The sequence below is a fragment of the Nicotiana tabacum genome, chromosome 3 (assembly GCF_000715075.1).
Source record: "Nicotiana tabacum cultivar K326 chromosome 3, ASM71507v2, whole genome shotgun sequence".
NCBI lineage: Eukaryota > Viridiplantae > Streptophyta > Magnoliopsida > Solanales > Solanaceae > Nicotiana > Nicotiana tabacum.
Window position 1 is genome coordinate 136,959,094 of NC_134082.1, and position 72,089 is coordinate 137,031,182.

Below are 72,089 nucleotides of genomic sequence, written 5' to 3' on the forward strand. Positions count from 1 at the left end.
CAAACAACCTTTCTTCTCCAAAACATTGGTAAGTGATTTCTAACTCACTTTCTTCACTCCTTAACATCTTTTAACATGATTTCAACTCAAAATCAATGATTTTCATGGGGGAAATTGGGTGTTTTAGGTAGAACCTATGTTTTTCAAAAATTGGGGATTTGGACCTCGATTTGAGGTCCGATTTCAAAACAAATTATATATTTGAGTTCGTGGGAGAATGAGTAATCAGGTTTTGGTTCGAACCTCGGGTTTGATCATGTGGGCCCCGGGGCGATTTTTGACTTTTTGGGTAAAACTTTAGAAAACTCATTTTCATGCATTCAAATTGGTTCATTTAGCGTTTATTGATGTAATTAAGTAACTTGTGACTAGATACGAGCGAATTGTTGGTGGAATCAAGGGGAAAAGCTATAATTGAATCGTGAATTGTGTTCGTGGCATCGAGGTAAGTGTTTGGTCTAACCTTAGCTTAAAGGATTAGGAGTCGAGTCCTATTTGCTATGTGGTAATTATTGAGTACGACGTATAGGCATGATGACGAGTATCTATACGTTGGTGTCTAGCATGCCCGTGAGTCTTGTATTGTGATTATCATGACTTCGTTGTATCTATCATGCCTTGGTAATGGTTTCTACTTGTTGTGTAAAGTTTGTGGAAGGAATTGTGACCTATGAACATTGAGGAGCGTTGGCTCAAGTTGTATAACGAATTGTGAAAGTATAAGTGATAATTGAACCTCTAGAGCATTGGCTCGAGTCGTGAAGTGAATTGTGAAGTAAAAGTGAGAAAGAGAAGAGATCATTATGTTGTCGCCCTTGCCAAGCTATTGTTGATTTATTCATTATCTCCCTTGCAGGGATGTTGAGGTTATTGATGATGTTCCCTTGCTGGGATTTATTTATTGAATTGTTGTTCCCTTACCGGGATCTTTACTGCAATTTCATTTATTCTCTTGCCCCATTGTTGTGATTGTTGTTTGGGTGATGAAGAGTGTTAAAGCACGAAGGGTGATGTCGTGCATTGTTTGTTATTGTGAGGAAAGAGTTTAAAGCACAAAGGGATGTACCATTCCGTGCCGATTTTATTGACTACATGGTGAGGAAAGAGAGTAAAAGCACGAAGGGTGATGCCGTACACATTTTTATTATATAACTGCTTTGGTGAGGACGAGAGTAAAAGCACGAAGGGTGATGCCGTGCACACTTTTATTATATAATTGCTTTGGTGGGGACGAGAGTAAAAGCACGAAGGGTATTTCCTGTTTCATCACGTGGAGATCTAAGGTAGACCTGTAGGCGTGTGCAGGCCCTAGCGTCTCCCTCTATCCTTATTTCCTGTTTCATTTTCCTTTTATTCAGAAACAATATATTATTATTTCTTCAGACTATGTATGTAGTAAATCTTAGACCGTCTGTGACACTGTGACACCGGGTTTTGGGTGGTTGAGACTTAAGTAATCGTAATAGACGTATATTTCAGATATTTAATTGTTATCTTCTGCTTAATTATTTAAAGTTACGTTGTTTTCCTGTTATCGCCTTACATTTGTTAAAAAGAAGTAGTTGATTAATGAAGTAAGAAGTTAAGGGTTTGGCTTGCCTAGCTCATACTAGTAAGCGCCATCACGACTTCCGAGGGTGAAAAATCCGGGTCGTAACATGTGTACTAATAGTAAGAATAGTTCATTTGGCAAATTCAAATTATTTATTTCAAAATTTATTTTGTAACTTATCTGTTATATTCACAAACTATATGGATATGATATTTTTGTATTGTACAAAAGCTAATAACTGACAATTTGATTTATTTTCATAATTTTTTTTCTTTAATACATTCCGTAAAAAAAATAATAGTTGAAATTTTGTTGACACGATTAGATTTAATGTGCCCAAATAAGCAAAATAATACTTTTATGATCATTTAACTTTAATATTAACTGCTAATTGGCGTGGGCCCTACAACAAGTTTATAAAAAGAGAAACTTTTAGAAACCACTATGTTTTAGTGGTTATTAGCTAGTTGTAGCTATCATTTACTAGAGTCCGAAACCTTTTTAATCATTTTTTGGACAAAAAATACTTTTATACTACTTTAAAATAAAATTACATAAATGAGTAAAACGCAGTATTATACTGCGAATTACGTTAACGGAAATTTTGCCGTTAAAGTAATTCGCAGTATAGTACTGCGTTTTACTTAATTTTTTTTTTTGTAAATCGCAGTACTATACTGCATTTTACTAAGATATATTTGTAAAACGCAGTATAATAATGCGTTTTACATTAAATAATTGTGTTGTACTCTGGTTTTTGCCCCCATCAATAATGAACTGGCATAACAATAATTCAATACATAAAACGTAGTATTGTACTGCATTTTACATAGAAAAATTCTACACCCCAACGTCGGACTTGCCTTATTTAAAGGCGTTTCAATTTTATAAAAATTCATTCAATACTTATTTCAAACTTATGTTCATACTTCTCTCTTCTTCTTATCAATTATTTTTTTACAATGTCTGAAGTGGAAAAAATAAGGGTTTCACTATATTGGGGGGGGGGGGGTGAGGTTGTGTTGGAGAATAACTCTGTGAGGTATAGCTCACCTCCACAATGTCATGTTAAATTGCCGCTTACTATGGAGTACGATAAATTGGTATCGTTGTTACGTAAAAAAATGAATGAGAGGAGGCGTTCGGTTAACCTTAAAATAACCGGTAGATTTCCGTATTCAGTGACTCCGCAAGGGTTTGCTTATTATTCTGAGTTTAACATCGAGGATGATGAAACTCTTAGAGGTTTTTTGCTGATTTCGGATGAATATAGGGAATTTATTGTAATAAAATTATTGGAAATGTACGTCAAGGTGGAAGACGTTCCCAATAATGAGGGCGTGCATAGTAGGGATAACCCCTAGTCATCGGGTGGTTATTCTGGAGCAGTTTTTGCCGGACAGATTGGTGATGAAAGAGCTTGCCTTGATTTAAACTTGTCACCACCGGCGAATGAGCAGCCACAAAATAATTTTTGACTTTAGATAATCAACAAGACGACTGGTAAACTTCAATTTTACTACGTTTTAGCGATGTTTAATTTATGTTTTAATTGGATTTATATTAACACTCATATTTTTCATAGGGGGTACCGTCCGGATATGAATTTTACAAGTTATGACCCTGCCCCTAGTTGGAATATGCGTAGTTCTGGAGTATTGGACCATGGTGGTCCATCTGGGAGTCATCACCAACAAGAAAATATCCATCATGAAACGTCAAGACAGTACGACTTGTAAGTAAAGTGATATAGCTATATCTAAAGTATTTATCTAGTTGGGTAACTTATCATTTTGTTCTTTATGTGCAGTGAAAATGAGCTTCTTGAAGCTCCTGACCTCACACAATTGCTCATAGACGACGTATTTACTCGTGATTTGGCAGATGCGCAGAGTCAGGAAGATGATAGTGATTATGACAACAATGCGGATGAGTCTGGGGATGACACACCCTTCCATGATGAGGGTGATGAAGAGGAGGAAGTGAATGTTGAACCTGAGTTGACGAGGGAGCATGCTCCTCCACCTCCATCTAGACCAAGAGTGTACGAGTCCCACGTGCCATTTCATGAGCGGAATATTCCCTACCTTGATAATTTGCCAAGCATGCCGAACGTGGATGCCCTCACAAGGGATGATGATGAATTTCGGTCAGCGATGTGGGATGAGTCTAGACCAGCTGTTCTGACAAAGGGCATGTATTTCCCCGATAAAGCTCGCCTAATTAGGGCTGTAAAAATCTACAGTATAAGAGAGTACCATGAGATGATGGTAAGTGAATCAACTAGGGAGAAATACAAGGCTGTATGCCGTAGAGACTTTATGGGTTGTCACTGGATGTTGTGTGCCACCAAGAAGAAATCAGGTTTTGTGGAAAGTGGGTAAATTTATTAGCGAGCACAGATGTGAAATGGACACATACAATGAGAATCACTTCAACTTGGATGTGGACTTGATTTCTCTTGTCTTGATTCCATATTTGGAAGTGTCCATTAGGTTCAAGATTAAAGAGTGTATTACAGCCGTCCACCAGGAGTATGGTTGTACTATAACCAAAAGAAAGGCATATCTCAGTCGCAAACGTGCCTTTGAACTTATTTATGGCGACTGGGATAAGTCTTTTTCAAATCTGCCCAGGTACATGGCCGCACTGCAACACTTTAACCCCGGGACTGTTGTTGAATAGAGGCGTGAGCGGAGTCCGGACAGACCCGAATATATTTTCAACTATGTGTTCTGGTCATTTAAACCAGCAATTGATGGTTTTGTGCATTGTCGTCCTGTTATTTCCATAGAAGGTACTCATGTCTATGGAAAGTATGATATTAAGCTTTTGATTGCAGTTGCAGTAGATGCCAACGGGCAAATATTTCCACAAGCTTTTGCCATATGTGCCAACGAAAGTAAAGAGACATGAACGCTTTTTTTGAACCATTTGAAGCAGCACGTTGTCAAACAGCGTTCAGGTATTTGTCTAATATCTGATCGGCATGGTCGTATTTTAAGTTCTGTACGTCACTTGCCTGAATGGCAGAAACCATATGCATACCACTGTTACTGTGTGCGTCACCTGAAGGCCAATTTCCAGAAGAAATATTCTGACAAGGCATTGCATGACTTAATGTGGCTGGTTGCAACTGAGCACCAGCAGTGCAAATTCACGAGGCGCATGGAAGCGATCCGACAGTTAGAACCATGAGACTATACTTGGTTGATAGGGCATGAGCTTCACATGTGGACATTGCATGCTGATGGAGGCAGACGATGGGGAGCCCTCACTATAAACGTGTCGGAGTCATTCAACGGTTTGTTAAAGTCTGCTCGTGGACTTCCTGTCACTGCCATGGTCCACATGACATTCAAACAGAGTGCAGAGAGGTTTGTTGAAAGGCATGCAACTGCATCAACATTGATGGACAGGGGTGTTCAATTTATGCCAATACCCATGAGAAGATTTGAAAGGTCCAGGAGGCAAGCACAGTGGCATTCATTTCTTCAGTACGATCATGAACGGGGTGTTTTTGAAGTTAAGACCGCTATCCGCGGACACCGTGGGAATAATCTACAGACGGTGAATGAAAATAGAAGGTTATGTTCATGTGGGAAATGGACCATCTACCATATGTCGTGCGCACATGCGTTGAAGTGCTTTCAACAAGTTGGATATGGGGCAACAAACTATATTGATAGGCAATACAGTGTTGCTGCATACATAGACACGTATAGTGGGAAGTTGCATCCATTAGGTGCTGAGCATTATTGGCCGCCAGAACCTTTTAAGATGGTATGTAACAAGGACTATTTGCCCAAGCTGCAAATGCAAAAGAGAACGCGTATACGGAACCAAATGGATGTTGGTGACACCATTTATGCGCGTAAATGTGGCATATGCTCGCAAACAGGACACGACCGTCGTAAATGTCCTTCAGGTGGTGTGCGTGGCGGTGGTAATCCGGCTCCTGGTGCAATTTCGTCGAATGTACCCAACTATCAAGGATACCCCTAGTCTTTTATTTTGGTATTATTTTTTGTAATACATGTTTTTACTTGTGTATGTTGCAATATATATCAAATAAAATTATGTTCCACAATTTGAAATGAGTGAAGAAAAAGCTGTTTAATTGTAAGAAATGTAATATGTAAAGCGTGGTTTGATAGTTTCATATGCGCAACACAAGCACTTAAAGTTAACTTGCACTTCAATTAAAATAAAGCATTACTACAACACAAACAGAAACATAACAGGCCAACATAATAAAAATACATGAAATATGAAAAATACACTAAACACATACAAGCAAATGTTTAGTCCCGGTTGCCATTTATTCTCCGCTCCAACCACTTAAATCGTTCTTCGATTCGTTCTTTTTCTTCTTATACCTCTTTCAGTTTTGCCTTCACCTCGGCAAGTTCCCATTAATATTTTTCTTTTTGTTCCTTTTGTGCTTCACAATTCCATTGTGCTTTCCAGTTTTCTTCTTCCACCTCCTTCAGTTTCGCCCTCATTTCTACAATAATTCTATCGCTTTCTCTTTGTGTTACCCATTGGCATAAACACATATTATGAAGAAACTGCAGTTGTTCTCTGTAGCATTCCTGATAACATGGTTCATCAACCCATTCCTGAAAATCACAAATAGGTTCGCCGGAAACCTTGTATAACTGGTTCATACAGCACCAGTAGCGGCGTTCAACTTCACCATCGTTCCAACAATTTTGCATCGAGCATTCTTTTCCACAGTTGCACTTTGGTGCACGAAAAGGTTGAGCCATTTGATGAAATATTTGCGTTTAGTAAAAAAAACCTTACTTTTAATGAAATATTTGCTTTTACTAATTTTTGAGCATACAAAATAACTATAATGATGCCGTTATTTATAGGCGAGACAAAATACATAAAGCGTAGTATAGTACTACGTTTTATGGAGTTGTCTTGTCGTTCTGAAAAAGATGAAAACCATGTGAAAAAGCAGGTTTATCGCAGAAAAATTTAACACATAAAGCGTAGTATAGTACTACGTTTTATGGAGTTGTCTTGTCGTTCTGTAAAAATGAAAACCATGTGAAAAAAGCTGGTTTATTGCAGAAAAATTTAACCACATAAAGCGTAGTATAGTACTACGTTTTATGGAGTTGTCTTGTCGTTCTGCAAAAAGACGAAAACCATGTGAAAAGCTGGTTTTACTTATCCTTTGTGCAGTGATGATTTTAGTTCTATTGTTTGTTTTTCTGTGTACAGCTATTCTTTGTGCACTGATGGTTTTAGTTCTAGTATAGTACTACGTTTTGCAATGTTTGTGTTTCTTGTGTACTGTTTAAGTAAAACTGCTGTTCAAATGCAATTAAAATATAAATGTTGTTAAACGATAATTGTTATCATTATATACATACTATTTACACAAACTAAAAACCTAAGTAAATCAGTGAATCCCGCAGCCTGTGTGCTTTAGTGTTGCTGCTGGCCTGAGTCGCATCCTCTGTCGCTCGGGTACACTATATGGATCATCATCATCAAGCCGCCTCTTTATGTGAGGATTGTCACACCTCCTTTTTGCACGCCCGCCCCGAAAGGTTAAATGCGCGAGGGAATTTTTCCAATTTAAGTGACAATATTCGAAATGGGATTATTTATTTAATTCAGAGTCGCCACTTGGGAAAGGTTTGGCTTTTGGTGTCCCAAGTCACCGGTTTATCTTGAATCCCAAATCGAGGAAATTTTCGACTTTTCCAAATGAAGTCTGCGAACCAGAAATTCTAAGTAAGGAATTCTGTTGACCCGAGGGAAGGTGTTAGGCACCCTCGAATCCCGTGGTTCTAGCACGGTCGCTTAAATTGTTATAATGGCTAAATATCTGATTAAATACATGTTGTGACTTATGTGCTTTTATTAAGTTTAAAATCGCTTTTATTATTATCATTTATTTTATAGAATTGCAACGTCGCGAAAATGCATCTCGAACCACGTCACAATCAATGTACCCGTAGTTGTTAACACATTTCGACTCCGTTGAGATTTGGATTCGGGCCACATCAATGTGCACTCGAGTTTAAGAATGTAATTTAATTAAGCCGTACCTAAAGAGTCTAACGCGTTATTATTTGTAGGAGGCCATGAAATTCGCTAAACGACCTATCCTGGATTCTAAATAATTGTTATGGTTATTTATTGAGGTCCCCGCAATTTTGCATTTTTATTTGGCGAGGCTCGCCTCTATTTTAGAAAAGGATATCCTGAAGCGTCTACATTTCTATTACATTTGTCTCTAATAAAATGAAAGAAAGAGGATTATGTGCTAATTACATGCTTGACAAGCTTCGGATTCTTACCTGATTATCTGATTTTATGAGGCGTGAGTTATTTTATGCCTTATTTCATGGATGAGCATGTTGTTAAATTTTCAGGGGAAATTAATATGCAAGATTAATAGAACCGTAAAAAAAAAGCTTATGATAAATGTTCTTCAGATCCGAGTTTGAACTTGCTTATTTAAGCCAAATCAGTGGAATTAAACTATCGGAAAATTCATAATTCAAAAAAAAAATATTGTTTCTTTCGTAGTATCCCTTTTATGAATTCAGACTAATAGTCCAAATTTTTCCTAAAAAAAATAATAAATATTTTCTTTAGTCTTTATCTCTTTTCAAAAATAATAAAAATACGTATTCTTGATTTCTAGGTTTATTCGATTTTCCCTATTTACGGTATGCCCGAACTACGCCGGTTTGATTCTCTCCGGATGTGAGATACGTAGGCAACCCTCGTCGGGTCCAACCCCACCTTTTGCTAAAATAGCTAAAATCAATGAATAAATAAATAAAAAAAAAGAGATGTGTCAAATTTTTAAAAAAGTCGTAAATAAATCGGGTGATGCTGTTTTGTCATAAATAGCCGAATGTTCCCGAAAGGGACGCCGGAATGCTGACTTTGCATAAATAGCCACCTTTGGGTCTTGTTTAGCATTTTTATCCAGTAGACCCACACGGCCTTAAATTCTTCGTCCCCGAAGTGTTTAAAGGCCGTGTTCAAAACTTGGTCCCCTCTGTAAAATATTTTGAGTCAAGTCGTTTTGTTAAAATCACCTTAATAAATGTGCAGGATGAGCACGATGCAAAATGAACATTTTTCAATAATGACCAAAATTCCTGTCAAGTTACGGCTATGGTGGAATGATCTAGGTGTTGAAGGACAAAATGAGGTTAAGAAATATCTGAAAGGTCTTGTGGGTTTATTGGAAATCCAGCCTCGGGGAGATATCATAAGAGCTTTGGTTACCTATTAGGACCCGGCGCACAATGTTTTCCATTTCTTTGATTTTGAACTCACCCCGACTTTGGAAGAAATGGCCGGATACATCGGGAATACTGAACTTCCCTTGAGGGAAAAATACTTGGTCGCCCCAAGAGTCGTCACGGTACATCGGTTCCTAGATTCATTGAAGATACCTAGAACAGTCCACAACCCGGATCTGGCAGCCGGATTTTGCACTCCATGCTTCATATACGATAGGTACGGTCATGAGGGGTGATTCAATAATCCAATCAACAAACTTTGCAGCAAAGGAGTTCGTCAGAAGTGGGACAAGCATAGACGGGTAGCGTTCATGATGATGTTCCTGGACCTTCTGGTATTTCCAAGGAAAGACGGAAACATTGATTTGAAGATATCCGGGGTCGTCAGCACTTTACTCACGCAAAGTGACAGTACTCTCGCGCCTATGGTGGTATCTGACATCTTTCGAGCTCTTACAGCTTGTAAAGCTGGGGGAAATTTCTTCGAAGGTTGTAACTTGCTCCTACAGATATGGATGACCGAGCACCTCTGCCATCATTCCGAGATTTTGAGCCATGGTTCCCCGGAAAAAACCTGCATAGAAGAATCTTACACGAGAACCAAAGAGATCATTTTGCCCAAAGGAGTCCTGGCATGGACCTCGTTCTTTCAAGCTCTTACTGCCAGCCGAATACAATGGACGTTGGGATGGTTGCCTGTTGATGAGATCCTATATATGTCTGCAGCTAAAACTCATTTCTTACTGATGGGGCTTAAGAGCATTCAACCTTATGCACCCTGCCGAGTTTTGAGACAATTCGGAAGATGCCAGACAGTACCTCATGAGGAAGATCTTAGCACTCAAGCAGTTGAAATAAGTCCTAACGGACAATTCCCAGAAGCAAAAATTCGCCAAATCTGGAGTGAGTGTCAATATTTGAAATCAGATATTTTGGGGAGAGGGCACAGAGAGAGAACACAGAAGAGGGGGAAGAGACATCTGATATATACATAGATACACAGAAGAGAGGAGGGAAGAAAGAGGACACCACCTGATACTAGGGAAGGAGAACACAGAGGGAGAGGGGATTAGGAATAGACATAGACTTCCATTAGTTGGAAAGGGAGATACACATTGAGAGATATACACACACACACAGACAAACATTGACAAGAACAGAGGGAATTGAGAGGGAATACTTTTTTCTTGATGTCCCCAGCAGAGTCGCCAGAGCTGTCACACCTCCTTTTTGCGCGCCCGCCCCGAAAGGTTAAATGCGCGAGGGAGTTTTTCCAATTTAAGTGACAATATTCGAAATGAGATTATTTATTTAATTCAGAGTCGCCACTTGGGAAAGGTTTGGCTTTTGGTGTCCCAAGTCACCGGTTTATCTTGAATCCCAAATCGAGGAAATTTTTGACTTTTCCAAATGAAGTCTGCGAACCAGAAATTCTAAGTAAGGAATTCTGTTGACCCGAGGGAAGGTGTTAGGCACCCTCGAATCCCGTGGTTCTAGCACGGTCGCTTAAATTGTTATAATGGCTAAATATCTGATTAAATACATGTTGTGACTTATGTGCTTTTATTAAGTTTAAAATCGCTTTTATTATTATCATTTATTTTATAGAATTGCAACGTCGCGAAAATGCATCTCGAACCACGTCACAATCAATGTACCCGTAGTTGTTAACACATTTCGACTCCGTTGAGATTTGGATTTGGGCCACATCAATGTGCACTCGAGTTTAAGAATGTAATTTAATTAAGCCGTACCTAAAGAGTCTAACGCGTTATTATTTGTAGGAGGCCATGAAATTCGCTAAACGACCTATCCTGGATTCTAAATAATTGTTATGGTTATTTATTGAGGTCCCCGCAATTTTGCATTTTTATTTGGCGAGGCTCGCCTCTATTTTAGAAAAGGATATCCTGAAGCGTCTACATTTCTATTACATTTGTCTCTAATAAAATGAAAGAAAGAGGATTATGTGCTAATTACATGCTTGACAAGCTTCGGATTCTTACCTGATTATCTGATTTTATGAGGCGTGAGTTATTTTATGCCTTATTTCATGGATGAGCATGTTGTTAAATTGTCAGGGGAAATTAATATGCAAGATTAATAGAACCGTAAAAAAAAAAGCTTATGATAAATGTTCTTCAGATCCGAGTTTGAACTTGCTTATTTAAGCCAAATCAGTGGAATTAAACTATCGGAAACTATTACTAATAGAGTTTGAACAGGATCCTGTAAACTATCTATAAATATTCAGTAAAACTAAATATCATATCTAGCAAGCTTAAGGCATTCTCTTTATACATGCAGAATACTAGTTGAAAAGTTATCTAATTACCTGTGTGTTAAAACACTCATACATTCCCCTTTAGACAACCCATTAAGCAGACGAAATCACAATTTAGGATGGACTAAGTTGCGATTAAGTACAAGGCTACCTGACGTGTTTCTTTATTGAATTACAAACTAAACCAAATTACACAGATCTTAATAACATTCGTAAAAAAAACCTGTAACTGCAGCAAACGAATGATTAAACTCCTGCATATCTTTTGATTTCATGCTTTCATTGTTACATCAGATGCAACGTCTTAGTATGTACCTGGATGTTGGATACAACAGAAGAAGCAAGGGGTCAGTAGAACAATAGAAGCAACACCAAACAGCAGTAGTAACAGCAGGTGCAAATAGGACAGCTCCCAGTGCAAGATACAGTTAGAACCAAAAATGGCAGAAAGGCAACAGCAGACAATGCAGTAGGAAACAGAAATCCAGAAAATCCAATTCCAAGGGGATCAACCAAGGCAAACCAAACTAACACACTTTAGCTGATACTTGAAAGAAAAGAAAACTGGCTGAGTGGGTTGAGCAGGCTAAAAGTTGAACAAAAGTAGGTAGAAAACCAGTTTCTCATTTCTGTATCTTTATCCCTCTTACTATCTATTTCTTTTCAAAGTCCGAAATGTCTAATTTCAGTCTTGAAATCTATTTTGGATATCCAGAGGAATTCTTTTCCAGTTTTCTGTTTTTCAGAACTCAATTCTCCTCCAAAATGTTCCCTCTCAGTTCCCTCTGTTGTTATTAATGTCTATCTCCTCTCTCTATGCTCTGTCTATGTTCTCCTTCCCTAGTATCAGGTGGTGTCCTCTTTCTTCCCTCCTCTCTTCTGTGTATCTATGTATATATCAGATGTCTCTTCCCCCTCTTCTGTGTTCTCTCTCTGTGCCCTTTCCCCTCTAATCTCAGCTGGTCTTTTATCTCTGTATGTCCCCTTTTATAAGCCTAAAGTCATCCCTTTAACAGCCTGTTTAGGCCATCAAAATACCCTTCCATGTGCTGCCCCTTTTCAGTTCCACTTAGCTATTTAATATTAGACAAAACCCCATGATATTCCCTTGGCAGGCTTACCTTTAGTAATATTTATTATTTCTGAAACTAAAGTAGGGTGTGGGCAGCAGGATGTAGTCTGACAGCACATGCTGTCAAACTATTTAATTCAAAAAGCCTTTAGGCAAGGCTCAGGCTGTTCACAAAGAATGCACATGTTGTGCATAAGTGCACATGCCCCCCAATTTCAGAACTGTGACTAAACAGAACATTGATTTTTACATTTCTGATTACTAATTATAAACACTAAACTCAGTTCCTAAGTGATTCAAACCATGCTTATCAAAAGTAAATCGATTTGTTATTGCGCAGGTAGCTGAAACTAATTGACGACACATGTCGACTCGATTATATTAGTTATAACATATACAATCGACACCAAAATCAGACATTCAAAAGTATAGGACACATGATTCGAATTGTACTGACTAAACAGAACTGTACTCGAGGAATCAGTTAATCAGTACAAATTTGGGATTCAACTAATTGCACAACAAATACATACATACACACTATCAGAACAAGTAGAAGAAAACACTCAATCAAACAACAAAGGTTCAGGCAAAATGGACAGGGCATAGTTGATAAAATTCGGGGACACAAACAAAAACATGAACAGACCTTTACCACAATCAGATGAACCAAAACAAATAAAGAAAAGAAAGAACTCACCTTAAACCTTGAAAAAAATCAAAATCTTACTTGGATTCGAACAGACCCTTTTTTAAGGCTGAACGGACTTTAATCGAAGTGTTTCTCAGATGAGAAACACTTCGATTAAGGTCCATTAGACCTTAATCTCTTTGTCTTGAACGAATATGGACTAGTGACGAAGAACCACAAAGTTCCAAAAATCAGATTTGGGATTCATGCTTCCCTGATCAGATTCGGACCAAACCAAGCATGGTTTGGTCACGAGGGGGGTCTGGGGACTGTCTGGTGTGAAGTTGAGGTCGGTTGGTGTAAATCGGGTTCCGACTCGAATCTTCAAATGAAGATTCGAGAAGGTGGGAAGGGATTCGAACTACGTGGTTAACAGATCCATGTTCCGGATGGCAAGGGGATTCTAGGGTGTTAAGGTGAAGGTCACCGACGTTCATGCCGCCGGTTTTCATAGTGAAGGATACAAGGGCGACTCTAGGGTTTGATGGGGAAGAAGGTGAAGACGGGAGCTGGGGTATTGGATAGGGGGCAGGGTAAGGTTACAGACTTATATAGTTAGTGGGTGGGTGGATCCTGGCCGTTGGATGAGATGCGATGAAGGGCCAGGATCCTTCAGCTCGAAGGAAACGGCGTCGTTTTAAGGGTAAAGGGTTTGGGTTGGTCCGGGTGGAAACGGGTCGGGTTCCTCAGTGGATTATGGGGGATCTATCTTGACCGTCGATCAATTTAAGATCAACGGCCCAGATCAACCTGGATTAATACGACGTCGTTTGGACGCTCTGGGTGTTTAGTTGATGTGGAACGGGCAGGCCCGGTTTTGGGCTGAGTTTGTTTGGGCCAATTTATTTAAAATTGGCCCAAGTCCGGAAGAAGAAGATTTTTTTTATTTCTTTTTTCTTCTTTATTTTAAAAACAACCTAAGCAAAAAATCAAATTAAAATTAAATACACACTTAAATACGATTGTTTGCACACACATTAAAATATTTCAAAACAGGTAAAATCAAACAAAACAAAATCACGGACGAGGATGCCTATTTATGATTTTCTATTTAACAACTGGATTACGGTTCGAATTATGCATGACACACACATTTTTTGTATTTTGTTTTAAATAAAAATAAAAATGGGCAAAAGTCACAAATAATTAACAAAGTGCCGTACAGAAATCCAAAAATTGTACAGCAGGACCAATTGTTATTATTTTATTATTTTTTTTATTCTTTTGGAGCGATTATCGCGCAAAACAAAAATCACGTGCTCACAAGGATGTGCAGCTGCATCGACACCACAACTGGCAGGATCGAAAGAATAGGTCGTCGGGCCATCAGCAACCTACAAAACAAGTACTAAACTTAGCATGTGACAAAGTATATTTGTATTGTACTTGTTAAGTCAAAAAATATTTTCCCACCGTGGTCTCGTCGGCCTCCTGAATATACGCATCAGTGGTGTCCTCATCAAAGCATGTAGTGGCCTCAAAGATGGGCTGGGACGATGCCTTCATAAGAAAGTTAAAAATTAATTAATGGCAGCTCATTAAGGAAAAAAAACAAAGTGAAATTTTAAAGTAATACAAACATACCTGCGCCTGTGATAGATCCGCATCAACCGCCGGAGATGAGGCATAACTCAACCTGCGCCCGCCATCCACGTCCTGGGTGGGCCGATCCTCAGCTGTGGTAGATGGGCATGCAAAGTACGGGTCTACATCCCCGTCAAATGTACCCGTGATCGACAATGCTCCTGACGGGGTGACCTGCGCTGCTGGCAGAGATAGCTGAAGGTTGTACGAAGGCATGCTGCTGGAAGGCTCATCTTGCCGAGGTATATAACCCGGCTGATCATCTCCAAGCGCCACAACTCCAAAGTCCTCATCATGTCCCTCAACAGGTGGGTCGACAGGTGCCTCAACGCCCCCTTGCTGGGGACCACCTCCTCGCCGTCCCCCGCGACCCCGTGGAGCACCCCTACCTCGTGGGGCACCCCTCCCTCATGCCCTACCCCTGCCTCGTGGGACACCCCCACCCCGATGGTAGTCCTCTGGCGCCGCATACTGAGCCTCGTGGTCCAACCTCACGGCATCTCTCGCCTGAAACAGGGTCCAACGAGCCAACTGTGCCACCCGCCGGCCATAGTCAACGACTGCAGGGATGTCAGTATGCTGCTGCATCTCCTGTCCCAACTGGTAGAGGTGATGATGCCCAATAGCCTGTGAAATATTTAAAATATTAATTAAATAACGCAATATCACAATTATACGATATTAATAAGCCAAAGAACATACCAGTGCCTCGTGTCTCCCGGCGTATGGTCTGTAGCGCTCGCCAAGTACATGAATGGGGTTCCCGATAATCAGTCGAGTGTGAAGGCGGTACCATGATGCATACATATGAATAGTGGCCTCCTGGGTAAATGTAGGTGCTGGCGGAATACGGTCAGCTCGGTGCTCCTCCCAAATAAGGACCTGCTGCTCTAGCCATCCCATATATATATCGTCCAGCCTGGCACGGTCATCCCGCTGATAGTGTATAGCCACCCATCCAGATCCCTCGGTATAGGCTGGGGACGGTGAAACTGGCGAAGCACATGCTCTGTGGCATGATACTCAACCATATCAAAGAAGATCATCGGAACGGAGGTGCTCCAAAGCATTCGATCGACTGAGCAATAAAAGGGCAGCTGAGCTACCAACTCGTCACTGTATGGCGTCCAGATGAACTGCCAAATAATAACATAAAAGTGAGTATGCACAACACAACTCAATTTAAACAAGTAAGTGTAGGTACATATCTAACTGTCCGTCCACCAGCATATCTAGCACATCCCTAATAAGGGGGAGATTATGATGAGCATCGGTCCCTCGGTAGTTCCCACGCCTGAGAATCCACCTAGAAGATATAGGGAGAAACGGATAAGCCTCACCAGGCACAAGTGCTGGTAGAGGTGGCTGCAACGGCATGATCCGCTGCCAGGCCCAAACCTAAGATAAAAGGTTGATGTAAAATTTATGAGTCATTTTGACCATATAGAATTCGGAGAAATGAACAGAGTATTCGAAAATGTTGTCACCTGTAGGAGGGGCAGAAAACCACATATGTCCACCGTTGGGCCCATGCTCGCCCGACACATGCTCCTATACAGGTATGCGAGAACAGCAACACCCCAACTGTACTGGGGTAAAACATCCAACTCCTGAAGATGATGGAGAAAGCGCATACTCACTTTACTCCCCGAAGTGTTCGGGAACAAGACACACCCGAAAAGCAGGAGCAGCGCCAACCGCGTGTACCTCTCAATATGGAGATCCTCCGTCTCGCCGGTAATGTCTGGGTGCAAAAATGCCATATGATCTCTAATGGCTGACAAAGCAACGCGACTGCCCCCAGCGTCACCCTGAGGTCTATAACTAGTAAAATGCATCATCATATCCAAAAATTGTGCACGCGTCATGGATCTAATGTACTGGGGCAGTGCTACGGCCCGTCCATCTACGCGCAGCCCGTACAAAACCTGAACATCCTCCAGCGTGATGGTGGCCTCTCCAGTGGGCAAGTGAAAAGTGTGCGTCTCCGGTCGCCACCGCTCTACCAAGGCCGTGATGAGAGACCAATCAAGCTGCATCCGTCCAAGCTCAAAAATCGTATAGAAGCCCGTAGCCTGTAGGCGCGCGACTACGCGGGCATGGAAAGGATGCTCCCCGATGAACTCCCATAAATCGTCAGGTCTCCTAGGGCGGAGAGGCTGCAACGATAGCTGTCCCTCCCATACAAATGAGGACCTATGGTCGCCCTGCAACACTAGTAGCTGATCCTCGGCAGGTCCGGGATGCGCAGGCGGAGGAAAGTCCATGTCGTCTACTATAATTTAAACAAAATTAATTGTGTGTGTTAGCTTAATAAATTAAATAATTAATTATGTTTAAAATTGGACTGAATAATTATGTACGGGTTCCAGCTCGATATTTGAGGCCCGGTAGCACCGAGTTATCCTTAATTATTATGCGTGTTAATTTCAACATTTTTAGAATTGTGTCTGTTAGCTTAATAAATTAAATAATTAATTATGTTTACAATTGGACTGAATAATTATGTATGGGTTCCAGGCTCATTTTTTGAGGCCCGGTAGCACCGAGTTATCCTTAATTATTATTCGTGTCAATTTTAATATTTTTACAATTGTGTGTGCTAGCTTAATAAATTAAATAATTAATTATGTTTAAAATTGGACTGAATAATTATGTATAGGTTCCAGGCTCGATTTTTGAGGCTTGGTAGCACCGAGTTATCCTTAATTATTATGCGTGTCAATTTTAACATTTTTAGAATTGTGTGTGCTAGCTTAATAAATTAAATAATTAATTATGTTTACAATTGGACTGAATAATTATGTATGGGTTCCAAACTCGATATTTGAGTTAATTTTACAACATATAGGAATTTGTTACTTTTGTAAGTTTATTGTTATAATTAAATAATTAATTTTGTAAAGTGTAATTGGATAGAGTTTGCAGTTACTGCATACTTAAACTACATAGACTCTACGCTAAAAGGCTCTATATTTTACAACACTAACAGGCTCTCTATATTTTACTACAGTAAAAGGCTCTATATTTTACTACGCTAAAAGGCTATTTATTTTACTACACTAAAAGGTCACTATTACATATAAAAACAACTAACATAAAATACAAATATGAACAACAAACAAAATAAATAATATTAATTTTTTAACAATACAAATAATTTATCAATTTTAACAATTTTTTGTACCAAAGCTAATAAATCAATCCGGGTATAAATAAGATACAAATTTAAACACAAACATAACACAAATTAACATGGAAACACATTAAACAATACAAATATGCATGTACTATACGAGTTTCGACATAAACAAAATTGAAATACCTCGATTTAAGTTTTTTAAATTTGATTGAAATCGAATTTTTGCACCCGAAAGAAGGAATCCAAAGCTTGTCTTGTATGTGGGACCTACACTCCTTGCTCTTTAGGTGACGGGTGGGGCCCAATTTTTTTTTTGAAGTTTGACGCGGGGGCGGGGGGGGGGGGGACCAGCAGAATCGAAGGTTTTGAGGTCCTTCGGTTCAGTGGTCCAAGGAAGAAGAAGGGCTATATTTTATTGAAGCTGTTCGCAGTATTATACTGCGTTTTACTTAAAACGCAGTATAATACTGCGAACAGCTTTAATAAAATATAGCTGTGCCCAGCATCTTAGTAAAACGCAATATAGTACTGCGATTTACAAATTTTTTTTTTTAAAGTAAAACGCAGTACTATACTGCGAATTACTTTAACGGCAAAATTTTCGTTAACGTAATTCTCAGTATAATACTGCGTTTTACTCATTTATGTAATTTTTTTTTTTTAAAGTAGTACAAAAGTATTTTTTGTCCAAAAAATGATTAAAAAAGTTTCGGACTCTCATTTACTATATTATTTCCTATAGTTATGTTTTTAGATTTTTAGAGTGTATTCGATGTATTTAGGCTACTATATTCATGAATACAATAGCATTTCTAGGCATGAAACAGGAGATTATAACTAGACAGATTTTTGTATTCTATTGTATTCGACTGTATTCACGGCATAAAACAGGGGATTACAGGTAGACCGATATTGTATTCGACTGTATTCACGATATGTAATTGTAAATACAATAACTTAAATAGCACAAATCGTGGTCTATTCAGCTGATTTTAAACGGAAAGTGAATCAATTAATACAATAGACTCCTAATATAACTCAACTAACTCAATTACATCACCCATAATTTGTATTTGGCGCGAAATATGCTGAATATTTTTTCCAGCCGATAAATACAACAAAAACACAACAATTTGAATACATATATACATCTGAATACATAAATTATATTAATTAAAAGAATATATGAATACATTCATAAAATACAGCGAGATAGTGAATACAATGAGAATACAACGAGATACATTGAAATACAATGAAAAAAAAGACAATGTATACAATGAAATACAGCGAGATACATTGAAATACATTGAAATGTATTAACAGAATCTTCAAGAAAGCTTTCTGATTGCACAAGATACCCAGATCGACTCTCTAATTTCGTTTTCTCCTCGGATTCTCATACAAACACAAGATAGAAGATACGATGGCAACGGCGATGGCAGAGGATATGAACTTCGAAGATGACCAGCTCCATGCTGTGTCCACTGATGATATTATTAGGGCTTCTCGCCTTCTCGACAATGAAATTTGAATTATTAGCGTACCTACGATCTGTCGGCGTTTATTTTCTTTTTGTTGAATGCTTTTGTTTTTTCGGTTTCGATTATTGGTGCTTTTCTTCAAGTTGTTCCTTTTTCAGATCTGAAGGTGATGGATTCACCATTTCTTTTTGCTGGTCGTGACAGAACCAGTTAAAAATGGAGGGGCTATGGTGGTTAGGTTGACAAGATGAAGGTAGAAGATGAGAGAGAGAAAGGGCGAATAGATATGGGGTAGGGGATACAAGAGATTTGAGGGAAACGAGAAATTTGAGGGGAAAGAGAAAAGTAATACATATGACTTAAGAGTAGAGTGACCATAAATAGATATTTGGCTATAAAAAATAAAAAGGTAGCTATGAAATATAATTTTTTAAAGAGTTAATACCCTAAAATCCCCCTAAACTATCATGTTTTTATCAGTTTCCTACTTACTCTATTCGGTGTCACAAGAATCCCCCTGAACTATATCTCTTTAGTTATTAAAAGCCCCCTCGTTAATTTTGTGGCAAAATGTGTGAAATAGCTCGTCTAAAGGCGCGTGAAAGATCAAATTATCCATAAAAATGGGCCCACCTGGCGTACTTCTAACGGCTAATTAGTGTTAAGATATTCAATTTCTTTTTCCTTTCTATTTTCTTTTTATTCTATTTTTTCTTTATTTTTCACCCTCTTTTTTCATTTTTTTTATGTTTCTTCTTCCTTCTCCTTATGGTTCCATTTGAAACTTTTCTCTTCTCTTATTTCTTCTAAAATTACTTTTTTTCTTCATTTTTTCTTTATTTATTTCTCTATAACTTCTCTTTCTTGTCAAATTCTAGTTATTTTAAATCCCAAATCTCTGACTACACCAAAAATTACAGTGAAATCGAAGGTTAGTATAAAAAAAGGTTGAAGTGATGTTTAATGGTGAAAATCCCGATTGATATAAGGGTAACCATTGTTGGAGGAGATGGAAGAACAAATGATTTTACTCATTTTTTATTTTTGATTATTAGTTCAAATCATTAAGCAAAATAATAACTAAATTATGCTTAACTAAGTAGCCACGTGTTGTAAACTCAGAGTTTAAAGTTAATTAGGAGCGTGCATCATACACAGCCGGAAAAAATCGACGAAGAGGTTTTTTAGTAATTAGGGAGATACAGTTCAAGAGGATTTTGGGGACACCTGATAATTTAAGTAGGAAACTGACAAAAATATGATAGTTTAAAGTGATTTTAGGGTATTAATTCTTTTTTAAAAGAGTATTTATTTAAAATAAATAAAGTATCAACCTTTGTTATAATGGGTAAAAATTCCTTATAAAAAAGGAAAACTAATAAAACGCGTGGGCCTAATGGAGAACTATACTGCAAAATGAACAACCTTCAAATTTCGAAAGACACATATATGTATGACAATAATTAAAGGATCTCAATGCTCTCTATGGATCCAGGTGGAACACGTTAGCTCGTGGGCTTGTGCGGTGCTCATAGAACTTGGCCAAACTATTTAACGATGCGTACAGTATGCTTACTTGTTCCCTTTTAAACCTTTGCTTCTTTTCTTCTCATTATTTGTTTAAATGAAATATTTTCTTCAATAAACGTTGCACTCAAACTTAATAGTTACTAATCACCTACCCTTATCTCCAGAGAATAAAAATGGATCAAATATATCTCTTACCTTGTGGACTTTTTCTAAAAACATTGTTAACAAAAATTGCATAACATATTTTCGATATTGCAATTCCAATTACTGAATTGTCATATCAACTTACCACGAAGTGATAATCAGTTTAAGCTTTCGATACCTGATATTCACAAATATAAAGTTAATTTGTCACAAAAAATAATTTTTTTTTTTCAAAAATGTGTTTGTTCATGGAATTTGGCAAGTTTTTGGAAAAAAATTTGAAAATGAGTTTTTCAAAAATTTCAGAACTTTTTTTCCCTACTCACAAAACTGCAGTATTTTTTCAAGTGAAATGCATGTCCAAATATAATTTCAAATTCCAAATATCATTTTTCGACTTAACTCCAAATACTACTTTTTTTTCTTCAAAAATTATAATTTTTATGTCCAAGCCGGCAAGCCCTACTTAGTATAAAAAAAACTTTTACATTTTACAGCTCAATCTATCACCTCTTATTAAAGGGGCTCTAATTTTTTTTTTTTTGATTTTCTATTCGGTGTTGGATATACACGTTAGAGACCGACTAAATCTAGATTTGGACGAGAAGGTAAAGCTCGAACCCGAGACTAACCACACCTTTAGGTATCTTTGCGCAAACCATATTAAGCATTGGAACAAATTCCTACATGTGGTCCGACCTGGTGGATTCTGCTAAAACTATTTCAGTTCAATTGCATCTTATTTATTACTTATTCTTGTAATTTTATAGTCACCTAGGTTTGATTGTCCAAGGATACAAGAAATGAGCAGCATTTAAAATTACACGTATATCTTATGGTTTGTCACCGACAACCTCTGAAAAATGCTAGTCGGAGATGCTCTTCACCTCCCCTCTACATTAGCCTCTGCACAAATCAACAGCTACCCCTTTAAATTCCTCCCCTCTACATTAGTCTTTAGAAATTTCGCCTTTCCTATTATTGACATGAAGGACATAGTTTTTATTTCGTTTAGTTTTATGTTTTCATTCGGAACTTATGTTGGTTGGAACTCTTTGCTCACGTGGCAAGATTTCTGTAGCCATTTGATACTCCATTAGCATAGCTCAATTCTAAATTCTCAAGTTTTCGAACCCCCTTTTTCAATTTAAATAAAATACAAGACGGTTATTATCTGGTGCAAGTAAATCAAAAACATCCGGCCGTTGGAAATGATGTTGTAATAGGTTTCATGTTCAATGAATTGATATTTTGACTGGTTGTTCTAGTTCGAATTTTTTAATTATTTTATTTTTCACTTTTTTGACTGGTTATTCTAGTGAAAAGTGGAACCTGCTTTGGGATTTTCCTAATTATCATCTGCTCAAAGATGAAAACAGTGCTACTATTCTTTCAGATATTGCATGTTTGACGTTTTCTAAATTTAGGGGCCCATTGTATACCTTGAAGCAAGCAGCATAAAGTTCCCAAATTGGGAGGCTGTCCTCTGTTTGAACTACTTTTTGCACTGATGTCTTGCTTTTGGGGTGTAGGGCATTTTTTGTTCTGCATAGAGAAACTAACATTCATGTTTTACTGTAGTTATTCTAATAGTCACGGTTGTTGAATTGGTATTTGAGTTGCACATCTTTAAAAGAGGAAATCATTTTAGTGTGAAATGACCATATATTTTATATTTTGCATCTGCTAAGTTGTCTTGTGCCTGGTATGCAGATTCTTGGCAGTTGGTAAAACTAAAGGACCTGGACAATCCTTATGCAGAAATCAGACCACTATCCGTCCAGAACAAGCGAGAAAAGGAACACTTATTAGGAATGGGGTAAGTTCTCCTAGATGTAGATTTTACGGGCAATATGTGTCTATCACTAGGGGACATGCTTCATCCATGACATATAGAATGCATAGTACTTTTCGTGGGAGTTGTTTAATGACTTCGCCAGGAACAGCTGTAAGTCATCATGCACAAATCGCTTGGAAGAGGATATCACGTAAATCTTTCTACAAAGGACAAACTTTTATCCGCTTAAGTCGATTTGCACAAGCGCTTAGTTTGGCATTGAGCAGGTCTTATGTGGTTCTCCCTGGTTTTCTTGCCTTAACATATGGAAGAAATATAGCATTGGCACAAGCATCACCAGACTTCTACAGGCATGCTGAAGATGGACATGTTTTGATTACCTCATTATTGCATTCCATATTTGAAGGTTTTATTCTGCTGTTGAGAGCCTTTTATTTGGGAATACTCTTTTCTCCTTGCATTGTCATGGCCCCATTTGTAGATTCTTTTGGACCTTCTTTCAGGAAAATGTGGCTTCAGGTAGTTCGTAGCACACTCGAAAGAGCAGGTCCTGCATTTATCAAATGGGGCCAATGGGCAGCTACACGACCTGATCTTTTCTCTAGAGATTTGTGTACTGAGCTATCAAAGCTTCACACAAAAGCTCCTGAACATAGCTTTGCTTACACGAAAAAGACAATCGAAAAAGCATTTGGTCGAAAACTTTCTGAAATCTTCGATGAATTCGAGGAGAAACCTCTGGCATCTGGAAGTATTGCTCAAGTGCATAGAGCGTCCTTGTTGTATCGATACCGTGGTCGACAGATCAAGCCTATGGTGGTGGCAGTGAAAGTTAGGCATCCTGGAGTGGGTGAATCAATTAGACGAGATTTTGAGATTATTAATCTAGTTGCTAAGATATCGAAGTGCATTCCTAAACTGAAGTGGTTAAGATTGGATGAAAGCGTACAGCAATTTGCTGTTTTTATGATGTCTCAAGTAGATCTTGCTAGGGAAGCTGCACATTTAAGCCGCTTCACCTATAATTTTCGGAGATGGAAGGATGTCTCTTTCCCAAAGCCCGTCTATCCCCTAGTGCATCCTGCAGTATTGGTGGAGACTTTTGAACAAGGGGAATGTGTTTCATATTATGTTGATGAGCTTGAGGGCCATGAAAGACTTAAGAGCGCACTTGCTCATATTGGGACACATGCTCTTCTAAAGATGCTTTTGGTAATTTTCTCTTTATGTAGCGTGTGTGTATATATTCTAATTAAGAAAATGTTCTCTGTGTTAATTTGTCTAGATTTGCGTATAAAGCACAACATTCAATGCAAACGTGCAACCTAGGATATACTTTTAACAGAATTAAACTTCTAAAGATGTTTTTGGTATTATTATCTTTATATATGTCCGTGTGTGTGGATATATTTTTTATTAAGAAAGTATTCGTTATATTAATTTGTCTAAATTCAAGTATAAAGGACAAATTTAATGCAAATGTGCGACTCAAATACAAAGGTCTAATGGAATATGGAACTGCAAATATATCAGACATTATTTTTCCCTCTCAGGCCATAAAGCAGATGTTTTAGTTCAAGATTTGAGTAGAAATATGAAGCATGTATTGCAAGCAAAGCTGTAGTTATAACTAATGTGGTTAGGCCATTTTCAGACACATGGAAGTTCCTTTATTATATGAAATTTTCTTTTTTGTAATTGCCTATAGTCCTTACTCCCTTTAAGAAAATGTTACATGCTGTATTTTTTCTTCTCACAATGAAGAGAGATCTATTAACAGACATATTAAGGAATTGGTTTGGATATACTATAGATGTTGCCTTTCTGAGTAATTGTTGATATACTGGCCTTCAATACTAGTAGTCAGTGCCTGTCCTTTACCCTAATTTCTTTATAAAAATACTAGCCTTGAATACTGACCAGAGGCTGTTCTCTTATAGAAGATAAAGCACTGATTAGTTATAAAAATAAATATGAAGGGCATTATTTTGGCATTATCAACGTTATTTTTTTCATGACTGTTATTTAGTGCTGCTTCTGTTTGTGTTATTAGTTATACTATAAAGAAGGAACAAAAAGAAGCCTTCTATGACATTTTCTTGGTTGCTTGCATGTAGTCTATTTCATTAATCTCTAGAATTTGCAATGTTGAAGAGGAAATGGCATTGGAGGATTACCTTGTCCAAAAAGTGTTTAGATGGATAAGAGCCTATTATCTCTATGTTATGTATTGGAATCACTAATTTTTACTAGCTCCTGAGTCTTTTTTCACTTCTCATATAATACCCCTTTCCCCTTTTCAGGTGGATAACTTTATTCATGCTGACATGCATCCTGGAAATATCCTTGTTCGGGTAACCCAAAGCAAGCCATCCCAGAAACGCATCTTCAAATCAAAGCCTCATGTTGTTTTCCTTGATGTAGGCATGACTGCTGAACTTTCTAAGAATGATCGACCAATATTATTGGAGTTCTTTAAGGCAATTGCTCGTCGAGATGGCCAGACTGTAGCAGAGTGCACTCTGCAGTTGTCAAAGAAACAGAATTGCCCTAATCCAGAAGCCTTCGTTAAGGTTTAGTTTCATACATCTTAAACGGATTATTTGAGAACTTTCTTTAGATGTTCTTACTTATTTCTCCAATGGTAGCTATCATTTATTGCTCCCTTGAAAAGAAAACTATAATATACTTATGCAAAGAAATTAATTGGAGATCAGATGTTGTAAAAGCAGCCCATATGCTTTGCTAGTTATCCTTCTACCCCAAATTGGCTATCAGGATTCACTTCTTGGGGATTCTGATAAAGGTTTCAAGTGTAATGTTTATTGTGAATATGGATTGTAAGAAGATGGAAAAAGAGTATGAAAATTTAGTACCAGATGTAAATTTATGTATTGTTATTGTATGTTAATTTGACTTTTCGTAGAAGTAAAATTTCCACTTCAAGGAGGTAAATCTTTTCATAACTTTCTATCATGAGAAGTAGATTAAACAAAAACTCATGGAGAGACCACCATATTCTTTCCGCAAACCCCTCTGCTCCTCTATCCTCCACCAGTGGGCGAAAAGTTTTAAAAAAAAGGTTGAAATGGAGGGCAAAAGGCAATGGTGATCAAAACTAGGTGCTAATGTTCCTTATAATGATCAAAATGCATCACCAGCTTTAGCTTTTTGGCTAGGATCTACTTTCTTCATGTTTTTCAATATTTCTGCGCAAACATTCTTGTTCACGAAATTCTGATTGGTCATCTATCTGTGGATACGACTAATATTTATAGCGTGGAGTTACTCCTACTATTTTACATGATATCTTTATGCTAAAAGACTTCTTAATCTTTTTGATAAATGGAGGTGATGAATATTTGCCTTAGTTATCTACTGATGTCCTACAGGAAGTGAAGGAGTCATTTGATTTTTGGGGGACTCCAGAAGGTGATTTGATCCACCCTGCTGAGTGCATTGAACAACTTCTTGAGAAAGTTAGGCATTACAGAGTAAACATAGATGGCAATGTTTGCACTGTCATGGTGACAACTTTGGTCCTAGAGGTAATTCTTCCTTTTTCGGCAAATGTGGTGTTCTTGAATTAAATGTGGAATTGACTAACTAGCATTTCTGTATTCAAACATGTTGAAACTTACTTATAAATCTGCTGAGTAGCATTCGACGATAATCTTTCATGGGGACTACTTTTCTGGTTTAAGATTTGTTCTTCTTTTGGTACTTACTGCCTTTTGTATTTATTGCTGATAGGGCTGGCAAAGGAAGCTTGATCCTGATTATGATGTAATGCACACCCTGCAGACATTGCTGCTCAAATCTGATTGGGCAGAATCACTATCTTACACCATTGAAGGACTCATGGCCCCATGACAAGCTCTTCCAATCCTTCCTCTAACTGCGAGACAACTACTTGTAAGTGTAAAATAAATAAATGTATATTAACCAACATAATGAAGTTTGCTTAAAGTTTTATAAAGCATTTCAGCTGGCCTGAGAGTATAGTAAGCAACCTCGGGAAGGATTTTGTCCTGTTCTTGTTGCTTTGATTCAAAAGTTACTGCCCCGGGTATTTTATCACATATATGCAAGAGGTTACAAGTAAAGAAGAATAAGGTCATTCTTCGATTTGTTTTATTTTACATAATTATCAGTTAAAACTATAGTGTGTTGGTTGCCTGAATTGTCGAAAGTAAAAATCATGTGAACTTTGAAAATTTACTTGAGCGCTAATTGAAAGAAAACTAGAAGAGAATTCAAAACAAAGGGTGGATGACGCTCTTGCAAAGTATGGACGATCCATGCAACCATCAACAATGGAGGGAGACAATACAATAATCTCGGAAATTCCTTCGGACTTTATTTTACATGCTTTCAATAAAGACAGATCGGGGACAATCGCTATGCGAATTATCCCTATGTTATGTAGTAACTGAACTTTTTATGCTTTTAATTATAAAGCATTCCTTTCATTAGGGGAAAAAAAAAACAAAGGGTGGATGTTTTTTTTAACCTTTTCTTTTAAACAGGCGTGTCAATTTTACGGTAAGAAGTACCAAAGCTCATATTGTGCATACCATCCGATCCATATGCTCAAGTTATTAGAGACAACTTATTTATTTTTGGTGTCTCATAGCAGTAGTGTTTTTACACTACCTTGTTAAGATTATGACTTTTAATGGAGGTAATTATCTATAGTTATTCTAATTTTGCAACCAAAAAATATAGTAAGTGACCTGCTATGGAAAATACATTGGTAGTATAAAAATTCTTTAAATAGCTAGTGTGTATAAGTTAAATTAAATGGCTTCGGAGAAAAAAACAAATAAGAAGAGGTAATCACATGTTTCTCGAAAAGAAGAAATCTTCAAGATCCAGTAAAGCTAAGTTGACAAACTGTCATCCATTTGAATTAAATACAAACGAGGCTGAATCTTATGAAATATCGTCGCAGCAATGTGAAAAGACGAAGGAAACTAATAAAAAAGGCAACCCCAAATTACAGAAAATTGAAGTAAGAAAGTAGTATGACTTCTGTTTTCGTATGCGTCTGAATTAATAATAGACATTGTGTTATAGTCCAAAGACTCAATGGTTTATGCACTAGAAGTCTAGAACTGAACTTTCTGATGGGGTACCCAACACAACAATATGGCATACATTTTAGATAATAATTGAAAGGCCCCTCAATATAACAAAATAATACTGCTTAGACAAAATAAACGAGACAGGCGTCAGGTCTTGCCTTTGAAAAAGATTATAACGTGGGACTCAAAATCTAATATTGATGCTCCAAAACCTCCCAACACTAAGAAAACACCTTCACACCAAACCAAATGTTTGGCCATTAGATTTTGTGGCTTTGGTTCCGTGTAGTCTTTAATTTGTTTTCTGTCATCCTTTTGACTTGTGCGTTTTTTGTCCAACCTCCTCTCGTCCTTTAGTCTCTGAAAATGTGCATGAACCTAAAAGGCATTCAGCTTCAAATCTATACTTCATTGTCTATATATCATTCTATTTTTGTAACTTGTGGACCGGCGCCGAAGCTAGAGGGATCCAAACCCCCTTCACGGAAAAATCACATTGTATATACATGTTTTTTTATTTTTTATTTTATGTATATATAGTAGATGATGAACCTCCTTCCTTGGTCATGAATGTTTTCGGCTAAAAAAAATGTACAACATCAAATTTAACTTTAAATGATTTTGCTAAAAGAAATTGTGAAAGATTGGAAGGGACGAATCTTAAGTGGAATTTATTTGTTTCAGTTTTAAAGGATTTAGCTATTAGCATTATGCAATATAATGGAAATGCCAATTATTAAGAGAAATTATAACAATAAGTCGTTTCATCTGTTTATCTACTCTCTTTTGATTCGTTCGAAAGGGTCCAAGAAATTTAAGTACCTTATGTTAAATGTTCAGTAGTGAATAGTTGGAATGAAAACGAATCGTTGGTTCACAGAATACTCGATTGGAAATTAAGAAGACCAACTCCCTTTTTGTTTATAGAAAAAAAACAGTAGTGACAGATAATAGATAAAGCTGCAAATAATGGGAAGTGGCCACATGCATGTGGACAGTCCTCTCTCCATTGTTTCAATTGAATTGAGGAAGGAAGGAAATGATAAAGCTTCTCTTTTCCATGCACATGCCTTGTAATATTTTTTCCCCCCCCTAGTCAAAGAGGTCCCCTCAACCCCCACATATTCTACTACCTTTACTTTTCTTTTTTCCCTAGACTAGATTCCCCAACTTAAGAAAATCAGAGAAAATAATTATGAAATCCTTCATTATTGAAAAAACAGAATGGGACAAAATATACAAATAGGAGAATCATGTTTATGTTGATGATAATAATGATTAAAGTCATAATTTCTAAGTTTAAAAGAATTTTTATATTATCAAATCATTCAAAGATAATTATATGTAACAACGTTCATCAAAAGTAAAATTAGTAATTTAAAAAACAAAACAGATTACCTGTTATAATATGTTAAAATAAATTGATAGTGCAAAAAATATTTAAGCTATCATCGGTGGATATAAGTTAAATTCTAATGATTAAGCATATGCCTGCTATGGAATAATGACAGAAGGAATTTGAATGACTGAAATTTTGAATTTAGCCATAAATACCAACTTATTACATGAAGATAACAGTGTAACAGATTGTCAGTCATTAGGCTCCACAGGGATAACACGAGTTGGACTTAAAAGGATATTCACCTACTAGCATTCATTGTCTTCATATATTTATCTCTGGTTAGGTGAAATTATGCATTAGTGTCTTCGGGTAAATGGGACTTTCACTTAATTTATTTTTGGGCCCAGCATAAAAGTGAAAATGATGTTTTAGCTTTTGATTAATCACCTAAACTTCATGTCTTTTATGTGTTGACTTCTAATATATGGTTTCTTGTAGAGTTGTCCTGTTGCTGAATATAAATATCAATACAATATATGAACAAATATAATCAATTGCAAAAGTCTAGAAGAAGAAAATCATGGGATAACTCTTGATTCCGTGTAATCACATACATATTAATTTAGAAAAGGTAACCCGTGCACAAATTATTTCGCATTCACGCAAGGTCCGGGAAGTGATGTAGGCAGTATATCCTAATATAAGCATTAATGGTTGATTTCACGGTTCGAACCCGTAACCGATATATTACACGAAAACAACTTTAGTTTTGCTCCAAACTCCCTTCTAAATAGCCCTTTCATTTAATCCTGAAGTAATAAAATTTCGCAAGAGTATTCTATCTACCGGAAAATATGTGGTTTACTTGTTCCTAAAATCAACAAAATCTGTAGTTTTTAATGATTAAAGATGACAAATATGTTTAAGAGTGAGCCTTACTTTTCTATTGGCATTTCTAATAATGTAATATCTTTATTTTTTTAAAATTCTTTCTTGAACTCCATATTTAATTAGTGGCTGGCCATTGCTTTTTACAACTAACCAAAAGTTGACGTTTAAGCTGATAAAGACTGTTCATCTTTAATGTCAACCTATATTTCTTTATTTCAAACGAAAAAATGCTGCACATTTTTTTTTTGTAAAATAAAAATCTAGGCATGAATATTAAGGATCCTTCTTAGTTTCGACCTTTATCTAATGAAATGGTCAGTCCACCGAATTGATTGAGTCAGGGCGAAAATAATTTAATCGAAATAGAAGAAATCCATTAACTTTAATTTGGTAACCAGTTACAATGAGATCTAACGTGTATAATAACAATTAACCAACGATTAGTTAATGTTTAATAAAATGGTGATTAATTAGTTAAGCTGTTGTTCGATCTGGTTGTTATGTTTGCAACGTAAATTAGAAAGAAATTCAAGACAATAAAAAATTAAGGAACAGAAGGAAAAACAAAGGAAAACTAAAATAATATAGTAGAAAATTAGGACTGTTATCTTTTCAGCTTTGCTAGCATCAACCAACCGATGAAAAAGATAAAATACCCAACTTTGTTCTTTTTTTTTTTTTCAAAAAGTATTTCTCTTCTATTTTCTACTTATATTTAAATAATTCTCTAATTCTGTTTACTTGTTGTCTCTTTCTTCTTTTCTCTGACACCATCTTCCAAACAGTGGAGAAACAGAAACAGAGATATTGTCAAATGGTGCTTAGTATTTTTCATCAAAAACTATCAAATCAACTTTCCGTGAAAACGACCCTGACTGTAGAATAATTCCACAATTTGCTAGGTGTAAAAGAAAACAACAAAATAAAATAGAAAGTTATTTTGGTCATAATATGTAAATAAATTAGTGTATACTATTATTATTATTGTTATTATTATTATTATTATTATTATTATTATTATTATTATTATTATATTAATGCATGACTATATTCTCAACCTAATCCTTCGTTTTGTTGTGAAAACCAAAGGTTAAGGAACATTCATAAGAATCAAGACACAGACTGACAGACTGTAAATGGGGACCATAGCTAACCCATAAACATCCAACAATATTTTAACTCTAAAAATAGCATAGAAAAAAACATTAATGCATGAGACAAAAAACAATTAGACCCATAATATATACGCCCTCCTTATCATTCATGTTCCATTGACTACTCATCATCAGCTTCATTTCAATTCACAGAATGTGATTATTGAATAATGCACCAAAATATGCTTACCCTTTACTTCTTTTTCAAGAATGCAACCCTTAAAAATGTGATATATCATATTTATATACACTTAGTTTGACATTTTAAGCATAATTTTGAGGTTGGGGTTGAGTAGAATGGGTACAATTGATGAAGTGGCGCGAGAGGCTGGAGGCTGTGAAGAGAGAATTTTAGTGTCGGTGAGGCTAAGGCCTTTGAATAATAAGGAGATTTTCAGAAATGATGTTTCAGATTGGGAGTGTATTAATGACACTACCATTATTTACAAGAATGTTAATCTTTCTGTGTCTGAACGCTCAATGTATCCCTCTGCCTATAGCTTTGGTAAGTCTTTAGGAATTTGATGATTTATTTCTTCACATTATTCCTAATTTTAAGTCTGAATTTTTTGTTCAATTTTGCTATTCTGTGATCTCTGGTAGAGTCTAATTTACTTGGAGGTCTTGTAATTTTCTTTTTCTTATACTTGTTGCTTGTTCATTCATTATTTAGTGAAATTTTGTTCAGCAACTCATGTTGTTAAAATCTGCTTCCTCTATTTTATTTGCATTATCTCTTTAATCAGAGAATTCTGTAATGAGGCTCTTTCAAGTTTATTTTTATTAATTGTTATTTAAGTTCTACTGTGTTTTCTAGCCGAGGGTCTACGGAAACAGTCTCTCTACCCTTCTAGAGTGTAGGGGGAAGGCTGCATACATTTTACCCTCCCAGACTCCACTTGTGGAAATCACTGGGTTTGTTGTTGTTGTTGTAAGTTCTACTGTGTAAATTCAGGAAAGAAAGCTTTTTGCAGCCTAAAAAAATCTGCTTTACCATTTTAAGATATTACCAATTGCTATTTTTATGGCTTGCATACTATAACTATGATTCTCTCAGTTGACATTGTTCTGTTTTTTTTTTTGGTTATAATTTTGCTTCCAGACAGGGTATTTAGGCCTAATTGCTCCACAAGACAGGTATATGAAGAAGCAGCTAAAGATGTTGCTCTTTCGGTCGTTAGCGGATTCAATTGTGAGTAAGAAAAACATTTTCTTTCTTTAGTCCATCTCCTATATTTTTTTTATCTGAAACAATTTATGTATTTGCTAGCAAGCGTTTTCGCATATGGCCAAACAAGCAGTGGAAAGACATTTACTATGACTGGTATAACTGAATATGCAATAGCAGACATCTATGACTACATTCAGAAGGTAAACTCATTACTTTGAGATCACTTGTTTATAGTGTCTGCATTCCTTATCTCCAAGGCTTTTTCTCTTGCTTACTGATTATCCAGTTATACTACTACTTGTAGCACGCCGAGAGAGATTTTATCTTGAAGTTCTCTGCTATGGAGATTTACAATGAATCTGTCCGCGATCTCCTAAGTGCAGATAGTACTCCTCTTAGACTTCTAGATGACCCTGAGGTTAGTTATCTTCTCTGATCAACAAATGTTTAGTGTTCCTTTTTCTTTCTCGTCTTCTTTTTCCCTTTAAAATCTCATAAAGCAACTTTGACAGAGAGGGACAATTGTTGAGAAACTCACAGAGGAAACATTGAGGGACTGGAACCATGTGATTCAGCTCCTTTCTATTTGCGAAGGTAAGAGATAAAAGATTAGCTTTTGCTTCCAAAAGGCATCTCTGATTTTGAATTTAATTTAGTGCTGAAACGAAATTTTGCCTGAAAAGAGTGGAATGGATACAGAGGAGGGTTGGAAGAGTAGTTGATTGATATTGATTGAACTTTTGCAGCTCAGAGACAGATTGGGGAGACTGCACTAAATGAGACCAGCTCCAGATCTCACCAAATTATCAGACTGGTAAAATAACTTAATATTACTCTTGTGCAATTGGCTAACAAGTTATTAATTATAAAATATTACAGTTTTGACACATTACTTATTGCAGACAATTGAAAGTTCTGCTCGTGAGTATTTAGGCAGGGACAACTCCAGTACTCTTTCAGCTACTGTGGTATGAAAATGTGTCTCCAGAAGATAGTTGCTACTTAGTGTTGTCTTGTTGGTACATCATACTAATAACAGCTTTCTTTTTCACCGGGGAAACACAGAATTTTGTTGATTTAGCTGGAAGTGAGCGTGCATCTCAGTCCTTGTCAGCTGGGGCAAGGCTGAAAGAGGGCTGTCACATAAATCGCAGCTTGCTGACCTTGGGCACTGTTATACGTAAGCTAAGGTTGTTTTAACTTTCTTGCTTCCCTTCTAAGTTAGTGCGATATGATTGTTGTAAGAGTTCGTTTTCTGGTGGAAACTTACTATTGGTCAATGACTGTGCTTCAATCTTGTAATGCTGGCACTTTAGAAAAAACAAGCCAGGCATTTCATTCAGCTGTGTATCATATAAGTCAGTTGAATCAATTGTGCAGTCCTTTTACATTGCCACTAATGCAAGTTGTTATATAATTTAATACAGCAAGAATAGGAATGGTCACATTCCTTTCCGAGATTCCAAGTTAACTCGGATATTGCAGCCGTCATTGGGTGGCAATGGCAGAACTGCCATCATCTGTACGATGAGCCCTGCACGAAGTCATGTTGAGCAATCAAGGAACACTCTTCTGTTTGCAAGTTGTGCAAAGGAAGTAACTACTACTGCCCAAGTGAACGTAGTCATGTCAGATAAAGTGTTAGTGAAGCATTTGCAGAGGGAGTTGGCGAGATTGGAGAGTGAGTTAAGGAGTCCTATACCTTCTTTATTCCCTTCAGATTATGAAGCATTACTGCGAGAGAAGAACAAGCAAATAGAACAGGTATTGCATCTTAATTCTCTTCTCTCACATGCTGAATTATGGTACCTCCCTTCCAAGTTTTGATATCCTATTTTTTTACTTGGAAACTTTCACTTGTTTCCTCACCCTAGAGAGGTGACAATTGTATTCTGTTGTATGGGAACTTCTACTCTATATGCGCGTGTGTGCGTGCGTATGTGTGTGAGAGAGAGAGAGAGGGAGAGAGAGAGAGAGAGAGAGAGCAATTGTCTGGCCCCATAACATGGCGACAGGTGTCAGCAAATTGGTATGATTGCAGTAAACAAAGATAAAAAGGTAATATGTAGAACTAAACAGGAATAATTGAAGCTACAAGAACTTTACAGAAGCAAACTTACAAATATTTGAAATTTTTTGCGCATGGAAGATGTAACCTTCACATAACTAGGGAGTCAATTTCTAGCCTTTTTCTTAAATTGAAAACGAGTAATATTTCGCATCTGACATGCTTTTTAAGTATCCTGCATCTTTATTGAATTGGATCAAAATCTTGTTTTCTTGGAAAATTTTACCTGGCTATTTTACAGCTGCCTACTGTTTAGACAGCTTGGACCGTCGATCATTTTGCCATCTCTTTTTGTAGATGGAGAAGGAAATAAAGGACTTGACTTTGCAGCGTGACATTGCTCAGACTCAAGTTAAAGAAATGCAACAAATGCTTGGAGATGATGCAAGTTTATTGATGCAGGTACATATGCTACTTAGACTGCTAATTTGTGTCTATGTATTTACGCTTTCAATGCTAAAGGCACTTTGCACTACAGGTTGGTTTTGGAAACTACCCAAATCTGCGTGTGCGGAGATCACCAGATTATAGAAGCCGGATGCAAGTGTCCATATTGTCAGACACCCCATCTATCGATGCTGATGTTAGAACATGTTCAGATGGACATAGCAGGAGTAGCTCTGAGGACCAAATTATACGCGTGCCAGAGTTTGAAGAGAACTTTCTCCATAAAAGTTCATCTCCAAGGTTGTTAGCCGGCAGTTCAAATTATAGTGAAAGTGATTCATGTGAAGGATGGGATGAGATTGAAAAACAAAGTAATGGAACTTCAGAAGACCTATTCAAGGAAGTTCATTGCATTGAAACCGAGGAATCAAGTGTGAAGGGAAAACAAGAATCCAATTTTCCATCTCCCGAAGAAAGCAGTAGATTTCCAGCTGAAATGACAGCAGAATATGGAGACAGAGCTAATAAGGAAACAATATCACCTCCGGCTGATGACCATAGAAGATCAGTACCCCCTTCACTCAAGGAAGATGGAGAATTGACATTGTTACCCTGTAAAGAAGAGCACGGATTTGTTGCATTACCATCTTTTGAGGAAGAAAGGAAATCTAATGAAGATGCATTGTCACTTCCCTCAAAGGATCTCCAAACCCTTGAATCAGCAAAATTCAGTGACAGTAGAAAGTCAGTACCATTGCCACTGAAGGAAGAAAAAGCAGAGAAAGAAGAGAAAGAGCTGGTGTGCACATTTGACGTTCCTTCTCCAGCAAATTTATCCTCACCATGTGAGCTCATTGGCGAATCACCATGCTCAAGAAACTTGAAATTGTGTAGAAGTAGAAGCTGTAAAGCTAGCCTAATGGCTGACGTATCCTCATATTTTGAGGAACTTGCCACAGCTGAAATTACTCCGCCATCTGTGTCAGAAAGAAATTTCAGTGCAAGACCAAAGGGTTGGGAAATCAAAATATCTCCCCTGAACTTTACCTCTGATGTGGGGGACTCTCCAGAGAAGGACTCCACCGTTTATGGCGAGGTTGCTATCAATATTGGGCTTGAAGTGTCAAAAGGGGAAGATACAACTTATGAAAATGTCATGGATGTAGATGATACTTGTGATTCAGGGAGCAGTGAGAAAGATGAACTTCAACCTGAAAAGGAGGTTAGAGAATGCCCTGTGAGTAATTATCTTTTCTTCTCTCTCTACTAGTCATTTTAAGCATTCTGTCATATTTCTCTAGTCTTATCTGTTCATACTTTCAGTCATTCATGGAATTTCTACTGTAGGATGATGAATTTATATGCTTGTTTTTTTTTAATTACCATTCTTCTATCCCTTACTGAAAATTTCCAGCTCTTTTAGAATACAAGCTCCACCTAGGTTTGATAATTATAATGTCCCGAGATTTTCACATAAACATTGTTCTTTCATGGTTGATATTCATGGAATGAAAAGGTTAAGTGTATCAGAGTTTTATATGTGAATGTTTTGACTGAAAAAGAAAAGAGGAAAACCCTTAAATTTGGGAAGTCGGATTACATTCCTTGGGCTTACACGCATTGTTTAAATGGTATCAGATAACATTTCCTTAATTTATGACTAATATGTGCTTGTTGTATATAACAGGTTCATGAGGCTGAACCAGAGCATCATAAACTGTCAAAGTGTGTCAGAGATGTCGGTCTGGATCCAATAGAAGATGAACTTAAAAGTCTTTCCAGCTGGACCTCAGAGTTCAAGATACTACAGAAAGAGATTATGGAACTTTGGCATGTTTGCAACATTTCCCTCGTACACAGAACATATTTCTTCCTTCTTTTCCAAGGTGATGATCCTAAGGACGCTGTATATATGGAGGTCGAGATCAGAAGACTGACCTTCCTCAACGACATATATACACGTGGAGAGAAAACTGTGGTCAATGGAAGGACTTTGTCCCTTGCACAAAGGTAAGAATCACATCCGGCTCTGAAAACATTAAACAATTGTAAAGAAAAAAGGAAAGACAATCATTCCTTAAGTATATTTATATGTACACATGCACTATCCTTGTACCTAAAAGCATGATAACCGGTCATGTCTTTGCATTTAATGGACCAGTCTTGTACTTGGTATGTTGAATGCAAAAGCAAAAGATGCTAGATAGTACGAACAAAAATTTGGACTAATTAAAAACTTGTTTGATCTGGAAAACAGCATGAAAGACCTTCGGCAAGAGAGACGGATGTTGCGCAGGCAAATGCTGAGGAAGCTAACAGAAGAAGATCGAGAAAGCCTGTACCTAAAGTGGGGCATTCGGATCAATAGCAAACTTAGGAGGTTACAATTGGCTCAGCGTTTGTGGAAAAAGACAGATGATATGAACCACATTGCAGATAGTGCTTACCTGATAGCAAAATTAACCGGATTGATGAAGCCAGGGCAGGCTCCCAAGGAGATGTTTGGTCTTGATTTTTCACCTAGACCATCTAAAACTTATAGCTTCACACGTAGCTTGATATCTTCTCTCTTGTAAAAAGTCAGGTCAATAATTGAGTTGGAAACATTTGGTGTTCTGATTTTTAACTGTTAGTGAGTTTGAGTTTTCTTTGTTTGTTTGTTTTTTGGATGGTGATCACTGGTGAGATTCTGATTGTAATTGGTTTTGTAGAATTGTAGGAGTCCCAATTTGATCTACTGAATGTAAAAAGAGTGTAACATACCTACATCATATATATAGACTGGCTATTCCTCAACTATGTCATTAAAAAGAAGGGTTATAGTGAAGCTTTTCTAATCCCTGTCCAAACTTTCTGTGCCGCTTTCTACTCAAGTAGTACTCCTTTGGCAAGGTCAAGCTCTCCATAGCTAATGGTACCATGTATAAGGACTTCCTTTCCGTGAGCAAGAATGTTTTGCATATTATCATTCTTAGGATCGTAAACAACAACTTTTTCCTTAGGATAGTCTATTATCAAAACTAATTCTCCATCTCCTGTCACTGTCATGAAAAATGGCACTAAAATTCCATAAGACAGATTTATTTCTAAATTCCTTATGAAAAATAAGGATGTCCATGATTCTTTTACTCCATATACTCTCATGGCTAATATTTCAACACCCCCCTTATCATCTTCGAGGCAAGCCATACTTAGACATTCATTTAAAACTCCTAAACTAACTATATCATTCTCTCCTTGATCACACTTAGCCTTAGGGACGGGAAACATGTGGAACTTTTCAGAGATAGGATCAAAACAAATCACTGTATTAGGAGGACCAAAACTATCCCAAATACTCTCGTCTTCACTGTCATCATCTTCACTAAAGTGGGGCTTTTTAACCCTTACCCAGTAGTGAAGTCGTCCATGCAATGTTGTAATCCCATCATACACAGAGTGGATATCATAAGGGAATTTGACTTGCCTCCATCTTTTGTCTTCAAGACCGGCAACTATAACAAACTCACCACCATAATCTAGGGTTTGTGTAACGATCCGACCGATCGTTTTGAGCTCTAGCGCGTCATTCGACAGTTTGAGGCCATGAGTAGCTTCTCTTCAGGTATTATAACTTGTACGTGTTGTCGGAATTGAATTCGGGAAGTTCGGAGTTGATTTGGAAAGAAAATTCTAATTTTAGAAGCTTTAAGTTGGAGGAATTGACTATAGTTTGACTTTTGAGTAAACGACCTCGGAGTCGGGATTTAAAGGTTCCAACAAGTTCGTATGATAATTTTGGACTTGGGCGTATGTCCGAATCGGGTTTCAGATAACCCGAGAGCGTTTCGGCACCTATTGTGGAAAGTTGGCATTTGGAAGGAATTCATAAATTTGGGTTGAAGTGCATTTCAATGTTATCGATGTCTGTTTGGGATTTCGAGTTTGGGAATAGTATTGGGAGCGTGTCCGAATATGGATTTGGAGGTCCGTAGGTCGTTTCGAGGTCATTTGGCGAAAGTTGGATATTTGAAGGTTTTTGGAAAGTTTGACCGGGAGTGAACTTTTTTATATCGGGGTCGGATTCCGATTCCGTAAGTTGGAGTAGGTCCGTAATATCAAATGTGACTTATGTGCAAAATTCGAGGTCAATCGGGCATGATTTGATAGGTTTCAACATCAAATGTAGAAGTTTGAAGTTCTAAAGTTCATTAAAGTTGAATTGGTGTGCGATTCGAGATTTCGACGTTGTTTGATGTGATTTGAGGCCTCGAGCAGGTCTATGTTATGTTTCGAAACTGGTTAGTGTGATTGGACGGGGTCCCGGGGGCCCCGAGTGTGTTTCACGATAGTTTCGGACAAAGTTTGGCTGAGTTGATGCTGCTAATATCTAGTTCCGGTTTTGTTTTTCACGAACGCGAAGGACTCCACGCGTTCGCGAAGAATTCAACGTATTCGCGAAGGGTCGCCTGGTCAAGCTACGCGTTTGCGAGCTGGGACTCGCGTTCGCGAAGTGTAATTTTGGATCTGGAGCTGGTATTGCTTCGCGAACGCGAGGGGCTTGCCGCGTTCGCGAAGGTCGGACTGGGCAGTGTTCCTTTAAATATCGGGAGTTTAGCTATTTTTATCTCATTTTTATCTCATTTTCTCCATGAGAGCCGACCTAGGAGCAATTTTGAAGCACCATTTTCATCATCAATCATGAGGTAAGTGATTTATACTAGTTGTGAGTTAAATACAAGGTTTATATATGGATTTAGACATGAAAATTGTAGAAATTTGGGATTTTGAAGAAAGACCTAGAAATTTATATTTTTGGATTTTGACCACGAAATTGGACATGAAATTTGGAATAAATTATATATTTGAGTTCGTGGTGTTATGGGTAAAGTTCATCTTCAAAATTTTTTGGAATCCGGGCACGTGGGCCCGAGGATGATTTTTATCGACTTTTCGAGCGGAGTTTGGAATTTGTTGTAAATTGGATTATAATAAGTATTTGAGTATATATTTATGAATTTTCACATTTATTGACTAGTTTTGGAGTGTTGGGCGTCGGTTGAGTTGTTGGAAAGGCTTGGGAGCCGGCTATGGAACTTCGGAGCGAGGTAAGTCTCTTTTCTAACCATGTAAGAGGGAATTGACCCCATAGGTGAACTGAATTCATGTGTGCTCTTATTTGCGGAGGCTACATATGCACGAGGTGACGAGAGTCCGTACGTAGCCACTAATTATGCCTATGTACGAGTAGTTTTAGGTTTACACCATGCCTTGCTGATACTGTTATTTGATTATGTTTATTTTTTCCTTGGAAATAGTTTAGATTGAGTATGCTTATTAATTGCCGTGAAAGAAGTTGAAAATTGAGGATTTCGAGATTTGAAAATTTTCATTTGAATTTTGTATTTCTGAAAAGACTTGAGAAAAATTATAATAACTTGAGAAATCTATGTTCAACCACGTCGCAAATATATTTCGCGAGCGGGGTAAATTTTCACTACTCTCATGGAAGCGGGCCGTTCGCCTCGGCAGGTTAATAGATGCATCTATGGTTCGTGCAATTTGACCCTCGGTAGTGCACAATTTATATTTATATATTGGATCGGGCCGTACAACCTCGACATGACTTGTGCATGATAACTCTTTGGAACTAATAATAATTGACATTCCTTCATTGGCTCGAGATATAAATTGTTGAATGATAAAAAAGAATTTGAGAATTTCTATTAGTAAAAGGGTTGTTGATTATTTCCGGTTATTGAATTTTCAGCTATATTATGTATTCCATGCTTAAATATAATATCAACATTTTATTGTTAGCCCATAGTAAGTATCGGAGTCGAGCCCTCGTCACTACTTCTACGAGGTTAGACTGGATACTTATTGGGTACGCGTTGATTTACGTACTCATATTTTACTTGCTGCATATTTTTGTGCAGGTACATATATGTCTAGTGGCCTTGTGGGCGTAGATGCATGGTTATTGCGGGGACTTAGGTGAGCTGCATCCTATGTTACGAGTCCGCGACACGCAGAGTCTCCTTCAGAGTTATTTATATTTTTCCTGTCTAACTTGTATTCCGGACAGATGCTGTATTTTATTTTATCTTCCTAGTTGATGCTCATGCACTTGTGACACCGGGTTTTGGGGGTACTTGAGTTGTTCAGTAGTATACTTGGGAAAATATTACCATTTACTCTATAAATATTATTTCTTATTATATAAATGAAGGAAAATTATGATTTCAAAATACTAATGAGTAATCAAGTTAATCAATTATTGTTGGCTTACCTGACAGCAGTGTTAGGCACCATCACGACTTTTAATAGATTTTGGATCGTGACAACATGGTATTAGAGCACTAAGTTCACTTAGGTCTCACGATTTATGAGCAAGTCTAGTAGAGTCTTGTGGATCGGTACAGAGACGTCTGTACTTATCTTCGAGAGGCTACAGGGCTGTTAGGAGCATTTCCCTTCTTGATTCCTCATCGTGCAATTTGATTTCTTTGAGGCTTATGCCTTTATTTCTTTCATATTCAATCTTATGCGACGGGAAGCGCTAGTTATCAATTGGGAATGAAGGAATTTTAATGGTACTACAGATGTGGTGCAGGATGTTTCTCCCTGCGTAATTACTTGGGCTATTATCATTGCCTTGCAGAAGGTTATTCTGTCATTTCAGCTCAGTATCTGTAATTCCTGTGGTTTTGAAGTTGGGCACTGGTTGTTATGATGATTCATGAGTCGTTATCGCACGATATGGGTGCAATGATAGGGTGCTTATTTACGTGCTGAGGTAGTGAATGACTTGAAAAGAGGTTTTACTCAGTGCATGATTTAGATATTCCGTATTTTATTTCCGGCAGAGGAATGACAATCAGACTACGAATGCTCAAGTTTGGGTCGATGGGGTTAATGAGACTTGGTATTTTTGAGAGTGGTGGAATTTTCATCTGTGATATGGTGTAGTTGTCCTTGTTGAATACGTTAAGTTCGCTAGTGTTATTATTTTCTTCAATTCGCCTCTAGGCAGAGTATTGTGAAGTAGTGCCGGTGAAACGGCTGCCAGAAATCGCAGTGTGCGGTGGTTCAAGATTGAATCGGTGTTACTGGTGGAGGGATCAAGGAAGATGATCTTCAGGGAGGTTTAGAGCTGGTGGCTATATGTTGGTTCAGGTGCTACAGAGATGGATTTTGATTTAAGGCAACAACTAGCAATGAAGGATAAGGAAGGACCTGCGGGAGGTGTCTTGCGGCGGTTAAATTTCTAGAAGTCCAAGTGTGATAAGTAGAAGTTGAGTAGTTTCTTAAAGGAGAGGGTTTGACTAAAGTGTGAGAGAAGCAGAGCAACAAAAGGGTTCTGTGGTAGGATAGCTACATGCTTTGGGGAAAGTTTAGAGTGATTTGGGATTCATGGTGGACTAATTTGGAATATTGACTACTATACTGAGGAAGATTGGATGTGTTAGGAAGGAGTTTGATTGATATGAAGAGAAATGCAACATGACTTCGGGTTGGAATGTATTGTCGCACTTTTACTACGGTCAATGGGGAGTGAACAAACTTATACAACTGGTGAATGAGCACGGGCTCAGGATGGTTTATTGATTTCGTAGTAATTGTACCCAGTGCAGCGTCGTTGGATGACATCGGCATGAAATTTCCACAGGTGGGTTATCTCCTGTGAGTAGGTTAGAAGTTGTGTAGTGTTGACAAAGCTTCTACGAAGAATTTTACCGGCTATCCCATAAGGGATCGAATATGTGAATGTGGCTAGCAATTCAGAGTGGTCATGAAAGGTTTAACAAAAAGATTTCGAGGAATTTGGCGGGTTGATTGTGCAAGATCATGTCAATGATGAAGAAGGAATCTTGGTGGGTTCCAGGGTTATGAAATGGTAGCTTCCAGCTAAGTGGGAAAGCCCTACCAGCTACGAATTGATTGCGTAATTGTCTACTTATGAAATTTCTGGTTATCGGTATATTGGTGGGTTATTACGACTAAGGAAAGAAAACATCAACGGTAATTTGGGCAAAGGACTTGAGGAATTTAGCCTAAATTTGGCCTTATCAATTCATGTTGAGGCTTTGGAAAGACTCAGAGGTTATGCTTCGTGTAGATGTGGTGTACAAGGAAAAGAATTCAGTCGGGTGCTTCCTTGAGAGGGTGTTCATATGCTAGCAGAGCCTTGGAGTTGATTATATTCGGGACCAAGTCGGAGTTGGTGACTCTCAACAACAGTCCTAGTGGATTCAAAAGTTAAAGTATGGTGCCTAAGGATTTCGAGTCCGTAGTATGGTTAAGTATCGAGCTTTTGCAGCAGGTTATGAAAGGGGCTTGGAGTGTTCTATGTTATCTTTGGTCTGCAGTGTAGCATTAGAGGAGTGGGAGAATATAACTTCGGAATCATAAGGAAATTATCATAATGGGTGTACTAGTTGAAGATGCGAATATGCGCACAAAGAGGGTGTGAAATGGTTCATGGGTTTTGAGATAGTGTGGTCTCGTGAAATGAGGTCCACTCAGGATGTGTGCCGATTTGGGTTCATTATGTTTTGAATGGAGATATTATTATTCCTAAGGCAAGTCTAGAGTAAATTAGAAGAAGTCGAATCGGTTAGCAATGGTTGAATTGACATAATGGTGGCAATGATCAGTTCTTTCAGCGTGTTAAGTTATTCATGTGATTGGTGGCGGTACGTGTAAGGCTTGACGACTGCCGTAGTTTGATTTGTTTGGATGTATTCGACTATAATCGCCTGTTATGTATAGATGGATCCCAGAAGAGTTATGGTGGTTTAGACCACAACTTGAGGTTCGTATTTTCTACGGTTACGGGAGTTCAGTTACGTGTTGCAATGGTTCTTTGAAATGAGTTAAGTGTTCTATATGATGAAGTGTCTATTCTATTAGTGGTTCAGGAGTTGTGATGAAATTCTTGTACTTTTGCGTTGGCATGTTAGGTGTAGTGAACAATATGAGAATTGGAAGTTGAGGATCAAGGTTGCAGTTTGGTGTTGGCAAGAATATCACGAGCTCGGATGAGCAAGAAAGGATTCAAATGGTTAGAGTAAGCTGGTATTGTCTTTAGGGTCACCTGAGATCGGTGTCCTATGTAAGAGACTTTTCATAATGATTGCGGATTCTTGATTTGCCTACAACATTAGTGTGGCCGGTGGTATGGATGTGCAGACTTGTTACTTGGTGCGGAAGGTTGTGGGAGCGTGTCCCACGAGAAGATTCTATAAGTGTGACATGTAGTCGCTTGATTGATTAAAGATTTAAAACCAAGCGGGGGGATTTTGGTACCACCACTAATGTGAGAGTTTAGGCCTGAAAGGCGCTCTATTCATTTGGTTGTGAATTGTGGAAGTTTGTTCTGGATTCGATGGCTATTCTTATGTTTCATGAATAGGTCGTTGTGGGTCCTTAAGAGGTTATTTGCCCAAGCATGGTATGATCAGAATCATCTTGAGGTCTGTGGATGGATTTAAATGTGAATGTGGGCTCTATGTCAGGCCAGATGTGTTCATTTTAGCATAGCGTTCCTTATGGAGGAGTATTCGGATGTTGGATGTTATTTCATCGTCGGCTATTTCATGTAATACTATATTGTGTCGTGTGAGTTGTGAAATGACTTGATAAATTTGCACATCTATTGAGGTTTCACATAGTGATGTTGTTATGTGAGAAGGATGGCTCTCGAGATGTAGATCATATATCGCACTGTAGTCGTGCTCGAGTTTTGTAGCGTATGGAACTATCTGTCTCCCCAGGGACGGTATTACGCACTTGGCGTTCTTGTGGTTGAATTTTCGGGTATTTCGTAGTTATGAGCATTTTAGCTTGGTAAGTATTTCCTTATAGATTATTATATGTGGATCGGGTGGCACGCCGCCACGGGTATGTTGTTGGGATTGGGTGGCACGCTGCTACGGGTAACATGGTTGGATCAGGTTGCACGCTGCAACGGTATCGTGTGTGGATCCGGTTGCATGCGGCAACAGTGTGATGTTGAGTACAACTCCACATATCTATCCTTGTGTGTTTGTTTTTTTTTTCTTGGGAAGGTTCATAACATCCTTTCGGTTGTTTAATTAGTTACGTGGGTTGAGTGGTTCTTTCCAGAGTTCGTTTTCCCTTATGTATTACATTCAATTTTGTATCTTGTTGGCACATTGTGCCATCATATGAGACTTTTGGTAGTATTTGATGTGGCTTATTGCCTGAGAAGATTATACTAGGTGAGACAAGATTATTAGATTTATGATCAGTGCGATTGGGTTTATATAAGGCATATTTAAGGACAAATATCATTATTCAGCTAAGAAGGAGGTAATGGTTCTTGTCAAGCGGATAGACTCAATGATTTGTTGACTCGACAGTTGGTTATGAATTTCTACACATCTTTTCCATCGAGGTAGAATTGCAAGAGTTGGATCAGGACTAATGTGTGACATGAGGTGTGTTATGGGCATCAAATTTGAGTTTCGACTATTGTTATTGGAGGATGTTATTATGGTCATGTGAATTAGATGGTACATGGTGTGAATTCAGCAAAAGTATGCAATTATCTATTGGTGCATCATGTAGTGTTTGATATGGTGTTCGTATGTTGGAAACATGCCTGGTAGAGAATTTCGGATGTTCGAATTTGGCTCTAAGGTTTTTGTTTAAATAAACGAGAGAATCTTCAGATTGGCCCGAGCTAATGTGCTCAACTGAGTTGTGGTAGCATGGGTAGGTGCATGAGGTGTTAAATAGTGATTTCAGACAACTCCAGAGCAGTTCTTAGCATTTTCGAGGACGGGCATATGTTTAAGTGGGAGTGAATGTAATGACCTGACCAGTCATTTTGAGCTCTAGCACGTCGTTCGGCAGTTTGAGGCCATGATTAGCTTCACTTCAGGTATTATGACTTGTACATGTGGTTGGAATTGAATTTCGGGAAGTTCAGAGTTGATTTGGAAAGAAAATTCTAATTTCGGAAGCTTTAAGTTGGAGGAATTGACTAAGATTTGACTTTTGAGTAAACGACCTCGGAATCGGAATTTGAAGGTTGCAAAAGGTTCGAATGATGATTTTGGACTTGGGAGTATGTCCGGATCGGGGTTTAGATGACCCAGGAGCGTTTCGGCACCTATTGTGAAAAGTTGACATTTTGGAAGGATTTCATAAATTTGGGAATAGCTATCCGTTTGTGATTCTGAGTTTGGGAATAGCTCCATATGGTGATTCTAGTATTGGGAGCGCATCCGGATATGGGTTTGGAGGTTCGTATGTCGTTTCGGGGTCATTTGGCGAAAGTTAGAAATTTGAAGGTTTTTGGAAAGTTTGACCGGGAGTGGCCTCTTTGATATCGAAGTTGGATTCCTATTCCGTAAGTTGGAGTAGGTTCGTAATGTCAAATGTGACTTGTGTGCAAAATTCGAGGTCAATCGAGCGTGATTTGATAGGTTTCGACATTTTATGTATAAGTTTGAAGTTCTAAAGTTCATTAAGCTTGAATTGGGGTGCGATTTGTGATTTCGACGTTGTTTGATGTGATTTGAGGCCTCGAGCAGGTCCGTGTTATGTTTTGAAATTAGTTGGTGTGATTGGACGGGGTCCCGCGGGCCCCAAGTGTGTTTCGGGATAGTTTCAGACCAAGTTTGGCAAGTTATTGCTGCTGATATCTGGTACTGGTTTTATTCTTCGCGACTAGGAAGGAGTTCTCACGTTCGCAAAGAAGAATTTGTTGGATGCTGATTTTGTGCTTCGCTTTCGCGGTTGGGTCATCACGTTCGCGAAGGGGAAACTGAGCCTATGGGATTTTTAGCCTTCGCGTTCACGAAGGGTGCAACGCATTCGCGAAGGGTCACCTGGTTAAGCTACGCGTTCATGAGCTGGGACTCACTTTTGTGAAGGGTAATTTTGAAACTAGAGGTGGTAGTGCTTCGCGAACGCGAGGGGCTTGCCGCGTTCACGAAGAAGGTCAGATTGGGCAGTGTTCTTTTAAAAATCAGGAGTTTGGCCATTTTATCTCATTTTCTCCATGGGAGCCGACCTAGGAGTAATTTTTTAGCACCATTTTCATCATCAATCATGAGGTAAGTGATTTTTACTAGGTGTTAGTTAAATACAAGGTTTATATAAGGATGTAGATATGAAAATTTATAGAAATTTGTGATTTTGAAGAAAGACCTAGAAATTAATATTTTTGGATTTTGACCACGAAATTGGATATGAAATTTGGAATAAATTATATATTTGAGTTCGTGGTGTTATGGTTAAAGTTCATCTTCGAAAATTTTCGAAATCCTGGCACGTGGGCCCGAGGGTGATTTTTATCGACTTTTCGAGCGGAGTTGAGAATTTGTTTAAATAGGATTATAATGAGTATTAGAGTATATATTTATGGATTTGCACATTTATTGACTAGTTTTGGAGAGTTGGGAGTCGATTGAGTTGTGGGAAAGGCTTGGGAGCCGGCTATGGAACTTCGGAGCGAGGTAAGTCTCTTTTCTAACCTTGTAAGAGGGAATTAACCCCCTAGGTGAATTGAATTCATGTGTGCTCTTATTTGCGGGGGCTACATACGCACGAGGTGACGAGAGCCCGTACGTAGTGATACTTGTGCAAGTTTCAAAAAGTTGATCGAAGCCTACCCTGCACTACTATTGAGTAGCGAGAGAGGGTCGAAACACCTTTTACCCGATTTAGGGACGGGATCGATTTCCACAGAGAGCTAGATGTTGGAGTCGGGTATCTATCTAATTTAAAGTTGGGTATGTGTTCCAAATTACACTTCTAAACATTTTTGGGTTTTTTGTTTTACTTCTACTTTTATCAAACTACAATAGTAAATTAAACTAGAATAAGCTAAGAGTAAAATGTTACGGGTTGTTCAAATGGTTTAAAATGCACTAGGGTAGTGACTTTTGCCTAGGTGGTCAATTGACGGATACTTGAGTCTAAGTCATGATTGACATATTTGGGGAGTATGATATAACCGTTGCACGATTTTACCCACTCTACACCTCTCGGTGATTCAAGTGATTTTGCTCGAATTGACTTTCTCAAGACCAATTGGGTATGCAAATTTGCACAAGCAATCAAGGTTCAAGTCGGGTATTACTCTCTCGAAGTTTAACCCTTTAATTGGGACTATCAATCTCTTGAGTACGCCCCAATTCCTTGTTGGACCAATTTCAGAGACTCAAGTTCTCTTTCTCAAGAAAAGCTCAAGTCAACTAAACACAAACTAGTGTTTGCAACCACTAATTTAGCAATTAAACATGAAATTAACCCAAATATCAAACACCCATAGTCAATCTAGCCCTAAAACACAAGACCCATCAATTACCCACACTAGGGTTGAGCCACAACCCTAGCTTATAGGTTTAGCTACTCATAATTAAATAAGAAAAGCAAAAAATAGATGAAGAAAAACTCATATTAATTAATTACTAAGATAAACAAGAAGATTCAATGTTGAAATGTAAATAAAATTGCCCAAAATAGTTAAAATGTTCGAACCCACGAGCGCAGCTCTCAGCTAAAACTATGTGATGACCTAAAAATGAAAAAAGAAGCTATTTATACTAAGCTAAAAAATCTGGACAAAAATACCCCTGCGGGGCTAGTGCGGATCGCACAAAATCACGTGCGGCCTCACTAAGGCTCTAGACTTGAAAATCGAACTCTCTGAACTGGGGCAATATGGACCGCATTGGCTTCAATCTCCGAAAATAACAACTCTCTGATCTTTGGTTGTGAGAACTGCACTAAATCGAGTGCGGCCGCAGTAACTTCAGTGCGGGCCGTATTGCCTGATTTGCCTGAGTTGCATACTCTCTGAACCTCACTTGTGCGGACCGCACAGAATGGTGTGCGGCCGCACTGGCTTTGTTTTGCCTGAGCTTTGTCTTGCCTTGATACTTGTGCAAGTTTCACTCCTTTTTGAACTGATCTTTGGCATCTTGCCACTTTGTTGATTAAACCTGCAATCAAGCACAACTTGTGAGCCTTTGGGACTATTTTGTACACATTTCTAATCAAAACTTAAGCAAGAAGGAGTATAAAATGTAGCAAAATCCCTAGTTATCACGTAACTACTAATTATACCTATGTCCGGGTAGTTTTAGGTTTACATTATGCCTTGTTGATACCGTTATTTAATTATGTTTATTTTTTTGTCTTGGAAAGAGTTGAGATTGAGTATGATTATTAATTGTCGTGAAAAGAGTTGAAAATTGAGGATTTCGAGAATTGATAGTTTTCATTTAAATTTCGTATTTTTGAAAAGACTTGAGAGATCTATGTTCACCCGTGTCGCAAATATATTCCGCGCGCGTAGTAAATTTTCACTACTCTCATGGGAGCAGGCCGTTCGCCTCAGAAGGTTAATAGATGCATCTATGGTTCGTGCCGTTCAACCCTCGGCAGTGCACAATTTATATTTATATGTCGGATCAGGCCGTATGACCTCGGCATGACTTGCGCATGATAACTCTTTGGAACTAATAATAATTGACATTGCTTCATTGGCTCGAGATATAAATTGTTAAATGATGAAAAAGAATTTGGGAATTTCTATTAGTAAAAGGACTGTCGATTATTTTCGGTTATTGAAATTTCAGTTATATTATGTATTCCATGCTTAAATATAATATCAACATTTTATTGTTAGCCCATAGTAAGTGTTGGAGCCGATCCCTTGTCACTACTTATTAGATGTTAGACTGGATACTTACGGGGTATGCGTTGATTTACATACTCATATTACACTTGCTGCATATTATTGTGCAGGTACATATATGTCTAGTGGCTTTGTGGGCGTAGAGGTGTGGTTATTGCGGGAACTTAGGTGAGTTGCATCCTATATTACGCGTCCGCAACACGCAGAGTCTCCTTTAAAGTTATTTATATTTTTCCTCTCTAATTTATATTCCGAACAGATGTTGTATTTTATTTTATCTTCCTAGTTGATGCTCATGCACTTCTGATACCGGGTTTTGGGGATACTTGAATTGTTCAGTAGTATAGTTGGGAAAATATTACCACTTACTCTGTAAATATTATTTCTTATTATATAATTGAAGGAAAATTATGATTTCAAAATACTAATGAGTAATCAAGTTAATCAATTATTGTTGACTTGCCTGACAATGGTGTTAGGCGCCATCACGAACTTTAATAGATTTTGGGTCGTGACAGTTTGATGTTGCATAATCAGCACTACCTTGTAAATATTCTTGGAGGAGTCGAAACAAAGTCCCTTTGTGTATAGTAGCCATCCTCGTTCAAGAGGTCAAGATCAAGAACTTTGGTATAAAATCGGGAAGTAGGATTCCGCAAGTCAATATGCTCCTTCAGACTAATCAGAATAAGACCATGACAAGAACCTAAAAGCATACAAGTTCCTGTAAAAATCTCATCATCCCTTATCATGAAAGGAAACTTGAGCTCTTTCAAAGTGGGTTGTTGGTTTATGAATTGGAAGCCGCTCGACTCTGAACAATCTTTTTTGTGCTCTGAATAACGTTTAACCACCATGGTGATCACACCTTGTCGTCGTTGATTCGAGAGCTGAAATTTTGGGCTTGAAATCCAAGAACACACGGGGCTTAGAAACACACTTGAATTGTAACAAAGATTTCAGGGTAAATTTGAGAGAGTACTTATAGAGACAGGGGTGTAAAACTGCACCAAATCGAAAAATAAAATCAAACCCATGAAAACATCCAATTAGGTTTGGTTTGATTTGGTTTAGAATTGAGTAAAAAAATCCAAACCAAACCGACAAATAAATATATAATTTTATATATGCTTTTAAGACTTTATATATAATTTATTTTTACAAAAGTCTAAAAATATTTGGGATTCTCTTATGGGATGTAATATTTAATAGAATACAAAGTGCTCCATTTTTATTAACTTTAAATAATGTGTTGTGTTGTGTCACGATCCGAATTTCCCACCGTTGGGACCGTGATGACGCCTAACATTGAACCCGCTAGGTACGCCAACGTTATTGATTATTTTACCTTTTTACTTTATCTTTTTACAATTAACAAGTTAGCATAACATAAACAACAGAATAAAATGCGGAAGAACGTAATCTAACAATTTAACTTAATACAAATACGAATCCATAGTAATACTCTACCCAGAACTGGTGTCACAATGTCACGGACTGTGTACGAATACTATAAACAATGGTTTGAACAAGGAAAATATACATCTGTCTCTGAAATAAGTAAAAACAGAATGGAAATATGACAGGAAAGGGGACGCCAAGGCCTGCGGACGCCTGCAGGACTACCTCGGGTCTCCACGGGACTGAAGGCAGCAACCTCGAACTACGGTCCGTAGGGTCCAGTACCTGGATCTGCACAAAAGAGTGCAGAGTGTAGTATCATTACAACCGACCCCATGTACTGAGTAAGTGTCGAGCCTAACCTCGGCGAAGTAGTGACAAGGCTAGGACGCGACAACCACATAAACCTGTGCAATTAAATCATATACGAGAAGCAATAATAACAAGAATGAAACATAATAAGACATGAAAAGGGGGAACATGCTGAGGAGGATATTAGGTTATGACAATGATAAAGTAAAGTGACAAGGTAAATATCAAACTTGAAGCAATGAAAATAATAACACAGAAACAGGTGCACGGCATCACCCTTCGTGCTTTTACTCTCGTCCTCACCATAGAAATCAACAGAATCGGCACGACATCACCCTTCGTTCTTTTACTCTCTCATAATCATGGCACGACATCACCCTTCGTGCTTTTAATTTCATTTATATGGCACGGTATCACCTTTCGTGCATTAACACTCACAATATCGGCACGGCATCACCCTTCATGCATTAACACTCACTCACAATCTCATGCACAACATCACCCTTCGTGCTTTATACTCTTCCTTACCCAAACAAATACAATGATAACATCCCGGCAAGGGAACCAACAATAGAAACATCAATAGAAATAATACTGTCCCTGTTGATACCCAATTTTCCCTATAATATTTTTAAAATGCATATATACTTTTAGAACTACGAATTAGCATCAATTGGTATTTTTCTATAATTTTATATTTTTTAATCAATTTATCTCAATATTTTATTCATATAAATAAATACAAAATTGTATTACAGATAATTTTGAAACATCTCTTGATTTAATATTACCATTTATGGTCATATTAAGTTCCAATAATCTCACAAATGGCCAGATTTACATCTTTTGGTTACAATTGCAATAATTTTGCAATTATAGCCCATGCATACATCACTGCATTATTTTACTAGAAATTAGCGCGCTATATTTTTAAAATATTTAATAATTATTTTAAAGTATCCCCGTGCATGAAAATTATTTTTTCTCATTGTTAATTATTTTATAAAATAATTTTTATTCAAATACCTGGGTATTTAACAAATATCCCTCTTATTTCGGATTTAGCCTAATTGCACCAGCCAATTTCAACCCCTAACCCACTAAGACCAAGCCCAAATCGGTCAAACCCAGCCCCAATTAATCTAGACCCGACCCAAGCCTCCCCTAATCCTGGCCGTTGATCTCTGAGATCAATGGCCCATATTTGTCCTTACCATAATTAACCTAACGATCCCCCTCCTAACCTAAGTCATTTACACCATACCCCGCCGTCACCCCTTCCCCTTCTCTCTTAGTTGTTCTCTAATCCTAACCCTAACTCTCCCTCGCCATCACTCGTCCACCGTCGTCCATGGTGGTTTCTCACCACCCCCAGGCCTCTAATGGCCTCTTCTATGCTAGTACCACCGTCTCTAAGGTCCTCGAGGGACCAGGGTCAGTCCGCTTACACCTTTGTCCCTTTATTGTCTATTTCAGGCTATTCTGGTTCGATTTCGAGTAAGATCTTCTTATTTCACTTTAAACCTATGGGTTTCTAAGCCTATGTCTTCATCTCTATGCTATTTTCTCGAAACTCTAATTTTGTCCTTTGAACTTCTCAGATCTGTATAAGATCTGAGATGGATCGGACTTATTTTACATGATTTTGTGAAAATCTTCGGATTTTCGAGTGGCTTTTCAATTTCCTAAACTAGGGTTTCCTGAAAATCTTTCCCTCAAAACATTTTCTGGTTTTAAATATTTCACCTTCTATTCTTATGTGTTTTGACCGATTATGTTGAGTTTGCCTCAACCCTAACTAGTTTATGCTAAAACCTCAATTTTGACATTTTTGTTTGGATTCTGAGCTTGTTCGTGTTACTTGTTACACGATTTCGTTCTGTGCTTTGATTAACATGGTTTCTCCTTCATTTAATTTGAATGTCTTGTGATTTTACCCTAGTATGCCTCTATTAAGGTTCCTGGTTTGAATTCTCGACTGATTCTATGTGTCTATATTCATTCTGTTTATTTATTCATGAAAAACCTATATTTTTCTCCTTAAATCAGTGTTGTTTTGAATTCTTGATTTACTAATTTGTTTCGTTAAAACTTATATGCTGAGCCTTGATTATTCCTTTATTTGCAACCTTATTTAGTTTCTTGTCTTATTTGAATTAACTGTGATACTTGTTGATTCTTACTAATTGTTTCCTTAATTGAACTCCTGTTTATTCACCCCTAATTGCTTACTCCGTACCTAAGTCTTATTTGATTTCTTTCCTTAAATATCTGTCCTACTCTTTATCGTTGATTGATTACCCCTTGATTAGGGGAGATTTTACTAATTTCATGTGTGACTGCTTCGTAAATTTCCCTAACTGCTACATAATTAATTCTTTACCTTATTCTGTTTAACTCTTGATTACTATATATAATCTCCTATATTCTCACTTCTGGACACGAACATTAGTTGACAAAAACACTCTTACACTCTAAAAAGCTATTTGTTCTTCTCTACTACTTATGGTGTTCATTAGTATAGCCGGCTGCAAGCCAAGGCTAGATATTGCTCAATATTTGCTTTGCATTCTGTGTTTTTCTTCCTAACTGGTATGTCCCTGATTATTTTTTTAAAATCCAAACCCTATGTGTTTCATTACTGCCTTAAGTTCCATTCTTGTTTCTGATCATTGTCTTGCTGAACACTGTCCTATATGTGATTAGCATGTCTAGCTGTATTAGCCTATCTACTGCTTTATCTAGCATGCCTAAATTCTACCTGTTCAAATGTATAATTGTCATGTCTATACTTCACCTGTTATCTGATGCTTTCCTGTTTGCAATTCATGTTTAATCCCTCAACTTTATAATCATCCTACTTGTGTGTCTAATTCAATCTTCTGCATCTTCTCTCCATGTACTAATTGCCCATTATTCTGGTTAATCTTTTAGAGCTATGAAGCTCCTAAGTGTTCTATGCACATTGTTGTCTACATGTTTCCCTACACCCTACTCATGCACCTTCAATGAGACCCCTATATATTCCCCAATCCTTTCCTCCTATGTGCAAGCCTGCCTGCTATAGTTACTTGGGAATTTGAACCTTCAATGACTGACTGGCTGTCTGCTTAATTTGCTCTCTTTGAACTGTTTTCAAAATGCTCTCAGTATTCTTTTAACTTGCTTTCATTACTAATATTTTTCTCAAAACTAGTCTATTCTAGAAAAACATTTTCACTCCTAAACTGTTTTCACAAAGTCTTTCAAGTTATGTCAAGCACTCTCATTTACTCCTAGATTTTTAAGTTCTACCCCTTTGGTAAGTGTACTGCTTAGAGATACTTGAGATCTCTCTAAACTCTAGCATATCTGGGCTGGCTCTTCCACACTGCACATAATCAGTCTTTATTTATGAAAAGTCTAGGTATGAGCACTGACAGGGATCCTTGAGGTCCTTAGGAAACTCTGACTCACCTGGACATGAAATGGGCTAGGAAACCTTTGGCATTTGAGACTACTGAAGGCCTGGTACACCAGGATTTGCTTTGGGCCTACTTCAGGCTCCCTATAGCTTAATTTATATTTTATTTATGTAATTTATTCAGCCATTGGTTTGTAATAATTAATTGCAATCAAATATTGGGATGACTAGTGAAAAGGAAGGGTAGTTGTACGGTACTGTGGGTAAAATTGGGTAGAAAACATGCTATAGGCTTTATGTTCTGCAAATCTGTATTAGAATCCATGTTCTAGGACAACGTGTTCATTTGCATTTAAACCATGATGATCTTGTGCATTAGATAACCTGATTTTAGGACCTTCACGTTTATGGTTTCAGCATACTGCATGCCACATATCACTATTCTATGCTTTAATTTTGTACAAGTATTGTCACTTAGAGATCCTGCAACTAGGCTAATAATTCTGTCCTAATAAAGCTGGCACTCCTGTATGCATTAGATACCATGTCTTTTAGGAACTTTGTTTGCATTTCTTTGAACATGTCTATTTCGATTGAAGTAAGTAACTGCGCATAAAAAGGTTCAAAACAGCCCCCCACGCATAGACACCATGTCTCTAAACACAAATCAGTATAAATCACCTATTATAATCTGGGTCACCTAGAATAACATGTTTGTAGGTTGAACAATTTCTTAAACTGTTAATCATCTCCTGTAATTGTGATTGCATAAAGTCTCACGCCTAGGCAAGCCTTAGGTAATCGGTCTCTATATAAAAACTAGAAATTGCAATTTGATTGCGTTAAACTACTTAAGTTTTACATGGCTATAAAACCAGTAAGCAAGCGAATTTAGACCCTGCTATTGAGTTTTGAAATCTTGTTGCAAGATTTGTGTCTTAATGCTCACTTAGATATCCCTTCTTAGGATCCTTTCTAAAATTACCTGAATCTTTATTTTAGACGTGCTGTTTATTTTTCTATATACATGCGGAGGTAAACATGAGCCTTTTAACTACTTTTTCCTATTTGCTTGTCCTACATGTTATTTGTTTGTCGCCTAAATTTTTACCTTAAATACCTTAGGTTTGTCTAGAACTGCCCAGATTTAGAGTTCCCAAGTTCCTCCAGGATCATAAGGAAGGGACGAGTAACATTACGCTTAGGGGTCATTAATCAAACTCGCTTATATGACAATTAAGGGTGGGGTAATGGGTAGTAAAAGGATATGATAACATGCGCGCTAATGTCATGTGTAGTCCCTGTAGTTGAGGAGGATTACCGGACATTGCACAGATTGATCCTATAGGCTAATAAACTTAGGACTTCCCTTTCCCAATTCCTGTATGTGTTTAAATTATCTAAACTTCCTTTTTCTTTGCATGTTTAAGCTGTCCAAACCTCTTTTACCTTCAAAATTTCCCTGATCATATATGTGTTTAGACTGTGAAAACTACCTTTATTTGCAAATACGTGCTTACTTGTTAATTGACTAATTCACATAGTTTAAGTTTTCCGGGACCCACCATGGTGGACCGCGAGAGGTGCCTAACACCTTCCCCTCAAGGTTATTTTGAGCCCTTACCCTAATCTCTGGTGATGCAAACTAGTTACATGAGTTAATCGCTCTAGGTGCCCTAACACACCATAATCCGTTAGGTGGCGACTCTTCAAATACCCAATTTCCAAAAGGAAATGAGTCATTCCCCCATAAATGTCGAAACCCGAACTCCGCGAGGAAAAGGGGACGCGATAGCATGGCGACTCTGCTGGGGATATTTTAGGCTCTTACCATAACGAACTTATTTTTGTGAATTAGTCCAAGCATGCTCTATCCCATGTACCCTTTCCCCGTATTTGAATTTAACCGCATATTTTCAAGCATTTATAATTTCTTTATTTTCCTAAAACTGACTTATCTCTTTGTTTTCTTTTTTCCGTAACTGTCTTTCAATTATTTAAATACTGCATTTATCATTTTTTACATGCAAATACTTGACAACATACTATTTATTGTTACATAAATCATGCACAACATCATATTCCACTCGTGCGTAATCAATCCCATAGAAATGCTTGATGAGTGTTTGCGCTCTTCCTATATATCACCCTTTAAATTCAGAAAGGCGTATTTGCGGTAAAACTAGTCGATCAGCGGTGCGTTCGACGGTTCCATGCCTTTCCCCTCAAGTTATCCGCTTGGGAGTCCCAGTATAGACCTCTATAGTAGCCTTACTCTGATTAATTGTACATGCATCATGGTCAAACCTAGCCGGGTTAATATGTTGTTCGCATAATAACCCTTTTAAGACCAGCCTCGTCCAAAAGTCCATCGGGTTTTCCACAATCCCAACGGATGTAACCACGATTGTGTGTATTAATTTGGAGAAATAAGTGCAAATATGCTAATCATGACGGCATAAATAGATGAACCTGGAGGGGTAAAGGGCCTAACTATCTCTTGTTTTGTAGAAAATGAGGCACGAAGTCCCCAAATTCGGTATGGTCGGTAGCATACCGTCACTTTTGATAGACTGGTGGAGGGGCCTTCCCTCAAGTGACCAAAATCATGTGAAAAGAGTCTTAGGGAATTTGCCTTCACTATTGGATCTTCAACCAAACAAAATGTTGATCGAGGCCGCCAATCTATTTTGGGATAAGGAAAGGGCTATGTTCCGCTTCGGGGATATAGAAATGACTCCCCTCCTAGATGAAATAGGAGGATTTGCTGGACTACCATGGGATAGCCCTGGTCTGTTAGCACCTGAGAATCGCACCTCCAGAGGGTTCCTTAAGATGATGGGGCTGAAGAAAAATAATGATTTTGAGTGCCTGAAAAACTCCTATGTACCTTTTGACTTCCTTTATGAAAGATACAGTCACAATAGCTCTTACCGTATTTTTGATGATGAGTTCTCAATCACCTCTTTGGGCTGGGTTCATCGTAGGGTCTTCGTGTTCATTGTGTGCTTCTTGGGTATGCTGGTATTCCCAATCCAAGGGGATAGAATTCATACTAGGCTGGCCATGGTGGCCAAAACTTTGATGGATGGGATCACGGTGCAGACATATACTATTGTCCCTATGATCATTGCGGATATATACCGGTCCTTGGAACGCTGTCAGAAGGGGTCCAAATTCTTCGAGGGTTGCAATTTGCTGTTACAAGTCTGGCTATTAGAACATCTCCAAAGGGGCTAATACCGCCAAAAGTTTCCACGAAGGCCGTGGAATGACCACATAGCCTTCCATCACCCTAAAAGGATGACTTACATTCCAAACATGTTTGATAAACCTAAAGATGCTATAGGATGGGTGTAGTTTTTCAACAAGTTGACTAAGGACTAGGTTCAGTGGATGTTCGAGTGGTTCTTCACCGACGAGTTCATCATAAGATCCAGAGATGTCCCATATTTGGTGTTGATCGGGTTAAGAGGGATATACACTTATGCTCCCTTTAGAGTTATGAGACAGGCAGGCAGGAGACAAGCCATACCACGGGTTTCTAAGATGAGTCACTTCATAGCTGATTTCCATGGTGACGCCATCCCATATAAGAATAAAGCACAACATATGTGGACTTTGAAGAGTATTGTGGATATGGATACCATCGAGCTAGACCGATATCATACGGGCCATTCATACTTTTACCCCTCATGGTTGGGTGACAATCTATCAGGAGTCTTTGAGCCTAGGGTTGGTCCAGGAAATAGGATCATAGATAAGTTTGCCGAAGTAGAGGTGAAGTACAACAAGCTGCACAAAAGAGTCCGAGAGTCTGAAGTTGAGCATATGGTGCAGCATAAGCCCGACATGGAAATGATTAACGAGTGGAAAGAAAGAGCCATTAAATCCTACGAGAGGCTGGAATATCTGGAATATAGTTTAATGGAATTGGAAGGGAAGATAAGGAAGAGGGTCACCAACTGCCGGAACGCTGAAGGAAATGTAGGAGGGCATCTGGCAAGGGCATTCCTACTGCTGAACCTGCGCGAGTTGGGAGAGTTGATCGACAACAGCATCCGGTCTGGAGAGGGTCCTTCTGGGACCACGCAAATTATATTTACTTGCTTTCCTTTTTAAATGTAATAAGGCCAAGTGCCACTAGCAACATTATCTTATTTAGTGTCATTTTGGGTTGTTTATTTTTACATTAACGAAATGAGGCAATTATTAGCACTAAATTTCTCCAAATTTATTTGTCGCTAGGCTTACCTCGGACACAACAAGGCTCCCAATTAGGACGCGAATTTACATTCCCGCAATATGTGTTTAAATACTGCAAACATTTCAGAACCCTTACTGACTTGTTTACCTTTTTGTTTTTCTTTATTATTTATTCCAATCCCCTAAGGTTGGTTCGCACATACTGGCATCATCAGCGTATCACACCAGATCTAGAGGCCCTCCACCGCCTCCTCCTTCTCCAAGTAATACAAAGATCAAAGGGAAAACTAAAATCGACGACTTAAGTGGTATTCAAAAGGAGAATGTGGAAAATGGAGAAACTTTAGATGGACGGAGTAATCCGGCACCAAATTATTTAGTTTTAAGGTTGTAACAAAAGATACTGGAGCTACAGGGAGAGCTTGAGCAGGTCCGCAACTTGGCAAACCTATCACTCACCCTGAATGTCCCCAACATCAACCAACAAAACACAAAGAACCCAGCGCCTCCCCAAAACACACCGAACCAACATCCACAAAACCCTCCTGCACCGCATCAATATGCAACCCCACCTTAAAATCTCAATCCCTTACCGATACCAACTCTGCCACAACACCACCATCAACCAATCCAGTACCCACCAACCGCCACTTATCACACTCCCCAGAATACACCATAACCCATTCCCGATCCTCAAAACTCAACCAATGACCACCACTACTCTAGGCTCCTGGAACTCACCAAAACAACCCTATATACATGGAAACCGTACCTCACTCTATCCAACCAACTTCATATACATCAGAAACCACTAAGAAGGACCTGCTCATCAAAAACATGGCTGAGGAACTCAAGAAGTTGACAAATCGAGTTCAGGGTGTTGAAGAAGGCAAAGGGATAGAAGGTTTGAACTATGAAGACCTATGCATACAGCTAGATGTAGAACTGCTAGAGGGGTACAAACCTCCCAAGTTCAAAATGTTTGACAATACAGGCGATCCCAGGGTTCATCTAAGAACCTATTGTGACAAACTTATCGGGGTCGAAAAGGATGAAAAGATCTGAATGAATCTTTTCATGAGAAGTCTTACAGGAAATGCTTTGTCCTGGTACATCAGCCAGGATCCTAAGAAATGGTCCAACTGGGTGAGTATGGCGTCTAATTTCATGGACCGACTCAGGTTCAACACAGAAAATGCACTAGATGTTTTCTACATTCAGAACCTCAAGAAGAAGCCCATCGAGACTTTCCGCGAGTATGATACTTGTTGGAGGTCGGAAGCAGCCAAAGTCAGACCATTTTTGGACGAGGAACAAATGAACAAGTTTTTCATCAAAGCACAGGATCCGCAATACTATGAAAGGTTGATGGTTATTGAAAACCATAAATTCTTTGATATCATCAAACTTGGGGAAAGGATCAAAGAAGGTATCAAAAGCGGGATGGTAACAAACTTTGAGGCATTATAGGCCACAAACAAGGCATTACAATCAGGCGGAATATCAAAGAAGAAAGACGTTGGGGCAGTAATGGTGACTCAAGGCCCAAAATCTCCACTTACATATCAAACACCTCCACCCACATATCAAACACCTCCACTCACATACCAAACACCACCACTTACATATCAACCCTCATCTCCCAGATATTCCCAACCAGCCACTGTCTATCATCCCTATAATTCCCAACCATCTCATTTCTAGTCACCTCCAACTTGCCAAAATTATCCAAGGCCACGACCCAATTTTGACCGCAAACCACCCAGACAATACACTACTATCGCTGAACACATCGGCCATCTGTATGAAAGGTTGAAAGTCACTGGTTACGTCACTCCCATTCCCGTTGTGGCAGTAGAAAACCTGTCCTAATGGGTCAACCCAAACAAAACTTGTGCATACCATTCCGGTATGAAAGGGCACACCATTGACGAGTGCCGAACATTGAAATACAAAATCCAAACACTGATTGACATCCAAGTTATACAGGGAAAAGAAGGTGCACCCAATGTCCGCAACAATCCTCTCCCGGATCATAGGGGTGGCGAGATACATGTGATAGAGATGGATGAAGAATGGGATACTGATGGGTCAATCGGGCTTATTCGAGAAGGCGATGACTTTAAACCTGCAGTCACACTTACTCCTATTGTAGTACAGACTCAGTCACCGATCAAAGTTTAGATAACTATATCAGTTCCATTTGAGGTAGAGTTAGCTCCACCTGCTGCGACCCCTGTTCCATTTGAAGTAGAAGTGGTCACACCTTTCACAGTGACAGTATCAACCACACCTCCTTTCAATTCAAAAGCAATACCTTGGGATTACGTTGCTAAAGCTAGGCGAAAAGGAAAGGCAAAGAAGGAGGAATTCGATGCTGCACAAGGAATGACTAGGACCGGAAGAATCTATACACTTGAACACTTGGGAGGATCAAGTAAGGATGCCACTACTAAGCATCCTATCATTGAAACAGGGCCAGATGACCTTTGGAGGAAAGTACAAGCAAGGAAATATTCCGTCATTGATCATTTGAACAAAACCCCAGCCCAGATATCCATCCTATCACTGTTGCAAAATTCAGAGGCGCACAAGAATACTTTGGTGAAGGTGTTGAGTGAAACTTATGTACCCAGCAATATCACATGCGGAGAGATGGCCAATATGGTAGGGCAGGTGCTGGAAAGTCATAAAATAATCTTCCACAAGGATGAGCTACTGCCTGAAGGGTTGAATCACAACCGAGCATTGCATATCACAGTGCAATTTGAAGATAAATTCATCGCCAAGGTCTTGATTGATGGGGGTTCAAGCCTTAACATTTTTCCGTTGGATACTTTGAAAAGATTGGGCAAAGGTTTTCATGAAATACAGGCTGAGAGCATGAACGTGAAAGCCTTCGATGGGTATCAAAGGGCCATGATTGGGGAGATTAATCTTTGCCTGCAAATGAGGCCAACTTGGTTCAACGTTGAATTCCAGGTGCTTGACATATCAGCCTCGTACAATCTTCTGTTGGGTCGACCATGGAGACATGTCACTGGGGCTGTGGCTTCCACACTACATCAAGCTGTGAAATTCGAATGGAACCATCAGGAGGTAATCATTCACGGAGATGGGAGTAACCCCATTTACACTAGTCAAACCATCCCAGTTATCGGGAACAGAAGAAGGCTAGAAGGGGAGACCTATTATCACGTCAAACGTGTCAATACCGTTGAGAAAGACAAATAGTGGAGTAGTAAAATAGAAAGCATACTGGCATGGTCTGGGTATGAACCCGGCAAAGGGATTGGGAAGAATCTCCAGGGTATTACCAAACAGATACAGTTGAAACATCATGGTAATACTTTCGGGCTCGGATACCAGTATACATGGAAGGAGTATGATGATTGGTCTCCTCCATAGCGTGGACCTTATTACCTTCTCGAGCAACCAGTACCACATCTAGCTCAAACTTTTCACCAAGCTGACACAATATGGGGAACTGTAGAAGAAGAAGCATTGGCTAGGCTGAGGAATCTGTTCTTAGAGGACAAAGACATGAATTGCAGTGCAATAATTGAGGAGGAGGAGGAAGAAAGTCTCACTATTCAGACTGTGGAGAAGGGAGCTATTCTCATAAACTGGACCGCCACACCATCTCGGGCCCACCAAGTCCCTGGGTAGCTTGGCAGCTTTTATCTCTATAGCCATTCTAGGCATCTAAGATTTTCAGTAATTTTGTTTAAAAGACTCACTTGTTATGCTTGATTCATCGAGCCATACTTGTTTGGATGTTTTAAGTCTTAATCAAATGCATTGCTCTTTATTATTCATTATTATCTTCCACATTTTTCTTTCTACAACGTTATTATTACTTTTCCTGATGAACCTGTGACTATGACATGTAATGAGGCAACGCAATATGAGAATAGTGATTCAGATAAAGAAGATGAGATACCCGAGGAAGTTGTTAGGGAGGTTGAAAACTTTGAGAATAAGCCTAAGTCCAATCTGGACGAAACCGAATGCCGTGCCCCCTTTTTTCGCTCCCTTTTTATGGGGAAGAAAGGTCCGGGTTTTGAAATTTATGGGGGTAGTAACTCATTTCCTTTTGGGAATTGCATATTTGAAGAGTCACCACCTAACGAATTATGGTGCGTTAGGGCACCTAGAGAGATTAACTCTTGGATTGGTTTTCATTACCAGAGATTTAGGGTAAGGGCTCGAGATAACCTTGAGGGGAAGGTGTTAGGCACCCCTCTCGGCCCAAAACGGTGGGTCCCGACCGAACTTATACTTATGAGTCAGTCTTTTAAGTAAGTAGTTGAAACGAATAATTGCAAATAAAGCACATTGGACATTGTGTGACTCGGACAATAAGACAAAGAATTTGAACAAGTTGTGTACATAAAGAGAAGTGAAGTTTTAAACAAAAGGAATTTCGAAAGGAGGGGTCCTAGGTTGGTTAGCCTACAGGATCACCTCACACAATGCCCGATAAACACTCCTCAATGAGGGGCTACACGTGACATTAGCACGTAGTCATCATATCCATATCTACCAATTCCCACCCCTTAGTGGTTATTAAAGCGAGTGTTATTTAACAATCTCTATTGCGTGCTGTTACCGGTCCCTTCTTAATGGTCCTGGAGGAAATTGGGACCTCTACCTATATGCAGTTCTAGACATACCCCTAAGGTTTAAAGGGAGAAAATACTATGCGACAGGCAAGAACAAATAGGACCTTAGCAAATAAAGCAAGAAAGCAAATAAGAGGTTCAGTTTTACCTCCACAGATAAGGAATGTAAATAATACGACTCAAACACAAATAAGGGCAATATTGTAAAACAGTATCCTAAGACATTATATCTAGGCGAATATCAGAACACATGAGATATGCAGTTTTATTTTATAAACTCAGAAGCAGGGGCCCTAATCAGTTTGCCTACTGATTTTAAAGCCTGTTAATCATTAATCAGTACACACAAAGAGGCAGTTTCCAGTTTTATAAGAGTTGATTACCTAAGGCTTGCCTAGGCTTGGGATAGTGCACAGTTGTTACCAGAACCATTAGAAGTTCAGAAGTCATTTTTGCCTAGGAGCATGAAGTTCTAGGTGTTACAAAAATATAGGGATTACTACCAGTTTGTTTAAGGCATGATGAGACTGTCAATACTCCTTTTCATGCATCAGTAGTTTAACTAGGCATAACTGAGTGAGTATGAATGAGAGCCTAAACATGGTATCTAATATGCACACATAAGGTATAAAATGATTTATATGCAAGATTCCTAAAGCAGGATTTCCAAATGCACATCATGATTGCAGAATTTCCTAAAAACAGGATTTCTAAATGCATAAAGGTTACAGCGTCGCAGAGTATGCTGTCAAGTGTGCAGGAATAGCAGTTTTTGTTTTAATGCCCTTTATCCTAGAACAGGATTTCTGAGTGATAGCAAGAATGTCAAAATGAGATGCTGAAATAGTAAACCCTAGAACATGATATCTAATGCATGACATGTTTGGAATGTAATGGCCCTAAACATGGATTCTAATGTACATACAGAAATATGAGCCTAATGCATCGTTTCTACCCATTGATATTAATAACATATATGACAACCCTCTTTTTTTTACTAGGCAACCCCAATATTCATTTACAGCAAATTATTATAGGCCAATATCGAATGAATTACATAAGTAGAAAAGAAAAATAAGAGGTTACACTATAGGGAACCTACAAATAGGCCCAAACTTCCAGAGTTTCCAATGCTAGACTGCCTCACAGCCTTTCACATAATCCAGGTGTCTTAGAGTTCCCTAAGGACCTCAAGGGATCCCGGGCAGTGCTCACACCCAGATTTCATAATCATAGTTGAGTAAGTACAGTGTGGAAGGGCCAGCTCTAATGTATCAGAGTTCAGAGGGATTAAGAAGTCACACATTAGAGGGCCAGAACTTAAAACATAAGAGTAGATGTGGAAGTACTTGAAAAGATTTAAGCATGAAAACAGTTTGAAAAGAGATTTGTTCGAAATAGTTTTATAAAAATAACAGAGACAGTTTTGAAAAGAAAGTAGAGTAATAAGAAACAGTCCAAACACAACACCCAATACAGGTTCATATATAACCCAAGAACATAGAACCATGGCAGGTTCAACAACCATAAACAGAGGTAAAAGGATTTGGGGACACATAGGTCACATAGGTAAACACATAGTTACAGGAGCATAGCAGTTCTTGTGAGGGTTTATGGGATTAGGGAATAGCTAGTGATACCAACAAATTATGAATTTCAAAAACAATCATAGAATCAGACATTTAAAGTGACAGATCAGTTTGCAAAGTAAATGCATATCAAGACTGGATAACAAGTAGACAAGTATTCAAAGGGTAGAGTCACATTGAAATAGACTACCAGGGGAGTAGAACATGTTCTGAGATGCCCTAAGAGGGTTAGACTAGCATGCTAGATGAAGCAATGATGTAAACATGTCAATTACACATTGAACAACAAAATCATAGATAGAAATAAATCAGAAACATGATAAACTGAAGCAGTAAAAAGAAACATATTGGTTTTGGGACTTGAATTGAAATCAATACATACCAGTAAAGAGATAGTAAACACAAAGTGAAGAATAGGAGAGCACAATAATTAGCCTTGGCTTGCAGCCGGCTAACTCAGAATAAGAGCAAGTAGCCAAAGAAAGAGATCAGAAAAGTTTGAGTGTGAATGAGAGAGTATGTATATATAGATTGAAACTAGGTAGAATAATAAGGTAAGAATCAAAGTCAAGTAGTAATTATGGAACTAGGTATCAATTAGTATAAAATCAGTATAAATACTCCCTTAATTAAGGGAGTTAACTTAAAACGGTAAAGGTAAATAACAAATAAGGAAAGAATCAATGTGAGACTGAACATGACACATAAGGAAATAAGCATATTACAGAGCAGGTAATAGAGGCTAGGTTCGACAAATTCTAATTAAGGAAAATGTCTAAGAATCAATTTGACAGCATAATCAATCACAAAATAAGGCAAGAAAATATTTAGAGATTGAAATCAGTAGGGAACAGAGTATACCAATCACATGGAATCAGGGATTCCGTTAGAAGGTAACACTAACCAAAGGAAAGTATCACATTTGAACGAAGAAAACATAACACAAACAAGAATAGGGTAAAAGAATCACATAAATCCGGGATTTAAAATAAAGGATGTACTAATGAAAGGAAATAACCACAAATTTTCTGGGAATAAACACATAATAGGCAGGAATAGTCGAAGTCAAAACACCTAACAAGAAGCATAGAGTAAAGGTCACAGAATCACGAAATGTTCATGAGAAACATACAGATTAGTTGAACATATTATCAAAAACACACTCAGAAACCCAGGATTAGAACTAGGAAATTAGGGTTTTCAACATAATGAATCAGATAAAAGGAAAAACTTAAATAGTTTAAACATAGTAGAAATCATAGAATAATACTGAAAATCAGAGGAGAAGTCATTTTGAAAAAAGGGTTAAGAAACCCTAGTTTTGAAGACGAAGAGGCGTTTCTGAAAAATCGGAAAGATTATCAAGAAAACAGTAAAGATAACTCAAAATATATTCAGATCTGTTATAGATCTAAGCAAACCCAGAGTTAGGGTTTCATAGAGACAACCCAGAGAAAAGAGAACCGGCCTGGAAACCACAGGTTCTAACCGGAGATGGTAGAATCTTACTCGGACGACCATGGACGGCCTGAGAATGACATAGAAACCATGGGAGGTGAGTGAACCACCTTCTGGTTCCTTTCAGGACTTCAAGGCAGCAACAAACGACATAGGAAGAGAGCCATGGGGCTGGGATAGTGGTGAGACCACCATGGTTACCGGCGAACCATCGGCCGGTAAGAGGAGCCATGGTTTAGCAAAGAGATTCTTGAGAGAGATGAGAGATGTAACGACGGAGAGTGATGAGATAATGAGGGTTTTGGGGGGCGTAGACTATTAGGTTAAATATGAAAAGAGTGAATCTGGGCCATTGATCAAAATTGATCAACGACCTAGATTAAATCAGGTCTGGGCCGGGTAGACTTAGGGATTGGGTCGGGTAATTTTGACGAATTGGGCCTGGGGTTTGGGCTATTTTAATTGGATTGGGGTCTGATTCAATTAGGCTAGAACTGAAATGGAATTGGCTATTTGTTAAATACCCAATTAAATTAAATTAAATAATTTATAAAAATAGCTGATAATTGTACAAAAATAAATTTTATGCATGGAAATAGTTAAAAATGATTGCTTAGTATTTAAAATACAAATGATTAATTTCCGATCAAAAATAGTATAAAATCATATGCTTGGGCTATAATTGCAAAGTTATTGCAATTGTAGCCAAACGATGCCAATTTGACTAATTATGGAATAGTTTGGTTTAAATAGGACCATAAATAATAAAATAAATAAAGAAATGATTTTGAAATCACTTGTGATGCAATTCTGTAATTATTTATTGGAAATAAAATGATGGATAAATTAATAAAAATATAGGAAAATTGTGGAGAAATACCAATTGCTATTAATGCATGATTTTGAAGGTATATATATGTAATTTTAAATATTTTGGAAAAAATTGGGCATCAACACAGAAGCAGTAAATTTTGGGGGACGCTGAGACCATCCTGGAGACTCGCATCAACATTCACTTATCACCGATAGAGAAAAAGGAGTACATTTGTTTCTTAAAGGAGTATGAGGACATTTTTGCATGGTCATATAATGACATGACCGGTTTGAGCACGTCCATAGTGGCTCACAAGTTGCCTACCAATCCTATGTGTCCGCCGGTGAAGCAGAAACTCAGAAAATTCAAACCAGATATGAGCCTGAAAATCAAGGAGGAAGTTACTAAGCAGATCAAAGCCCTTAGGGTGGTTGAGTACCCAACCTGGTTAGCCAACATTGTGCCAGCTCCGAAGAAAGATAGGAAAGTCAGACTATGTGTTAACTATCGAGACTTAAACAGAGCAAGTCCCAAGGACGACTTTCCACTGCCAAATATACACATCCCGATCAATAATTGTGCCAAGCATGAACTCCAATCCTTTGTAGATTGCTTCGCGGGTTATCACCAGATCTGGATGGATGAAGAAGACGCAGAGAAAATAGCTTTTATTACACCATGAGGGGTATACTGTTACAAAATGATGCCATTTGGTCTAAAGAATGTTGGGGCTACTTACATGAGGGCCATGAAAACCATCTTCCATGATATGATACACAAAGAAATAGAGGTGTATGTGGACGACGTCATTATCAAATCTAAGAGGGCCGCAGATCACATAGCGGACTCTAGAAAGTTCTTTGATAGGTTAAGGAGGTACAACTTGAAACTGAACCCCGCAAAGTGTGCATTTGGGGTTCTCGCAGGAAAGTTACTGGGATTCATTGTCAGTCATCAAGGGATCGAGCTGGACCCGTCTAGAGTTAAGGCTATTCAGGAGTTACTGTCGCCTAGGAGCAAAAAGGGCGTGATGAGCTTCCTAGGACGTCTCAACTATATCAGTTGCTTCATCGAACAGTCCACAGCTATATGTGAACCCATCTTTAAGATGCTAAGGAAAGATGCCGAAACAATCTTGACAGAGGATTGTCAGAAGACTTTTGACAAAATCAAGGAGTACCTGCCCACACCACTGGTTTTGGTTTCGCCAAAACCAGGACGGCCTTTGCTACTCTATCTATCTGTATTATATGGTGCCTTCGGATGTGTTCTGGGAAAACATGATGAGACAAGGAGAAAGGAACAAGATATATACTACCTAAGTAAGAAATTCACACCTTATGAAGCACAATACTCTCTACTGGAATGCACTTGCTGTGCTTTGACATGGACAGCCCAGGAGTTGAGGCATTATTTCTGTGCCTATACCACATACCTCATATCCATGATGGACCCTTTGAAGTACATATTTCAGAAGCCCATGTCAACTGGGAAGTTAGCCAAGTGGCAGATACTGTTGAGTGAGTTCGATATAGTCTACGTAACTCAAAAGGCGATTAAAGAACAAGCATTGGCAGACCATCTTGCTAAAAAACCGGTGGGAGGAGAATATGAACCCCTAAAAACATATTTTCCTGATGAAGAGGTGTCATTCGTAGGAGAGGACATTACCGAAGCATATGACGGTTGGAGGATATTCTTCGACGGAGCTGCAAACTTCAAAGGAATGGGCATTGGAGCAGTTTTGGTATCAGAAACAAGTCAACATTAACTGGTATCTACTAAACTCAGATTTCCCTGCAACAACAACATGGCAGAGTGTGAAGCCTGCATACTAGGACTCAACATGGAAACTGACATGAATATTCCGGAGCTGTTGGTAATCGGTTATTCAGATTTGCTTGTGTACTAGGTACAAGGAGAGTGGGCCACCAAGAATTCTAAGATATTTCCCTTCTGTACCACATACAGGAGTTGAGAAAAAGGTTCACGGAGATAGAGGTTTGGCATATTCCCAGAATTCAGAATGAGTTTGTCGATGCTTTGGACACCTTGTCATCTATGATACAACATCCGGACAAGAATTTCATTGATCCCATCCCGGTGAGAATTCATAATCAGCCGGCGTATTTTGCCCACGTTGAAAAAGAAATAGATGGAAAACTTTGGTTTCATGACATCAAAGAGTATTTGGCAAAAGAAGAATATCCGGAGCATGCAAACCACACTAAGAAACGCACATTTCGGAGATTGTCCAATCACTTTTTCCACAATGGAGGAAACTTGTATAGAAGAACTCCTGATTTGGGATTGCTAAGATGTGTCAGCGTAAAAGAGGCTTCTAAGCTACTTGAGGAGATACATGTTGGGACCTGCGGCCTGCATATGAATGGTTTTGTCCTGGCCAAAAAGATACTAAGGGCCGGTTACTTTTGGATGACTATGGAGACGGATTACGTCCAGTATGTCCGCAAATGCTACCAATGTCAAGTGCATGCAGATATGATAAAAGTGCCGCCAAATGAGCTCAATGCAACAAGCTCACCTTGGCCGTTCGCCGCCTGGGGAATAGATGTCATCGGTCCTATCGAGCCTACCGCTTCAAATAGGCACAGGCTTATTCTAGTAGCCATTGACTATTTCACAAAATGGGTAGAGGCTACATCCTACAAAGCTGTGACCAAGAAAATCATCGCAGACTTTGTCAAGGATTGTATTGTTTGTCGATTCGGAGTTCCCGAGTCTATTATCACTTATAATGTTGTCAATCTTAACAGTGATATGATGAAGGCCATGTGTGAGACTTTCAAAATCAATCACAAGAATTCCACAGCCTATAGACCTCAGATGAATGGAGTCGTAGAAGCCGCCAACAAAAACATCAAGAAGATACTAAGGAAGATGGTAGAAAACCACAAGCAATGGCACGAGAAACTACCCTTTGCTTTGTTGGGATACCGCACTACAGTTCGCATATCAACCGGGGTTACTCCCTACATGCTGGTTTATGGTACCGAAACTATCATCCCATCCGAGGTAGAGGTTCCTTCTTTAAGGATCATACAGGAAGCCAAACTCAGCGATGCAGAATGGATAAGGAACCTCTATGAGCAATTGGCCCTTATAGATGGAAAAAGGATGAACGCAGTATGTCACGGTCAGCGTTACCAGAACAGGATGTCTAGAGCTTTCAACAAAAGGGTTAAATCAAGACAGTTTGCACTAGGACAGCTGGTACTGAAGAAGATCTTCCCATATCAAGATGAAACCAAAGAGAAATTCTCTCCCAACTGGAAATGTCTATACATGGTTCACCGATTTCTAACAGGAGGAGCACCCATACTTGCAGAAATGGATGGAGAAGTCTGGCCAAAACCAATCAATTCAGATGCAGTCAAAAGATATTATACTTAGATGTTTCACATTCACATGATGTAATTGAACTACGCTTGACCTATTCCCGTTTAAGAGGGGATACGTAGGCAGCCCTGTGGGTTTGGTCATATCATAATAAAATTTCCATTTTCCTCCCAAGATTAGAAACTGGGGCAGAATTTTGAGGAGGACCCTCAAAATTCCGGAGAAAGTCCAGCCAATGCCATTGCATGCTAGAAAATCAGAAATTGGTTAAGAAACTGGGGCAAAATTTTTAGAAGGATTCTTAAAAATCCGAAGAAGGATCAACAAGTTTCGTTACTCACAAACGGAGGCAAAGGATCATCCACCAAACTGGAGCAGAATTTTGAGGAGGACCCTAAAAATTCTAACAGAGAAAGCTGCAATGTCTCTTAAATGTGTTATAGTCACTAGTTCATCTAAAATTACGTGATGTTTCAATATGTTTCTAAAATAACTCTATTTTTATCAATAATTGCATATTTTGAAAACTCTATTTCCATAACATTCAGGTGTTACCCAGGGAAACTCAAACAAGGCCTCCAGAACGGAGCAAAGCAAGGCCAGCAGAAAAAGGCATGAACCAACCTCCCCCTCGCAAAACTTACAATTTTTCTTTGAACGCCGACACATCTGACGTAGCAATAGTATTCGCAAATAGATACATGAAGCAAAATCACTATCAATCTGGCCACCAAACACTAAATTTATCCCCAGCTAAGAAGCATTCTACTTTGTTGCCTTCTCTTTGCATGGGACTAAGCCCTGTCCCGCATCTTGCATAAGGCTAAGCCCTGCCTCCATATTTTCATAATGCTAAGCACTGCCTTACATTTGCATAGGACTAAGCCTTGTCCTGCATCCTGCATGAGACTAAACTATGTATCCATCTTGTATGAGGCTAAGCCCTGCCTCCATATTTGCATGAGGCTAAGCCCTGCCTCCATATTTGCATAAGGCCAAGCACTGCCTTCCATTTGCATGGGACTAAGCCCGGTCCCGAACCTTACATGAGGCTAAGCCCTGCCAATAAGGATATAAGGTTAAGCACTGCCTTACATTTGCATCGGACTAAGCCCTGTCCCGCATCCTGCATAAGACTAAAGTCTGTATCCATCTTGGATGAGGCGAAGCCCTGCCTCCATATTTGCATAAGGCTAAGCACTGCTTTCTCTTTGCATGGGACTAAGCCCTGTCCCGAATCTTGCATGAGACTAAACTTTGTCTCCATCTTGCATGAGGCTAAGCCCTACCTCCATATTTGCATAAGGCTAAGCACTGCCTTCTATTTGCATGGGACTAAGCCCTGTCCCGCATCTTGCATGAGACTAAGCCCTGCCTCCTTATTTGCATAAGGCTAAACTTTGCCTTCCATTTGCATGAGACTAAGCCCTGTCCCAAATCTTGTATAAGGCTATGATCTGCCTCCATATTTGCATAAGGCTAAGCATTGCCATCTATTTTCATGGGACTGAGCATTGTCCCTCCTTGCATAAATGTTGCTCTATTCTGGCACTATCTATTTGCTCTTCTTTCGGGCTAAGATCTGCCCT

At 38.4% G+C, this 72,089-nt stretch overlaps 3 protein-coding genes across 3 annotated transcripts; 2 read left to right on the top strand and 1 right to left on the bottom strand.

Annotated features, from left to right (window-relative positions):
- Window positions 1-21,392: 21,392 nt before the first annotated feature.
- On the top strand, window positions 21,393-26,626 carry LOC107802541 (uncharacterized). Its single transcript, XM_075249967.1, has 6 exons — window positions 21,393-21,474; window positions 22,486-22,591; window positions 23,074-23,782; window positions 24,874-25,143; window positions 25,963-26,118; window positions 26,324-26,626. Exons 2-6 carry the CDS (start codon window positions 22,587-22,589, stop codon window positions 26,441-26,443), a joined length of 1,260 nt encoding a protein of 419 aa, XP_075106068.1. The 5' UTR covers window positions 21,393-21,474; window positions 22,486-22,586; the 3' UTR covers window positions 26,444-26,626.
- Window positions 26,627-31,079: 4,453 nt separating this feature from the next.
- On the top strand, window positions 31,080-37,466 carry LOC107802542 (kinesin-like protein KIN-7E). Its single transcript, XM_016626056.2, has 13 exons — window positions 31,080-31,549; window positions 32,147-32,236; window positions 32,315-32,415; window positions 32,520-32,633; window positions 32,728-32,809; window positions 32,962-33,029; window positions 33,118-33,183; window positions 33,281-33,405; window positions 33,643-33,979; window positions 34,581-34,685; window positions 34,762-35,907; window positions 36,358-36,680; window positions 36,928-37,466. Exons 1-13 carry the CDS (start codon window positions 31,342-31,344, stop codon window positions 37,244-37,246), a joined length of 3,084 nt encoding a protein of 1,027 aa, XP_016481542.1. The 5' UTR covers window positions 31,080-31,341; the 3' UTR covers window positions 37,247-37,466.
- Window positions 37,467-37,535: 69 nt separating this feature from the next.
- Window positions 37,536-50,189, bottom strand: LOC142177462 (F-box protein CPR1-like). The gene is made up of 2 exons (XM_075246228.1): window positions 50,051-50,189; window positions 37,536-38,164 (listed from the first exon to the last, which is right to left on the bottom strand). The coding sequence occupies exons 1-2, from the start codon at window positions 50,187-50,189 to the stop codon at window positions 37,536-37,538; spliced, it is 768 nt and encodes a 255-aa protein (XP_075102329.1).
- Window positions 50,190-72,089: the final 21,900 nt, after the last annotated feature.

Bases quoted from the DNA above. Each gene is read 5' to 3' on its own strand.
- LOC107802541 (XM_075249967.1), top strand. The intron at 25,144-25,962 runs GTTTAGTTTCAT...GATGTCCTACAG, and splicing joins ATCCAGAAGCCTTCGTTAAG to GAAGTGAAGGAGTCATTTGA. The intron at 26,119-26,323 runs GTAATTCTTCCT...TATTGCTGATAG, and splicing joins TGACAACTTTGGTCCTAGAG to GGCTGGCAAAGGAAGCTTGA.
- LOC107802542 (XM_016626056.2), top strand. From the start codon at position 31,342: ATGGGTACAATTGATGAAGTGGCGCGAGAGGCTGGAGGCTGTGAAGAG. The intron at 34,686-34,761 runs GTACATATGCTA...TTTGCACTACAG, and splicing joins ATGCAAGTTTATTGATGCAG to GTTGGTTTTGGAAACTACCC. The intron at 36,681-36,927 runs GTAAGAATCACA...TCTGGAAAACAG, and splicing joins ACTTTGTCCCTTGCACAAAG to CATGAAAGACCTTCGGCAAG.
- LOC142177462 (XM_075246228.1), bottom strand. From the start codon at position 50,189: ATGGTGGTTAAACGTTATTCAGAGCACAAAAAAGATTGTTCAGAGTCG. The intron at 38,165-50,050 runs GTATGCTTTTAG...AGTTTGTTATAG, and splicing joins TGAGATTTTTACAGGAACTT to TTGCCGGTCTTGAAGACAAA.